This window comes from Gossypium raimondii, chromosome 8 (assembly GCF_025698545.1).
Source record: "Gossypium raimondii isolate GPD5lz chromosome 8, ASM2569854v1, whole genome shotgun sequence".
In the NCBI taxonomy this organism is placed as follows: Eukaryota; Viridiplantae; Streptophyta; class Magnoliopsida; order Malvales; family Malvaceae; genus Gossypium; species Gossypium raimondii.
Window position 1 is genome coordinate 45,566,744 of NC_068572.1, and position 72,089 is coordinate 45,638,832.

General features: G+C 33.0%; 6 protein-coding genes across 10 annotated transcripts; 4 read left to right on the plus strand and 2 right to left on the minus strand.

The window, feature by feature from the left end:
- Nucleotides 1–8,792: 8,792 nt before the first annotated feature.
- Nucleotides 8,793–11,511, minus strand: LOC105791648 (probable leucine-rich repeat receptor-like protein kinase At5g63930). 2 transcript variants are annotated; one of them, XM_052635345.1, is made up of 4 exons: nt 11,015–11,511; nt 10,600–10,860; nt 9,765–10,502; nt 8,793–9,549 (listed from the first exon to the last, which is right to left on the minus strand). In XM_052635345.1, the coding sequence occupies exons 1-4, from the start codon at nt 11,427–11,429 to the stop codon at nt 9,068–9,070; spliced, it is 1,896 nt and encodes a 631-aa protein (XP_052491305.1). In that variant the 5' UTR covers nt 11,430–11,511; the 3' UTR covers nt 8,793–9,067. The 2 variants fall into 2 exon arrangements, with proteins under 2 accessions (XP_052491305.1, XP_012475273.1); XM_012619819.2 differs by having other exon boundaries at nt 9,636–10,502; nt 11,015–11,510.
- A 9,605-nt stretch (nt 11,512–21,116) lies between these two features.
- On the plus strand, nt 21,117–22,252 carry LOC105791649 (protein ALTERED XYLOGLUCAN 9). Its single transcript, XM_012619821.2, has 2 exons — nt 21,117–21,550; nt 21,659–22,252. The coding sequence occupies exons 1-2, from the start codon at nt 21,259–21,261 to the stop codon at nt 21,892–21,894; spliced, it is 528 nt and encodes a 175-aa protein (XP_012475275.1). The 5' UTR covers nt 21,117–21,258; the 3' UTR covers nt 21,895–22,252.
- A 5,430-nt stretch (nt 22,253–27,682) lies between these two features.
- On the plus strand, nt 27,683–29,991 carry LOC105791650 (40S ribosomal protein S13). Its single transcript, XM_012619822.2, has 5 exons — nt 27,683–27,838; nt 27,947–28,019; nt 29,097–29,235; nt 29,322–29,508; nt 29,702–29,991. The coding sequence occupies exons 1-5, from the start codon at nt 27,816–27,818 to the stop codon at nt 29,733–29,735; spliced, it is 456 nt and encodes a 151-aa protein (XP_012475276.1). The 5' UTR covers nt 27,683–27,815; the 3' UTR covers nt 29,736–29,991.
- Nucleotides 29,992–44,126: 14,135 nt separating this feature from the next.
- LOC105791653 (uncharacterized) lies at nt 44,127–46,517 on the plus strand. The gene is made up of 8 exons (XM_012619830.2): nt 44,127–44,457; nt 44,552–44,650; nt 44,765–44,912; nt 45,207–45,296; nt 45,439–45,493; nt 45,580–45,702; nt 46,019–46,075; nt 46,253–46,517. The coding sequence occupies exons 1-8, from the start codon at nt 44,285–44,287 to the stop codon at nt 46,384–46,386; spliced, it is 879 nt and encodes a 292-aa protein (XP_012475284.1). The 5' UTR covers nt 44,127–44,284; the 3' UTR covers nt 46,387–46,517.
- A 1,273-nt stretch (nt 46,518–47,790) lies between these two features.
- LOC105791652 (uncharacterized) lies at nt 47,791–51,780 on the plus strand. 4 transcript variants are annotated; one of them, XM_012619824.2, is made up of 8 exons: nt 47,791–47,933; nt 48,317–48,568; nt 48,647–48,823; nt 49,128–49,345; nt 50,388–50,531; nt 50,673–50,890; nt 51,028–51,286; nt 51,405–51,780. In XM_012619824.2, exons 2-8 carry the CDS (start codon nt 48,475–48,477, stop codon nt 51,531–51,533), a joined length of 1,239 nt encoding a protein of 412 aa, XP_012475278.1. In that variant the 5' UTR covers nt 47,791–47,933; nt 48,317–48,474; the 3' UTR covers nt 51,534–51,780. The 4 variants fall into 4 exon arrangements, with proteins under 4 accessions (XP_012475278.1, XP_052491314.1, XP_012475279.1 ...); XM_052635354.1 differs by lacking the exon at nt 47,791–47,933 and having other exon boundaries at nt 47,946–48,568; XM_012619825.2 differs by lacking the exon at nt 47,791–47,933 and having other exon boundaries at nt 47,946–48,536.
- Nucleotides 51,781–52,528: 748 nt separating this feature from the next.
- Nucleotides 52,529–54,554, minus strand: LOC105791651 (UDP-glucuronate 4-epimerase 3). Its single transcript, XM_012619823.2, has one exon. It carries the CDS (start codon nt 54,114–54,116, stop codon nt 52,815–52,817), a length of 1,302 nt encoding a protein of 433 aa, XP_012475277.1. The 5' UTR covers nt 54,117–54,554; the 3' UTR covers nt 52,529–52,814.
- Nucleotides 54,555–72,089: the final 17,535 nt, after the last annotated feature.

Sequence of the window (72,089 nt, forward strand, 5' to 3'; positions counted from 1 at the left end):
TTATGAATATGTGTATGTTTGGTTGTAATCTAAATTGTTTGTGATTTGGTACAAAAGGCGAGATATGGACTAAATTGTAAAGAAATGGTTATACATGTTAAATATGTCCGAGTGAACGTAATAAAGGATAGGATACAACTGGCATGCCAATAATGTTATACGTGCACTCGTTCGGTATATGTGATAGTACAGGATAATCAGTTGTACGAAAATCATTACTGATTATATTGGGATCCAACATTTGTTATGAATCATCAAGTATTGTATTCCTTTATGGAGACCTTGATGTAGTGGAGGGATATATTTTTTTACAATTATACGTATAGTTTTCTACGGGCTTTGCACTTCGGTTCCCTAGTGTGGTGTAGTTACTACTTTGATTAGCAACCTGGTGTGGTATGGTTACCCGTGTATCCGAATTTGTTCACTTGAGTTCATCGGGCTAAAAAGGTTAATGAAAAGTGAAAAATGGGAATGGAATGTTATGAGTTTGTTATCCAATTGGTTAAATGTTGATTTGATTATGGGGAATGGTATTAAATTGGATTGATATACGTTTGAATTGTCATTTGATGTCATTATATGTTAACTCACCTTATTGATATGTGAATTGATATGTTTAGAAAAACTTTGCCAAGTTAAATAGCTTCTTGTATCAAATTGTAAATTAAGGTAAGTTGATTTTTAATGCCTATGAACTTACTAAGCATTCGATATGCTTACCCCGTTTATTTTCCTTTTCTTTTGTAGATCATTTTGTAGAACTCGTCAGGTCAAATCAACTCGAAGCTCACACTATCCTATCACATGGCAGATGTTTAATCATTTTGAACCTTGGGTTTGTGGCATGCATATAGGTGTTTTGGAAAAAACTTGAATGTATGAAGTCTTGATGATGTTTGAAAGTCATTTTGATCCATGGTATTGAACTTGATATGTATATATATGATCTAGATGTTGGTAGTTGTATATGGCTTGATGATTTAAAATAGCATGTTTTGAGTAAGGTTTGACAAAGAAAAGAAGATGGTATTGAATGACTAATTGATTGGTTGAATGATTTGAAATTGAATAAGGTGTTTTGGTGTGTCTTGTGCTAAATTGAGTTATATTGACTTGGTTGAATGAAAATGATTGAATTGTTAGTTTTTGTATGTGTTTTGAAGTGTTTTTTGGTGCAGAAGAAACTCGTCAATAATGTACAAATTGGAAGGGTTGTGTGAAAGGCATGAAATAGGTACCAAATGGTTCATTTTTACCAAAAACAGAGTCCACGTCCTGACAAGCAATCTTCCTCATCGTAATGTCAACCAACAGTGAGTCACGTCGCGACGTCAAGTAGCCTGAGGTCATGACGTGATAAACAATTTGGCGATGTCACAACGTTGGCCTTAGAACTTTAAAAATTTGCAATTTGGTCCTATTTCATGCTCGGGTCAACAAAAGGACTTTCGTAAACTTGATTAAGACTCAGTTTTGTTTGTTTAACCACAAATGAATGTGTTTAGCTCTGAATTACATATGTACACGAATATTTTACTGTAACTTGACTGTAATTGCTCTGACTACGAATGTGGCATCTCATAGCTCAAAGCCGGAGACCGGATTGGGCAAGGGGTGTTACAATTTGATTCACTCAAATCCAATCCAATCTTCAAACTCCAAGGATTGGTTTCCATAGGTGAACCAAAGTGTCTTCAGTATAACAACACATAACCAGGTCCAAAGATTTTTTTTTCATTAAATTGCCAACTCAAATATGACAAGTATTTAAACTACCTTAGTGGCAGTCTATAGTTAGCATTATAGAGTGCCACTTAGCATCAGTCAACTCATCTTGCCTCAACATTATATAATGTTTTAGGATATTGAGTGTGCATATTCAAATTTTATATATATAAATCATGTGGATGAGTTATTTTGAATTGAATTAATTTATCAAGTTAATTAATGGCTTAATATATCATTTGATACCTTAGTTTGACATTTTTTAAATGAGGTATTTGTGTCTTTTTTTCTATTATGGTACTTATATTTGGAAAAAGTTAAACATTTTGGTACCTAGGGGTAATAGTATTAATTTTTTAGTGTTTAACTTGGGTTTTAAGGTTAATTCAATGAAAATTAATTACTAATAAAATTCTCATTTTAGGCACCCAAAATAAAATGTTGGCAATTTAGGCTCCCACGTTACATAGTTCGTTCATTAAGGTCACTTTTATTAAAAACTCTAACAAAAATTTAACATGCCATTTTTTTACACGTAGACAAATCATTAGATGCCACATGGCACAACTAACCGTTATATACCCCTTTAAACTTTAAAGGACTAAATATAATTTATCCAATACTAATTATTAACCAAAATGAAATATTTGGTTATTTTTTGGGTTTGGGTATGGATTTTGACCCACCCAGCAGTTTGATGGGCATCGACATCTTTTTTTCCCTTTAGCAGGGGAAAACACTCATCTTCGATTGTCGCCCTTCTTTTCAAAGTGGTGAGCCTTTAGCTTCTTATTGCATTGTTGGATTACAGGACCGCCACCACCTTCTCTAAAAAGCATACCCATTAGGGTCAATAGCTTTTGGCCTTCCTTATCATATTTGGTTGTTGTTATCATGCAAATATCCATTCCTCTGGGTTTACCAAGTGTATCAAACCCGATCTCTGGGAACACACTTTGTTCTTGAAATCCAATACTATAGTTTCCATGTCCATCAAAATTGTTAGGATTTAAACCTTGGAAATTCCTTGTGCTAGGAAGCCCTAAGTTAATGAGTCGATCTAGGAATGAGTACTTAACCTGCCAAATTAGTCGCCAACCATACAACAAATGGTTTCCATGAACATCTAACCGCTGGGTGGGTCAGAACCCAAACCTAAAAACTAACGAAATGTTTTATTTTGGTTAATGTTAGTATTGAATAAATTGTATTTTAGTCCTTTAAAGTTTAAAGCGGTATGCAAAATTGTGCCATGTGGTAACTAATGATTGGTCCACATGTAAAAAATGATATGTTAGATTTCTGTTAGAGTTTTTAATGAGAGTGGTCAAAATGAACGAACTATATAACGTGGATGTTTAAATTGCGAACTTTTTATTTTGGGTGCCTAAAATGAGAATTTTTTATATTTAGATGAATATTTGTATAGTTTACCCTTGTTAATATTACTAGTAAATTATGGATTTTCATCAAATCTACTTCAAACTCAAATTAAATACTAAAATGTTAACCTCCTTCCTTTTAAGTACCAAAATATACAACTTTTATTAAATATTAGAAAAATACAGATATCAACTTAAAAAATAAAATTTCAAATAGTATTAAACCTGACGTTGGTGTAAGATATTAGTTTTAAAAAAATACATTAGTACGATAAGTATAGGCAAATCCAAGCAAAGTAAAGTATTGGTGGGAAGAGAGCATGACGATCATAACTATTATATTCTCAAGTTGGCAGTATTATTAGATTGATACAAGATGTCATGACAATGATATGATTGGTAGGTCAATGCCCCACTCTACCAAGTAAATGTAAAAGTAAGGTGGTGGGTTTTAAACATATAATCAATACCTTCGTCATTGAAAACATAAACTAGTTTAAAACTGAAAGCTGTCGCCTTCATCATATGTTTGGAAACTGAAAGAGAAATTTCAACTGTTTCTTTTGGACCATTTCAACATCATGTGTGTGTTGGTAGGCTGCATTATTCACATTAATTCCCAACAACTATAAAGGCATATTCCTTCCCCAAATTGTGTCTGTACCATGAAGCAGTACTGCAGCTAAACATTTCGTATTGAATTTTTTAAGATTTTGAACAAGTTTAAGCGTTGCTCTAACTTCTGTTTAGGACTTAAATCGCATTGTAATTGTTAAGTATGATTTCTATTTCAATTAAATTTGATAAATAATCTTTTAATTAAATTCTGTTTATTTGTTTCAATCAAATTTTGATTAGTCTATGTTATTTTATTATTATTTGACCTATGAATTTAGTCTATAAATAGACTATTTTATAACCTTAGAAAATACACCCATTAGAGATTAGAGCTCATAACATATTTAGAGAATTTTGTGTTTACGTTTTGAGAGTTCTTTGTTTTCAGATTTTCGGGGTTTAGTTTTTATCTTCATCTTTTGTGCTCTTCGTTCTTTTGTCATTATAGTAAAATTATCTTTACCCGTGATTTTTTATCCTCTTAGGAATTATTTTTCCACGTTAAATTTGTGTGTTCATTTTCTCAATTTCTTCTTCTATTTTTTAGTTGTTGTTTAATCGTGTCAATCCCTAACAGTAATAAAGGTTCATGGTTTTTATCTGTTGGTTTAATTAGGTAATTCAATTATTTTTAGGTTAAAATTCCAACATTAAGGACGATAATTTTTCTTACTTGATATGCGCTGAATTTTTTATATTATAAATAAATAAAATAGATCATCCTAAATCCTAGTGCTATCGGTCCCTATGTTGTCTACATTTTTATTTTATTTTTAATTTCGAAATTTTAGTGTTCTTACTTATTTGATTTAATAAATAAAACTTAATTGATAATTCGAAATTGGATTTTATATATATATATATATATATTAAATAGTTAGATGGTAAATTTAAAGTGCCTGGAACTTTGCTTACATCAAAGAAACTGAATTCTAATTGATAATGCTATCATAAGAGTATAGGGATTGAATTCTTGGTATTATAAGTGGAATGGCTAAATTTTAAATGTGTAAAGAATTTAAAGATTGAGAGCAAAATTAAACCCTCAATTTTATCAGCATCTTAGCCATTTCTTTTCAAATAAAAATCAAAATTGTACATGAAATTTTGATTTGATTCAATTTTCAAAATGACTAACAACATTATCAAATTAACCCCATTTTATGTTGGATATTACATACACAAACAATTATACTAATCAAATATAAAAATCAATAAATTTATTTATTTTCTTTAAATGTGTACAATTGAAACAAAATCAAAATTTCATATATACATATATGAAAAACAATACAAACTTCATATGTATAATTGTATTAAATAAGAATTAATGTATCGATAGTAATAAAGAAAATAGGGTGTATCGAGTATCAACTTTAGCTAGAATAAATATTTTTTTCTCTTCTGTGAAAACCCCTAATAGTTAAGCCTAATTCCCACCTACCCTTATCTAGTTGGTCGCTGGCGTAAAGGCCAATCGCAGGCATTTTCATCCCTCTTCCCTCTTTGTCTTTGTCCACTCATTTTGTCTTACATCTCTTTTCCTCCCCTCCCTTCCTCTCTCTTATTCCTTATTTTCTTCTCCCTCTTTCCTATCTCCTTTTGGCAATTGGTGTCCGGTGTCCAGTGTCCGGTGTCATTCATGGCACAACCTCCTTGCCGACATCACCCCTTTCCCCCTCCACTCCTCTTTCTTTCTTTTTTTCTTTCACCACTTTGTTGTCCTCACCGGCCACTTCTTTTTCTGGCTTGAGAACTGTTGGTAATGCAAAGAAAAGGGCAATCCCACATTGGTTGGGAAAAGGCTTCTAAGAGGGTTTAAATATACCATTACTTCTTACTAGAGGTGCTCATGAGTTGGGCCCAGAAAAAAATTTTAGCCCACGTCCTAAGCCCGAGCCCGGCCCGGCCCGAGAAAAAATTCTTAAGCCCAAGCCTGGCCCGGCTCGGCCCATTTGTTAGGATCGTCAACGAGCAAGTAAAAATAGCAGAAGAAATTGAGAAGATGAACACACAAATTTAACGTGGAAAAACCCCTCCAAAGAGGATAAAAAACCACGGGCAAAGATAATTTTACTATAATGGCAAAAGAATGAAGAGTACAAAAGATGGAGATAAAACTAAACTCCGAAAACCTGAAAAACAAAGAACCCTCAAAACGTAAACACAAAATTCTCTGAATGTGTTATGAGTTCTAATCTAATGGGTATTCTTTCTAAGATTGTAAAAGAGCCTATTTATAGGCTAAATTAATAAGTCAAATAAACTATACTAATAAATGTTAAATATATTATACTAATAAATACTAAATCTTCTAGAAAGAAAATATATTTTTGTTTAACTTGACTTGCAAGCAATCTCTTAGAATTTGGGTCACACAACTCTAACACCATTTTTTAATAAACACCAAAAATTTATTTTAAAAATAAAAAATAACAAAAAAAAGTATTTTAAAATTAAAAAAATAAAAAATATATATTTATTATATATTCAGGCCAAGCCGGGCCCAGGCCAAAAAAGTGGTGCCCGAGGCCCGGCCCATTTCCCAAAATATGGGTTTGAGCAAAAAATGAGGCCCGTTCCCGTTTAATAAACGGGCCTCGTTTTTTGCTCAAACCCATATTTCGGGCCTATATTTTTGCCCGAACCCTCCCATATTTCGACGGATTTGTCGGGTAGGTAGGCCGCCTTACCATGAGCACCTCTACTTCTTACCCTCATTAAGTAATTGAGGCTAAGGTCCAATACATACGCGTTGTCGTCCGGTTTGGTCTATGGTAACACGTTTGAATAAATTTTTTGTTTTATTTAAATAGAAATATTTTTTCAGAGAATCTAATCAGTTGCGGAAAATTTAGTCAGCTTCCTTCAGTTGCACCATTTGTGAAATCTTACCGTTTTGCCTTTCAGGAAACAAAATAAATAGCAGGTCCTCTTTCTCATTTTACGCAACAACAAAAAAAAGAAAAGAGAAATCATTCTTCTTTCCTCTACTTATTTACCTTCTTTCTTTTAGTCATTTTTTTTCCGATCGAGTGTCTAATTCCTTTGAGAAGAGCAATTCCTATCATTGTTCCACCTTTTTTATTTGGGTGTATGAATATAGAAGTATTGTGTTAACGTATGGGCAACGTCCATTACTCGATTACCACTGATTAGGGTGAATTTGCTTCTAAGGCAATGGTTCTTCCATGGCGCAGTGATTACTTTATTATTTATATTTTTCCAACAGTTGATCAGATTAATAACTTTTGACTTAGGGGTTTTCACTTGGCTTCTCCCTCTTAGGAGGTTTGTCCTTTGTTCCTTTTTATTTTCTTTCCACCAAATAGTCTTGGAGAGTCTCTATGTGTTGTCAGTCACTCCTTGTTGTCGAGTTGTCTCTCCTTCTCCCCCATTCACAAGTGTTGTTGCTTTCCTAAGTCCTTTCGAACTCCCCTCTGATAAACCATTTTGATTCAGGCTTTGATGGTTTTGCCTTTGCTTTAGCCTTTTTCCTCGAGGTACCCTAATCACTCTCTAATTTTTCGGTTGGAATGGGATGGCATGAAGAAGCCAGCCAATTTGGTAATTTAAGCCAAATTAGATAGTTTGCCCAGGATTTTGTTTTTCTTTCGATCAGTTCTTGGTGTTTCAGGTGCTTCATTTGTTGGAAAATAGTCTCCACAGTCAAATGCGTTCATTCCGACAATGGTGATAGCGACCCCTCCCTAACCTTTGATAGTTTGTTCCTATGAGCTAGAGTTCCTTGTGGGCTTTAAGTTCCTATTGAGTTGGGCTAGGGTTTATGACCTTTGGGCTTTCTTATTTTTTAGGCTTCTTAGGCCTATGCCTTTTGGGCCTTCGGGCCACCAAGTACTATTCTTTGTTTAATGGAATCTAAATGTTAAAATATGATTCAAGTCCTTGTACTCTTCCTACATTTAGAATTTAGTCCTACTATTCATATTCCAAAATTCAAATCCAATAATTAACACCACTAAAATTCTTTTGTTAAATTTACTGAGTGTGATATCTTGAAATAAACAAATACTCACTTGGTAATCATGTAACAAGAAAAATGACGTAATGAACATGAATTTAACAAAATAATAAAGAATTTTAATAGTGTTAATAATAGAACCTGTATTTTTAAATCTGAAAAATAGAATGATTAAATTCCTTCAAATAAAAGTAGGAAGATTAAATTTTAAAAGTATGAAAAATACATTGATCTAAGCATATTTTAACCCAAAAAATGTGCCAAATCGGGTTGAGTAGGGTTCTATATGGGCTTTAATGCCATCGGTATCCCTCTTAAGTTTGGATACAGTGGCTCAAAGCCTAATACGACTTCTGGGTATAGAAGATGAAGGATGATTGGAGTGCTGAAATCGGTGGGTTACTGTTAGTAATTCATGGCTTGAGTGAATTGGCTTTCAGTTTTCCCATGGACATGAAATGGCTTGGTGGTGAGTCTTTCTGGTCCCTCAACCATTTCACCTGCAATTTTTCATCACAACTTTATGATTATCCAATCACAATATACACTGCAAGCGCCTGTCACTGATTTCATAAGTTTTTGCAGAATCAACATTACTATTCAAAAAGTTTTTGAGCAGTGGGGTTGCTTTGGACTCATTCTTTGTCCATAAGCTAGTTGGCTATTTCTGCTGCTAGTGCCTGCCTGCAACATTTGCCCACCACATTGTTAGTATATATTTTTAGTCTCTTTGCGGTCATTTTCCAACGATTTCACGTGCTGGTGCAACATGTTTCAGTCCTGGAATGGAGTAAAAAACGATAACATTCCTCCATTTCTCTTAGCAACTTGTGCATAAAAGTTCAATTGTCGTTTCTTTAAAAAGGAAAGAAAAAAAGCAGTCCCCAGAATTGTCTTATCCATCCCTTAACTCCACGCCTATGTTACACTAGGGTATGAGTGTCCCATACAGGTATATATTCAACATTTTCTAATACAGGTATAAAAACAATATGAATATATAAGGTCATTTCTATCTCCTTATGTTACCTTCATATGTGTAACCATGACTGGAACTTGGAAGACTTGAGACCATTAAAAAGTTAGTACAGAAAACAGCCTTGTTTCATTCAAATTGATTCATTTGAAAGGCAGGCAGGTTCATCTACCTTTGGTTCTTTTACATCAATTGCAACGAAATGATACAATACTTGAAACATAGATACACTGACAGAGCTCCAAATCCTTAGTAAACGACAAAGCTGTTAGATGAGATCACCAAAACTAGTGCTTAAGTTATGGCATCAACCAGAGGTTAGTAATAGCCTAATTCCTGCCTTGGGTCACTTGAAAGTTGAGGTAATAACTCTAAAGAACTTCAACAACTGCTCATTAATGCACTCAATTCTTGTATCACATTGTCAATGGATGGCCTGTGGTAAGGAGATTCATGGATGCAAAGAAGTGCAATTCTACCAAGTCTAGTGGCTTCAGAATCTGAGTACTTTCCTTCAAGATTCATGTCCATAAGATCTTGAACTTTTGACGTCTCAGCAGCGTGGCGGATCTGTTGGGTGATTTTTCGCTTTCCACTTAGTATCTGCAATACAATCATACCAAATGCATACACGTCGCTTTTTTCAGTGAAACGGCCAGTTGTAGTGTACTCCGGAGCGAGGTATCCCATTGCAGCACTAGCCTTGAGAGTAGAGAAGACAATATCGTCTGCAACGAGTTTGTGCAGGCCGGAATCCGAGAGCAAGGGATTGGATCGGTTGTCTATAAGCACTTTCTCTGCAGATAAATTCTGGTGAACGAGAGCCTGTTTGCTTCCTCTGTTTTCATGTAAATACCTAATACCTGCAAGCATAAAACATGCAATTGTTCCAATAAACTGCTTTAATAGAATATTTACATAAACATTCACATATTTAAGATAAATTGACCTTTGGCAATGCCATATATGATGGAAATCCTAGTGGACCATTCAAGAACCTTTCCATTTCCCTGCTTTACATCAAGATACTGCAACAGATTTCCATTTGGGACATAATCATAGATGAGAAAACACTCACCCCTGCCCTTTGAACAACAAAAGCCTCTCAACCTCACTAGATTTTCGTGTTTCAATGAAGTCAATATCTTGAGACCTTGCAGAAACTCAGATTCATCGGACTTGCAGCTTGTCTTGGCAATGCATTTTACTACAACAGCAGAACTATCTCTTAAGGAGCCCTTATAGATGGTTGAGAAATTACTCTTCCCCAACAAATTCGTTTCCGAGAAACACTGTGTCGCACGCTCTACTTCCTCTAAATTGAACATAAAGCTCTCAAAAACTTCCTGGGAAAACCCATTCCCACTCCTACCTTTGTCTAAAGGATCCCAACCATTAGAATACTCTAAACTAATTAGGGGCGAGGCACTTCTCCTGTTAACCTCCTTGACCTGGTCCGTGCTAAGCCGACTATCTGAACTATCGAAAGCACTCCCGATTTTCTGTTTTCTCCTACGGTACCATGCGAAAGTAAAAAGTGCTGCAACTGTCAACACAAGAGCAACACCAACAATGCCGGAGACCACACCCATTTTTGCTCTACCGGATGGACTCGAGCAGTTAGCTTTGCTGCATTCAGTTGGTAAATCAGCAGACTCCGGGATATTCTTTTGGTTAAGGCCATTGGGTTTGAATGGTTCAGGTCTGCTTCTATATATCTTACTCGAATCCGCACAATCTTTCAAGTTAGGAAACCCAACACCACACAAGCCAAGATTGTTTTCATATTGGAACCCAGCATGCAGCCTCTTCAAAACTGCATTTCATCCACAAAGATACTGATTTAAACACATGAAGACACCACACAATTTTAAAGATCAGTGTAAAGAAAGACAGTAGAGTGAGTATATCACCTGGTGGGACATTGCCAGATAAGGTGTTGTTGCGGATGTCCAACACTTTGAGCATTGGAGCATTGGCTAACTTCACTGGTACCGAACCGAAAAGTTTATTAAAGCTCAAGTCCAGCCTCGTTAACATCCCCAAATCCCCCAAACTTGCAGGGATTGCACCAGTGAGTCGATTATCTTGCAAAGCAAGAACAGAAAGCTTATGTAGAGATCCTAACTGTGTTGGTAAACCCCCAGTCAACCTATTGTAACACAGCTGAAGAACTGTAACCAGAAGAACCCAATGTTAATTATCATGAAAATTTTTCTATCGAATCCTTTAATTTCTATATGGATCCTATAAGGAAACAGATCTATAGAATATACATAAGAACACACACACACATTTAAAGTAAAAAAAAAAAAGTTTTCTGAACACCTTGAAGATTATTCAAGTTGCCAATATGAAGAGGAATCTTTCCGGACAAGTTATTGACATTGAGATACAAATCGGTGAGTTGACTCAGAGAAACGATCTCCTTGGGTATCTCCCCACTCAACGCGTTGAAATGCAGGTACAAACCGGTCAAGCTCTTGAGTCCACCAAGAGCCGGCGGTATCTGACCGGAGAGACCTTTCCCTTGCAGCGAAATGTTGACGACGCGGCCTTGTCCGTTGCATGCGACCCCATCGAATGAACCAGTGCTACAGGGGTCGGAGTAAGGCGTCCAGGAAGACAAGAAGCGGTTGTCAGGGTCCAAGGAGGCTTTGATTTGGAGGAGAAGGTCACGTTCAGTTGGTGAAGAGAGAGAGAGGGAGAGGAGAGAGAGGAGGAAGAGGAGGAAGAGGGACATGTTGGGATGGAAGAAAATGGGAAGGAAAGAGAGTGGGAAAAACCAGTTTCGGTGTAAGATTCGAACTTGTTATAGATGATGGGCGTAAGTTCAAGTTTAATGGGAATCGTGCAGATAAAAAATTTATTTTATTTTTATTTTAAAATTTAACTTTTTATTTTGGAGAAAAGTAATGAAATGTATTTTAATAGGATGCTGTTTTTGTTAGGTAAGGGATTTGAAATGGGGCTCACATCAGTCAACACTTTATCTGACTTTTAACAGTCTAATTCAGTGAATTAAATATTTACATTATTTTTAATTTTCAAATCCAAATCAGGTGGAGAAACTTTTTCTATTCATCCATGGAAACTCTAAATCAATATTGAGTTTACGATGCTGTCCTCTGTCTAATAGAATAATTGTTTTTGGGTTTGTTAAAAACACCGGAGAGTAGAGAGGTAAGCTAAAAACATTTGAAAATGTATAGTGAGCAGTGGGGAGTAGGAGTGATTATATAAATAGGAAATGAAGATGATAGATGATACTAGTATGATTAGCTGTAAACTGAGATTAAAAACGAAAAGCCTGCTACTTTTTTGGTAAAGTTAGGGGATGGTCACCGATGGAATGATGGGGTTTTGGGAAAGCTGAAGCTGCCCACCCATACCGGAACTGCTAGATCTACATATTGGTATGCTTTCATTCACAAAATTATTTTTGTAACGCCTTGTTTCTGTTTTCATGTTGAAAAGGAATCTTTCAAAGGGAGCTTTTCCTTTTTCTTCTTCCGTGGCATGTTATGTTCATCTTGCTGGTGCGTTGGTGTGCGCGGTTTTCTTTTTAATTTGCGTCATCTTTAGGGTCGGATTTTGCTATTCAGGCTCGGGATCCCTTTGAATTTATGGGCTTCTCTTCCTCTCTTTATGTGTATTTTGATTCTCCATTCTCATGGTTTGTTTTACCTAGTCAGTCAATCACATTAGTTGTTACTATTGTACCATTTAGGTATTGTGACCTTTTGCGAATAGTTTTGTGCTTGGGTTTTTACGGGTGTTTCTCTGTTTGATCTTTGTGTACATTTCATGTGCTTCTGGTTGTATGAAGAGATGTATTTCGAACTGTGGACTATCATTTGGTTGAAATTTCATATATGTTTCGCGAGTCTGAGGTGACATGCGCCTTGATCTTATTGTTGTTGTTGCCTAAAATATGAATGTCCTCTTCTAGATCTGTCGAAAGTTCTAAGAAAGTTGACAATAGTCCATGCTTTAACCAACTTCATTTGTTCTTCCTAAATTTCCGGTTTAGCATAGACAAATTGGTTCTTTCAATGACTTTATTAACAACCTATGTCTTATTCATATAAATGTACATAGGAGGAGTTTGTTGGAAAAATTTATTATGAAAAGGGTTTTGTTGCTGAACAAAAATTTAATATTATTATAAAACTTGAACTTTTATTGCGTTATTTATGGTAAAAAAAATTTCAAGTTTAATACATATATTTCAAGACTAGAGAGACTTGTCGAATTTTTACTTTATATCAAATGATTTTCTCTGCTATCTTCAAACCTCTGGTTGTTAAGAGAGTGCGCTCTTACCACTAACCGAATACAATGAAAAATAAAACTTTTCAGTAGGGAAAGTTCACTTTCTCTATGAGAAACCAAACCGAATCCACTATCATGAGTACTGTGAAAAATAAAATTTATTTGTAGCTTAAAACTTTCCTAAATTTTGGCAATGTATTCACATATCTGCAATCTACTACCCCATAAACCCTATTTATAGAAAAAAAAATTACAAGAGTTCTATTACAATGGTAAGAGAGGTGAAAATAATATTTTAATATAAAATTTAAAAACCCCTTAGGATTCTTCCTGGTGGGTAGTGTAACAATCTAATAGTCAAGGGTGTCGAAAAGTGTATTTCCGGGACTCCATACCCATAAACCGGACTCGTAAATATTTTATTTAAATATTGAGGCTAGCTTAGTAGTTAATTAATTTTTGGATTAGTAAATTTCATGAAATTAAGAGTTATTAAGGTACAGAAATTAAATCGCGTAAAGGTTAAAAGTTGAATTATAAATTGAAATAAACTAAAGGCGCTAAAGTAGCAATTGTGCCACTTAATTAATGTTTGTGTAGAGGTGGCCGGCCATGGGCTAAATAACATACATGTGTTTATTATATATATGTTATATATATTAAGTAATAATAATAATAATGAAAAAAGTTAAATGAAATAGAAAGAGATGAATGCATGCAAATTAGAAAAGAAAGAAAAAGAAAAGAAAGAAAGAAATGTGAGAGAGGGTCTCACGGCTAAGGGACATAAAGGTTTAAATTCAAATTGGTTAGTGTAATTTAGTCATTTTCTTGTAATTTTTACGTTTTTGGAATTCCAGTATCTAGGGCTACTTGACTCATGTTATAATTTTTAGTATTGTTCAATATTTTAGATGTTGACATTGTTGAATAGTTTAAGTATTAGAGATTAAATAGATAGATTTTTAAGTTAGAAATTGAAAAGGACTAAATTATGGAATAAATTGTTGATTTTGAGCAATAGGGACTAAATTGTAAAAATTTCAAAATTAAGAGGTCAAATTGGAAAAGAGGAAGCTAAATATAGTTTAGAGTGAAATTAGTATAAAAATGTAAAGTTAAATGTGAAGGTTAAAAACTAGTCTCTATTTAGGGACTAAATTGAAGAATAAGCAAAATATAGTGTGAAAATTGAAATTTAATGTGAAATTGAAATGTGTAATATTAATGTGATTTAATTATTTTATTCCGTAGCTAACGTCGTACCAGAATCCTCGAGTAAAAAAGGGAAGGATAAAATCGACGTCGAAAAGCTCAGAATTCACGGTTTGTGTTTCTATAATCTGAACTAAGTTATAAATTATTGCATTTTGAATTGTTGCATATAGTAAGCATTTGAGGTGAGTACTTTTATACTTTGAGATTGAATTGAATTCATAGTCGATTGGAATGGATTGATTTGGTAAATTGTGAATTTATTGAAAATATGAAGATTGAATTGAATATATGTATATATGTGATAATGTGTATATATGTGAAATTGAGACATTAGTTGTATTGAAAAGTGAAACAAAACCCTATTAATTGTATCGGGCTGATTCGAATATAGATGGCATGCCATAGGATATGAAGAGTTCAGGGATTACTTCGACCTCGAGTCAATGAAGCACTAGGTGCCAATTTGCTTTGGTTTAACCGATAAGACACTAGGTGTCAAATTATATAGCGCTGGGCGCAATTATTACTTCAGATTTATCTGACGAGGCACTGGGTGCCAAACTGGTGTGTTGGTTGGATCCGTGTATCCGTTCGAGTCCGAGTCGTGTTAATAGGGGAAAGTAAAATAATAATTTATGTGATTGATATTGAAATGGCAAAGATGAGAAATGTAATATGAAATGATGAAATGTGATGTGAAACTTAAAATGAATTCAAGTATTGATCAAAGAGATGAATCATGTCATTGCATGAGTTGAAATATTCAAATGCTATGTGAAATGCCTTTGATATATATATACTTTAACATGTTGAATTTAGAGGATGTAATAAAGAATGAGAAATTTTGTATTATTGATTTGAAACATAAGTGCATAATATTTCTTGTTGCATTCTCACACTTTGATTACTCATATCAAGTTAAATTGTTTGGATTATAGAAATACCACTGAGTTATACTTAGCGTGCAGTTTTGTTTTTCATGCGCAGGGTAGGTACTTTTCGATTTATCGCCGACTTAGTATCAAACAACAAATCCTGAGCTCAAGTGTGGTGATATCTTATTTTGTAATGGCATGTACCTAGGACGTCTTTGGTTGATAGTTGGTTTGTTAATATGATGTTATTTTCGTCTCTAATGAAATGAAGATCATATGTAAATATGGTAGTGAATGAGGCTATGTTGATATAATAGCTTCGTTCAATAGTTTGGTATGTGTTAGTTCAAAGTTTAGTAGCTTAAGTAGCTAAGTGTTGGTCCAATTATGGTGAAATTTAGCATGAAGGAAAGCTTTAAGGGTTGATTGCTTGCTAGTGTGTTTGATGATATAAATTGTGGTATCAATGAGGGTACATTAGTTAGGCACTTAAAATAGATTGTTTGTGCTCGTTTTAAGCATGCTTAATCATGTTTTGAGTAGGTTAAATGATTGGTAAATGATTTGTTTAGTGTTCAAGCAAATAGGAAATGGTAAACTTAAGTTTTAAGGTACTTTTAGGTGCACACGGCTGTGTGTCACACAAGGCAACACACATGGGCGTGTGACCTAAGTCAGTGAGTTACACGTGCTGACACATGACTGTGTGTCTCAACTTCAAGAGTCACACGGCCTGGGGCATTCCACACGGCCTGGCAACACAGTCGTGTGTCCCCTATTTTTAGAAATTTTCAAAAATGGCCCAAAACTTTCAAAATTGTTTCAAATTAGTTCATGTTTGTTTTTAAACTATTTTTAGTGTCTCGTAGACTCGAATTAGAGGTTGTAAGAGTAATTTTTACTCTAAATTGGAATGGATTAGCAAACCTAAATTAAATGCATTCTACTAACATTATTGAAGATAAAAAAATAGTCAGAGTATGGACCAATACTTTGATGCTAATAATTGGAATAGTCTTGTATATAACCAATTTCTAGCATTCAAGAAGAGATAAATAGTGATAAGAGTGTAGACAATGGAAGACCAAGTTTAGCATTGCATAGCATGATTTGTTATTCGATTGTTTAAGATTCTAGTATGAAAATATTAGATTGTCATGACATGCCCCTGTATATTATAATGTTAATGACTAGCTTACATGTTTAATTATGATTGACTATTTTTTTTGATTTGTTAGTAATGCTCGTAACCCTAATTCGACGATTGAGAGGGGTTAGGGGTGTTACAAGTAGCACATTGTGTAACACCCCTAACCCGAATTCGTCACCGGAACAAGGTTACCGAGCATTATCAAAGTTTACAAAATTAATTATTAGACATTTCATTTCATTTAGCATTATATTAGAAACCAGTCAAAATTATACATATTGTCCCTTAAACGAGCCCTCGAGGCCCAAATTACGCATTAGAATAAATAGGGACTAAGTCGAAAACTTAAAAAATTCAGAACTATTTAAAATTTTCAACACTACGGGGGTCACACGGCCATGTAGCCAGGCTCGTAATCAATGAATGCTTAATAGGCTCGTATCAACTTTAATCATATCAATTCATTTTAAATAAAAAATTTATACATATCCAGAATAATCCAATATTGATACCACAATATTCATAAAGCATATTCAACAACTTTAACTATTCCAAATTTCTAAATTTTCATTTGCATTTGAACATACCATACCATCATAACCACAAGCTAATGCATACTTGAACATACCATTTCATAAAAAAAATTAATCACATGATAAACACCAGTCATAAACATACCATACCACCATAACCACAAGCTAATGCATTTGAACATAGCCCTTTTTTAAAATTAATCACATGATAAACCATTTCATAAAAAAATGCATAACTTAAAACTTACCACTCTTTCATGAGCACAAGTATATTTTCATTTGAGCACTTACCCTTTCAACGCATCATATAAATAAACATATTACCATTTAACCAATAGCTTGGCACTTGTCTAAGCATCAACAACAACACTTGTTAGCATACTTGAACATGTTTCATATAAATTCAACATTGATAAACTTATTTTATCAACATATCACACTTGAATCTATTACTCATCACAATTTCAATCGATGAATACACTTATTTCAGACCAACACCAATAATAACATTAAGTCTTCAAACATTAATTTTATATGTCACTTATCAGATATTACCGAATCGGGGAACGACTTATGGATATGAGTATATCGTATTCAGAAGCCCGAAGGCTGCACATAAGCACATAAGTGCTAAACAGAAACCCATAAGGGTTGAACGGAAGCTTGTAAGAGCTAAACGGAAGCCTATAAGGGTTAAACTGAAGCTCAAAAGAGCTGAACGGGAACCCATTAGGGTTGACCTGAAGCTCAAAAGAGCTGAACGGAAACCCATTAAGGTTAAACGGAAACTCATATAAGTTAACAGAACCTCATGAAAGCTAAACAGAAAGTAAACACGAAAGTTCGCAACAAACGCTGAACCTCAGTTTACTTGGGTAATTTGCCGTCAATTCCTCCTTTGCACAGAACGACTGTACTCAATCTCGCGTTCCATTATTTTCAAACATTCAATTCAATTTCATAATTTTAACAATAATTTTATTTTCAAAAATAAATATGAATAAATACATAATATTATCCATCAATTTAGTAAATAACATTAAATTTTAACCATACAAACTTAGCTGAATTGAAGTGAAATATTTGTAGGAGTTCAGGGACTATTCCGCTATTTTTTCTTTTTCACGAGTATCTTCGAATCTTGTTCTAAAATATAAAATTTCTTATTCATTAGCATATATTTCAGTTCTAATTCATTTCACAATTTATACCCTTCAATTTTTTGAATTTACACAATTACCTAGCTTTTACAAATTTTACAATTTAGTCCTTCAACTAGTTAATCTATCAAATCAATTAATTTTTCTCGATTAATATTTTATCCAAATATTTTAGGCTATCATACAGCCCTTAATAAAATAGAAATTTAATAGCCTAATATTTTAACTATTTTCACAATTTGATACTAACATCAATATTTAACAAAACCACTTTATATTATCATCATACAACAAGATTAATGCTCTAAACCCACTTAATATTAACAATTTCTTTCAATACATTAATTTAGACAATAAAAAAATTCATTTCATGCAATTTTGGTCATTTTTGACATTTTTACAAAATTACCCCTAAAATTTTACTTTTATTCCATTTAGTCCCTGAGCCTAAAAGATGCAAATTAGCCATTTTTAATGTAACTCGTGCTACCCATGCTAGCTAAACATTCATATATATTTTCCTCCTCCTCTCCATTCCACATCCTTAATGTATATAATATGCTTATATGTAACATTATCTATAATTTTACTATTTACTATTTACTTATATGTTCATTCAAAGCTGTCCACTTGAGTTATAGTCACTAAATTATTTATATCTTGAGCTACAGAATTCTAAATTAAGAATTTCTTGATGTTTTTGAAATTAGACTCAAATATCTTTCTACCATAAAAATTTAGAATTTATAATTTGGCCAATAAGTACAGTAAAATCTTCAAATTTATCCCTATTCAAATTGCTTAATGACTTGACCTTTCTTTACTAAAAATTAATTATCTCTTAGTACGAGGTTTGGATGATGTTTCTGTTTATTTTTCTTGAAAATAGACTCATAAGAATTTAAACATATGAATTTAAACCCCTAAGTATTTTTTTACAATTTTTGATGATTTTCCAAAGTCAGAACAGGGGAACCCGAAATCATTCTGACCTTGTCTCACAAAATTTATCATATCTCATAATTTACAATTCCATTGCTTACACCATTTCTTCTATGAAAAACTAGACTTAATCAAATTTAATTTCATATTCTATTCAACCTCTAATCCGATTTCCACAATATTTGGTGATTTTTCAAAGTTGAACCATTGTTGCTGTCCAAAAACTATTTTAATGCTAATTTTACTTTTTCATGGTTCTTTGTATTAACTTTCATTTAGACATACATAATCATTATACTTTTAATTATTTTCCAATTTAATCCTTAAAACTCACTTATAACTTCTCTTATTTCAATTATAAATTTCACAAGTTTATAATTTAATTCCTAATATCTTGAAAATTTATTATTTATTATAATTACACTTTAACTTCACTTTGTAACTAATTCACTAACACTTAACATTCCATGTAAACTTCCTAACACAATACTTTATTTCACACATAAACTTTTGTACACTTTACAATTTAGTCCTTATTATAAAAAATTAATGTAACTTGAAATTTTCTCACACATTCACTTTTTATATCATCACACTTCATCTGTATTCTCTTTTAAACATTCAAATTCACATAGCCTATTTTGTTTACTTTACAATTTATTCTCTTTTCCTACTACTTCAATATACCATTTTAATTTTCATACATAATATTAGCACATTCACAATTAATTCAACTAATTAAGCATACTTTATACTTGATTAAAATTAAATAAAGTAAATTTCTTGAAGTACTTACCTTGTCTCTTTAATTTCCTTAGTTTCTCTACCATTTTCTCCACTTTCACTTCCGATTTCTCTCTTCCAAGATGACATTTTAACTCTCTAATGTCTCTACTTCACTTCTTCTTTTGGGTGGTTATGAAAATTTCCAAAAAATTTGAGAGAAAAAGTGGGATTTCATAGTAAAGGACCAAATTATAAAGAAAAGAAAATTTTCTTTTCTTTCTCTTCTTCTCACATTGTAGCATGGAAAGATGAAGAGAATTCTTCATCTTTCTTTGCTTATATACTAAATATAATAATAATATAATATAATAATAATAATATAATATAATATAATTAAAAAATCAAATCAAAATATTAATAAACTAATATTTATTTATTTAATTAATCTAAAATACCACCAATATCATCATTGCCTTCTAGATTTATCTCTCTCTCTCTAATTGACCATTTTGCCCTTCATGTTCTTTTAAAATTTTATCCTTAGGTCATCACTTAATTTGGTAAAATTACGATTTAGTCCCTCATAATTCTCCACCTATTTAATTTGGTCCTAATTCATCCATTTTCCTTAGTTTTTAGATCATTCCACCCTTAAAATATTTGCACTATTGGTCCTTCAACTTTTTTATATTTACACTTTAACCCCTCAAATTTTGAGTATTTACTCTTGGGCAACAAAAGTTTTCTCACTTTTGCGATTTAGTCCTTTCTTGAATTAGTATATCATAATATACTTCCCAATGTTGAAATAACTCAAAATTTCCCTTTTTATCACTTTATTTCCTTATTTTATTATATCAATGATAATATCTTACTTTCTTACTGTAGTAATTTTCGGGGTATTACACATTATGGTATCCCAAACCCAATGTGTTGCCCACCCTATCCTCTATGGGGTTTAGTTGAGCCTTTCATTTAGAGCCCGTTCTCCTTTACGTTTTAGAAGGACTTTTTCAATAAAAAGTCCTTTTCTCTTAAAAGGAACAGAGAACGGCCTCCATCTCAGAAAAAAATTCACCATCAGAGAAGTCCTTTTCTCCAGATGAAGAAGTTAAAAATTTCTTCATTTCTTCAGCCAAAAGTGCTTTTGGCTGATAATTTCTATTTTTCTCCCCCAAAAATTGTTCTTTCCTCTGATTTTTTGCCTGAAATATCAAGTTCTTTGCTTTTGTTTCTTTTCCTCTGGTTCTTTGTTCATCTTCCGTCGGTGAGTTTCTTTTCTTCTTCTTCTCTTTAATTATTCATTATGATTTGTTTTTAGTTGTTCTCTGATTGTTTAGTGTTTAGCAAAAATTTTATAGAAATTTTACATTCTTCTATAAAGAATATTGTCAACTGAAATGGGTCAAAAAGCTATATTATCATTTGATTCTTATTAAAGATCTTTGATTGAGGTAAATATTATGTTTTCTATTTTGTTTGCTTATTATATTGTTTAAACATTATAGGTTCCTTAAACTTATGATTGAGGATAAGAAGAATGTATTTTCATTTGATTTTACTTCATTTTAGCAAGGAACCCGATGCTTCCCATTTGGTAAACGGCTCCTGGGTGTTGATCGCAGGTGATTCGCAAGCTCAATTGTTCACCCTCTCTCTATTGAATTTGCTTCTGGGTTCCGAACCCCAACGCATGGATTCTGTTAAAACTGTTTTGTTTAAGAGGCACAGTAATTACAGCATTTCAGTTGATGAAATCGGTATGAAATTGGATTTTGTTTGGGCACCTTATGTATTGAATTTAACCCATTTGTTGACGGATTTCAAGACCAAAAAGAAATACCCTAATGTTATGGTAATGGGGGTTGGTCTATGGCATATGCTTCATGTAAGCAACCCATCAGATTACGAACTTGTTTTGCAAACGCTAAAAAGTTCCTTGGTTTCTTTGTTTCCATTTTCAACAGATATCGCCAATGCCTATGGTTAGCAACTTTTCTCACCACAGTTTTCCTTTCGTTTATTCAAAGTATTCTAGTGCTGCTTTTGCTAGCATATGCTTCATTCTAATGCTCATTTAATTGTTTTTTCAGGCATAGCTGAAGTTGTTATTATGCTGGTCATAACTGCCTTGGTGACACTTGTAATGCTTCTGATATGGCAGACCAATTTGTTTATGGCTTTGTGTTTTCCACTCTTATTCGGGTCGATAGAGCTGATCCACTTCTTTGCTGTTCTATCGAAGGTCATGGAGGGAGGTTGGCTTCCACTTGTTTTTCTACTTTCTTTCTCACTGTCATGTACATTTGGCACTATGGCAATGTGTTGAAGTACCAGAGTGAGGTTAGAGAGAAAATATTCATGGATTTCATGATTGAACTTGGCTCCAAGCTTGGGACAGTGAGAGTTCCGGGGACATTTTAGAAAATATCCATGGATTTCATGATTGAACTTGGCTCCAAGCTTGGGACAGTTGTAAAGGTAGGGTTGGATATGGTTGACGGTGAAAAGAAGGCGGCTTTGGAGGCAAAATGGATGAAATTGCAAGTCGCGCAGCTGGAAGCGTATGCGAGGCGAACTGAATTTGTTGCTGAGCAAGCAAAGTTGTTGCTGAAATATTACAAGTCTGAAGACAAATAGTGGTTATTATGCATAGAGAGTAACTTATGGAGTTCTATCTCTGTTAAGCATATTTTGTTATGTTAATTGCTTAATCCTTTTTATTTTTGTCTCATTTGTTTGTTGGTCTGCCGCAAGCCTCAATTGGCCTTGATTCGGTGCTTACTTTGCTCCATAAACTGCTGCTGCTGCTGCCATATCTCTTAAATTAGTGCCCCGATGTTGAAGGAATATTAGCAAGTTTTTCTATTTCTATTAATTTGTCCTCCTTTAATTAGTTTGCTGGTACTTGCTTCACCTCCCAATTATTGCTATTTTGCTGCCATTTACCAAAAATTCCTGCTAAATTAGGTATTTCCTCACTTGTAAATCAAGCTGCTATTGGTCACCTTTTGATGTTCTGAAATGGTTGCGCTTCGTTGTGCATATCAGCGACTAAACATGTTCAAAAATCTGCTGCTATTTGGCTTAAACCTCCCCATCATCAGTCTTAATTCCCATCATTTTTGTTCCATTACCATTTAATTTGTTTTAAATTTTAGACGATAAATTTTAATGTTAAATTGATAAATTGTTAAATTCACTAGTTATTTTAAAATTTAAATAAAAAAATATAATATAAATTTAAATCAAAATTGATAATTTGTTACATTACATGGTATTGAAATTTAAGGTACTTTACATTACATGGTATTGAAATTTAAGGTACTAAGGAGCTTATCTATTCAAATTTAAATAAAATAATACAAATGTGTTAAAAGCATTAATTAAAAATAAAAATATTTTTATAATAATACAATTGTGTCAATATCTAATTACAAATATTTAATTATTATATTTACATATTTAAATATAGTTTATATATTCTAATTAAATTTAATAAATAATTAATATTAATTACTTAGAAATATTTAAAATTAATATTATATAACCAAATATTAACAATAAGTTATAATAAATTATTTTTTATATTTTTACTAAAATATCATAATATTAACTAGTTTGAACATTATTTAAATACATATTTGTTACTTTATAATATCATGTCTAAAATAGACATTTTATTCTTCAAAAGTACTTTTTGACAGCAATACCAAACACTCAAATTTTTCAAAAGCACTTCTCAAAATCACTTCTCAAAAGCACTTTTCCACAGCACTTCTCAAAAGTACTTTTCAAAAGCAATGAAGAACTAGCCATTATTGGTACAATTATATGTACAGCCTGATTTTAATTTTTAATTAAATCAAGCTCATATAATTGTTCAACCCAATAACTAGTTTATTAATCACAAAATACTATTTATCTAATCAAAATTAATTAATTCAATGAAATTATTTTCTCAATCTAATTCTAATCCTGTCATAATCATTACAACTATTGTATTAAGATATATGAGTAAATAAATTTAATTGTCCTATTTAGTAAAATTATGATGATTAATTAATTTAATTGTCCTATCTAATTACAATTATCAAAAGATTAAATTAGTTTCTAAGTCATCTCTTGTTCCTTTTCGAGAAAATGCATTTACTATAGATAGTAATTCATGCAACTTATTTCTCTTTCGCCATTCTCATTTGTAACAATCTGATTTTCAGTGGTGTCGGAAAGGTGATTTTGAAACTCCATTTTCGTAAATCAAGTCCGTAAATATTAAAAATAAATATTTACGGAGTTAGTATAAAAGTTTATTAGAGTTTGATCCTTCAATTTTTCCTATTAATTGCATAATTAAAGTATAGGGACTAAATTGTAAAAGTCTTATCACTATAGATTTTTAATTAGTCAAATGACCAAAATAGCAATTAAATCATTTCTTAACGAAAATTTAGTATGACATTAATAAATACTCGTAAATATTAAATTAATAATATTTACTGACTCTATTATCGGAATTATGATATCGAAACCACTGTTTTCGACACCATTGAAAACGGGTTGTTACACTTCTTTATGCATGATTGTTGTGTACTTATTTTCTGGAATTAGCAATCTAGTGGGGGATTGTTGGAAATTGTAGATTGCAAATTCATTAGATATTATTAATGGATCATTTAGTGCGATTCATGAGCAGTTATTTGGATTAGAAAGTGATGATTCATTCATCCAATGGATACATTTGATTTCCATAGGACATGTTTCTTCTAACAAGTATGTCCAATACGAATAAATAGAGGGACTATGATGCTTAAAAAGTTTATTATTACTACAATCAATCCAATTTCAGAAATTAGAGTAAGAGTTAGGGAATTCCTTGATTTTGCTAATCAAAGGAATTCAAAAAGCTTCGTTGTGTCCTAAGAGGACCTTTGTCTTAACCCTCTAGCAACTTTATGTGGGTGCAAATTGTTCTCTTTGGAAAGTGTCACCCGTGCCTCAAAGTCCACTGTTTTAATTCCATATCGTCTCTAGATCTGTCATTTTCACTCAAATTTTCTAACACCATCAACTACCGACTTTAAATCCTCCCACAACCATTTCCTCTTAAATGCCTACGGGCACCCATGGATGATAGAGAATACAAATTTCTTCATTGAATTGATATGTTGAATCCGAACATGCATGGATCGAAAATGATTATAAACAACTTCAACCTCATAGAATCATTCCAAAGAACCCAAATCCTATATGCAAACCCTCTAGCCTTAATTCTATGAGAGGATTAGAACTCTAATTTTTTATCAACTTAATCAAAGTATTAATTATTTAAACTAAAGCATAACATCGATAAAAAGTAAAAAGATTAAATTATATCAAATTCAAGTAAAAAACAAACTATACCCATAAGTAAATTATTGTACAGAGGCAAAAAAATCATAATTTGACCAAGTAAAAAAACCATCATACATTGCTTCCGTGGATGTTTTCCCTTTTCCATTTCATTGTGTAGAATAAATAGTTGGATAACCTTTGATTATGAACCTCCAATATTATTGAATTAAATATCTCGATTTTTTTTTTTGTGATAATTCTCAAAATCAAATTTGAACTCAATTATGTGGGGACCTTTTTTTATTATCATTTTTCTCAGTACTCACACTCAAGATGTAGGACAATCATGGTCCATGAGTGACCTCTTGCTCACCTCATTGTTGAATGTTGAGTGATGCTAAACTAAAATTTCATTTATTGATTTATTTTAAAAATACTCTTCTAGTAAAAAGGCACTATTCAAGTGAAATTCAAAAATACAGTATTTTGTTTGGGTGGTATGTCAAATTCCAAATCTTTTTTGCTACATTGAGGCTTTTATCATCATTTCACATTCTGGAAAAAGAAAAACCCAAAATGGGGATATTGGCCAATCATGATTGAATTTATGACTTTGTGTTGTCAGATTTCTGTGTCACCAAAATCATACTTTCATTTTCTTTCCCATTCTTACTATCATTTAAAACCCACGCATAAAATCTTTGTAACCCTTTTTTTTTCCCCAGCTTTTTAATTATACTTCTGCTCAGTTCCTTTCTAAAATTTGAAAATGGCACAACTGTTTTCAAGGGTACCTTTGAGTCTCCTTGGACAAACACTGGTAACAAGACACATGAAGGAGACAAGTGGAAGTTTCAAAAAGAAAAACCTGTAATTCTTGGAACAGTGGTTAGACAAAGACAAATCTCTGTCTCTTAATTATGCCCCCCTTTTGAATTGGGACTGTTCAGTGCATGACTCAATAGGGAAGTAGCTTTTGTTTTTAATTAAACCCTAAACATCTTTTCAGGTTTTTGTTTTTAGCCCACCTTTCTCTTTTCTTTTTCTCCCTTATTATTATTAGCTAAATTTCTTTATTAATTTCTGTTTTATGAGTAAGCTTTATATTTAGTTACTCTAATTTATCAATTTAGTATTGTTTTTATATTTAGGTTGGATCGATTAGTGAAATCAATTAATTTTAAAAATTACTTAGATTATCCGTTTGAAATAAGGGTTTGGATAGACTGATTCATGAACCATTTGAACTGATCCATAGTATAGATTGAACTATTTTTTAATTAATTTATTCAATTGAACTAGATAAAGTGGTTGGACAAATCGATATAATCGAACTAAGAATTGATGGTCTAATCAACTCGACCATTGATCTGGTTCTAAAAAAATTACAATCTTTCAAATATTAAAATTTCAACCCTAACCCAAAAGGTAACCGTGTAATCTGGACTGAAAGTTGAAAGTTAAAAAAAAATGGAGAAAAATGATTAACAACTCATTCTTAACATGAAAAATTAAATTTAACTCTATTATTCCCTGATCTATTCTTATTCAAATTATCATTGTATTTATGGTTGGAATTTTCTTATTTTAGTTTTATCCTTAGGGTGATAATAGTTTGATTTGGGTTAATTTTGAAAAGAATAAATGCAAATACTATGTAATATTTTGATTTCAAAAAAAAAACTGATTTTTAGTTTTTAAAATATTAAAATATGGACAATTATCTTTTACAGAAAAAAAACTGTTTAAGGGAATTAGGTTGATATCATTTATTTTAAAATATAATTAAAAATAATATTACTGATAAAATTATTACCCTTAAAATATTAAACATTTTAAATTATTTTCATATTTCTAATTTGTGAGCTGAAAATGAAACCGAATAAAATTCAAAATCAAAATATAATATTCTGGAAATTTTTGATCCTAGTGAAATGGAAAGGAAGATATGGGTGTCCATTAAAATAACAGTATAGAAAGGCTTTGTGGAGGAGACAAGACAAGACAAGACAAGCCAGTTTTACTTTTTAAAGGTTCAACTCTTATTTTTATTAATACTACTCCCTTTTTCAGGTCATGTGAACAACAACATCCACTGTGCCAAGGACATCGCACAATTCAGAGAGCCAATCGGCCATTTCCTTCTTACCAACCCTGAAGGAAAGGTCTTTTGTTATTTCTACATATCAAACAGTAATTTCTTTCTCCCCTTAATACTATTAATTTTGTACACTTAAACTCATTTGAATGCACGATTGGATATAGTGCGATACGTTTAATTTATTTTTTGTTTTATGTTATAGTATTTAATTTTACTACCATCATTATTTTTACACTAATCGTAGGTAAATATACTGTTCATACAAACCTACCCTTAATAATAATTTATTATCACCATTTTAACAATATATATATATATATATATATATAACTTAAAATTCAATGTCAATCAATAAAAATCTTTTTTCGTAAGTAATGAAGTATACATGTTGATGCAATTAAAATTTTAATAGTTAAGTTAATTGTTTGCAAAAGAAAATTAAAATTTGAAAGTTGAAAGTTGATAATCAAAATGATTAAAAAAGAAGAAGCAAATTGATAAAAGTGATAAATGTCAAAGATTAAATTTGTGATTGTATTTTTTAAATGGTTCAACTATACACAACATAACTAACCTATGTAGCCCATGATACCAAAAACAAATAGTAGGCCCAATATGTAGGAAATGTCCAGTACATAAAAACTGAACCAGAGAACCCCCATGGTCAAAGGCCCAACAGGTTACTAGCAAAGGACCAGAATGAAAACCCTAGCCCCAGCATCCTTTACTACTTTCTTTGCTAAAAGCAAGCAAGAAAGGAGCAGAGGTTCAGTGTCCGAGAGAGAAGCAGCCGTAAAGCTCGAAACTCTGCCGCCATGGGTCGTATGCATAGCCGAGGGTTTATATTTGCTCCCACTCTTCATTCTGATTTCCCTCTGAAAAACATTACTTTGATTGAATGATCTATATTTTTGTAGCTGCTTCATGATTTTATTGTTCTTTGCAGTAAGGGTATTTCCGCATCTGCTCTTCCGTACAAAAGAACTCCACCTAGTTGGCTCAAGATCTCCTCTCAAGATGTGAGTCGCTTGTTTTAACCGTGCTTTTTTAAAAAGAATAAATTTGGATTATTTATGTTAAAATTTATGAGCCGAATTATGTTCTATTATATATAATGAAGTTGCTCTTTATATTTGAATAATTGAATTCTCAATACCCATTTGATCACTATATAGCAGAAAAGAACCAGATATTATTATCAATGGAAGTTTCACTAATTTGTATCGAAAATGTTTATACTTATTGATCACAATACAACGATAACTCTGTTTAAAGTGTGAAGTTTTATCTTTAGGGTTTTAAGCTGGTCGCTTCGTGAAATTTTCAGGGTTTGAGTAGTAAAAATAACAAAAGATATGATTAAGTGAAAAATCGAAGGCTGTTTAAAAGGAAATAAATCAACCATCCACATCATGAGCCTCGATGAAACCGAGCTCCATTTACATCAGCTAATAGTAACTCAGTAATACTAACAGGTGGTACTTGAAAAACATGAATCCCTAAAGCCATATTATAAGCAGAATGCACCAAGGAGTCTGCAACTTGATTACCTTCCCTGCAAATATGTTGAATTATCACCTCCCAAGGTGTTCCTAGCAAACTATGAATTCTCCTTGTGATTATCCTTTTAAACAAAAAAAAAAAAAAAAAATTGAAGGCTGTTGGGAGAAATTTCTCAGTAGTTAGCATTTAAGGTTAGTTATTTCACAATAATATTTTTATATTTCGGGGATGTAGAATTATAATGACCATTTATTCTGGTGGATTAAATCTATCATTTTGTGACGTATATATAGTTCAAGTTTCGGGTATCTTACTTTCCAGTTCATATTAGTCTGGTTTATATATTCCACTAGTGTTGCCAGAAATTTTAGTGCTAAATGGATGGAGTGTTAATAGTTGTTAATTCATCATTTACTGACCTGTTTCTAATGGTTTCTCCTTAATGTTCTTAGGGCCTTTCTTTTCCGGGTTACATCCCTGAAATGTTGAGCTGCAAAACCCTTAATTTTTTTAGTTCATTCTTTCCTTAAAAGGAGTTTGTAGGTTGTGCACTTTTTAGGCAATATTCATTAATATTGTATTTCATCTTTTAGGTGGAGGAGAACATTTGCAAGTTTGCGAAGAAGGGTTTGACCCCATCTCAAATTGGTGTCATTCTCCGTGATTCACATGGGATTGCTCAGGTGAAGAGTGTTACGGGCAGCAAGATTTTGCGGATACTGAAAGCCCATGGTATAACTTCATTGTCGTCATCTTATGTTGCATTTATCCTCTGATGCGAAGGCAAACATTTGACTCATCCATTTGTTAATTGTCAGGCCTTGCTCCTGAAATTCCCGAAGATTTGTACCACCTGATTAAGAAAGCTGTTGCCATCAGAAAGCATCTTGAGAGGAACCGCAAAGACAAGGATTCCAAGTTCCGGTTGATCCTGGTTGAGAGCAGAATCCATCGCCTTGCCCGCTATTACAAGAAGACAAAGAAGCTTCCACCCGTGTGGAAATAGTGTGTATTCCTATCCCTACTTCCTTTTGATATTCCTCGACATGTATAAATCACGGTTATTAGAGGCATTCTCTCTTATAAAATGGCCTCCAACATGCATGAAATCTGTTTCTTCACCATTCTTATTGCTCAACTCTCTTGATCTAGAGGTTGGTTGTAACATGTAAACCTTAATGTGCTTTTGCTTTTGCAGCGAGTCGACTACTGCCAGCACCCTTGTGGCCTAAGGGAAGACACTGTTGGAACCAGCTTCTTGCGCTTTGATTGATGGACGCCTGGATATGGGTTGGAGTAGTAAAGTTTTAATTACATGCTATATTTATGCTTTTAAAGAACCAGTTCACATTATGGTTTGAAATTGAGATACTTAGGAGGGATAATATTATGTTTAGTGATCAGAATCATTTTTCTTGTCCATTTAAAATGTGTTGACGTTTTGGATCTTATCTTCAAAATGTTGTTACGTGGATTTATGTTTCCGAACCGTATCTGTTTAGGGGTTAGGGTTTAGTGAAGAAGCTTGAGCTTGACGGAATTTCACTTCCTATAGAACTCGAGTCTGATTTGAGATAAAGATCGAGCTGCTTGATTAACCTTGTTTTTTTCTGATGAGAAAATGAGTTTGATTTTAATATTGGATTTCAAACTTGATTATTTAGTTTGAGTTCAGATGGAAAATTTTCACAATTAAAATTTGTCTGATATAGCTTGTTTATGGTTGAGTGAAAATCTGGAGTTTCACTTTTAAAACTTGAGGTGAGATAAAAGTTTTTGTGATGAAAAAAATGACTGTTACAGCAAGTTGGAGTTAGAGGAAGCTGTTGAAGCTTAGGAGAAATGATAACAGTCTGTCAATCTCTCTTTTACTTCAGTTTTATATTGTAACTAAAATTGAATCTTAAGAAAAAATAAATATTTAAAAAACAAATTGATAAAATATATTTTAAATCCAAATTAGGAAATTTGCCACATGACAAGAAACTCAAAACCAGATAAAATTTGTAAATATTCCAAACCCAAAATCACTTCCCATTTTGTACTTTAAGATTCGAAGATTAGTAATTTTATTTTTTGTTAAATTTTTGGTACAAAATTTTGAAATAAAAAAAAATTGATTAGATAACCATGCAACTAAAAAATTGACTTAAGATTTAAAAAATAACTTTGAACACCTAAACTTTGAAATTTTAGAAATAAAAATACTAAATCCAGAAGGATTAAAATTTAAATTTATCAAAAGTATAAAAAGTTATATAGTAGATTTTAACTAAAATAAAATGAGATAAAAATTCAGTAGAATTGAAATCCGATTCAGGGGATTTTTTAAACGAGGAGGCGGGCAAATTTTCAACCAATTTGTTTTGTTGCCATTGTTATTCAATATTTTTAAATCGGATAAATGGTGGAATCGATCGAATCATCGATTCTTATTTGAATACTAATCGTACTTGTTAATAATGTAAAGGGAAAAATATCTAAACTTGTTCACTTCTTCTATATTGGTATCTATGGTTTTTTTTTTTTTGTCTTAGATTGGTACCCGTACTTTTTTTCAGTCCACGAGTTTGATACCTGAGTCTAACAGCGTTAATTTTTTGCTAACATGGCAGCGCTGGCCATTCGCGCGTTGCCACATGTCACCCTCTTTGATGCAAATTAGATCCATTTATTACTTTTCCTTTCATTTTCTCTTTTAATTATTTTTCCTTTAAAAAAATAATAAAACATTTTTCTCTTTCTTCCAAAACAAATCACGATTCTAGTCATTTTTCATTTTTTTTTGTTCATTTCTTCTCTTTTCTCTTTTCTATCTTCTATTCTTTTTCTCTCTATTCATCTTCTTCTAGCCCTAGCCGCTGCCGCCATGAGTTGCTGCCATCCATGGCCTTCTCCAACCATCAAAACCCTTCTCTCTTCCTCGTCTTCTCAAATCTTGTTTTGTATTTCCAAGAAAATCTCTTTAAATCAAATAAAAATAAAAATCAAAGCTTGATCCTTGAGCTTTTGAAATTATACTCTCCGGCAGTTGATGAAAGGCTAAGAGGCTTTTGGTGAGGCTTAGAGTGAGTTGATGAGCCAAAGGAAGCAGTAGTAGTGACATTGCCACGGCAACAACAGAGAATTGATTTTCTTGAAGCCTAGTAGAAGTTCTTCAGGTCATGGAGTAAAGGGTCAACAGATTCAAGGGAGGAATTGCCCTTGTCCTTCATTAAATCCATAGGATTTCTAGGGTTTTATAAATTCTAATAAAAATTCATTACGTTTATTTTTTTTTTTTGGATTTGTTTGTTATGGAGAAAACAGGGGTTTTGACTATTAAGATTCTACAACTTTTTCTTTCTTGGTTTTGATTGAAGCATTGTTAGTTTAGTACCATGTTTTTTTGAATCGAACCGGTCAGATAATCCCTTTTATTTTTTTATCACTTCCTGATGGGTGTCGAAACCATTAAATAATAACAATAATAACAGTATAGAGCAGTGGGGTCGAATCTACAGGGACTGGCTATCTAATTTCGTCTTTTTCCGTGACCAGAATCGTTGTCGCGGTCATAGTCATGCCCATGACCTATGCGTAGCAAAGTTGAAAAAAAAAATGGGGGGTTTAAATTGATAAAGATAAAATAAGAAAATATGAAGTATACTAAAATAAAATAAAAATAGATTCGAAATTGCAAAAAAAAAAAATTTTTAAGCAAATAAAGTAAATTGGTAAATAAAATATTTTTTAGCTTAGCCTTAGCCTCGGTGTACTCCAATCTTGAATCGATTCTTGAAATAGATTTTTTCTTCCAAGCGATAAGCTGGTTATAGCAATCGAGGATCCCTCAAACCGCCAACTCTTCCTCTCGTAGTCGATCCCAATATCACCTTCAAATCGACCCTTGTCGTATTTCCAACCACGTGATACGTATCCGCAATTTAAGACTTCGACAACCTTGCGATCTGAAAACCAAAACTCAAATTAACGACCTCAACCGTATGGATCGTTTAAATCTGATCATTATCTCCCCTTACGGAATCCAACTAGCTTTTTTCAATTGAACACGCCAATTTGTTCGTGGGATTTTGAATACAGCACTGCTGATTCAACTTCCCAACTGTACGCCAAACAATTCTAACCCAACGCGCGTTTTTCGAATTGAAATCGAATCAACTTTAAGGGACGAATTTATACTATCCCATATATTGGAGAGAGCAAATACCGAATTGTAAAGTATTTAGTGTAGGTTAATATCTCACGATTACTTTGTCGAAGCAATAACCGAGCTAAAGCTAAGAAGGGTTTAGTTAATCATGAAAAGAATCATGCTTGAAAATAAATTGTTTAAATGGAATTGTGGAAAGTAGAAAGGGGAAAGGCCTTGGAAGGCAATTAAACCAAAAATGTTGAAAACAAAAGAATAAAAGAAGAATGAAACGGCAGAATTGAATCGCAAAGACGCAGGAGGGGAAAAAATAGAGAATTCATTAAATGCCAAAGGAAAAGTGTGTGTGTCTAATTGGCTATAGCCACTAGGTATTTATACACACTTCTAGTGCTAAAATTTAGCTAGATTTTGCCTAAAAATTATCACTAAATAAATTAAAATTTAAAAATCAAATTTAAACTAGAGATGAAATTTAAACTAGTTACAAAGTTTTAACAATATTAAAAATCCTTCAATCTTTATCTAACCACTTTTAAAAAAAATCTTCAACCCTTCAATATTTATCCAGTCATCTTTGAATCTTCAATCATTCAATCAAGCCCCCCTCTTTGCTTTTTGTTCCAATTTAGCCCCTTTTGTAAGAGTTTGAATTCAGCACACCAACTTCATTCTTGATAAGAAAAACCCAAATTCAATAGCATTTTATCCGATAATTAGCCAAACATAAATATATTAAAAATATGAATTTGTCTTGCTATCAAATTCCCCCTACTTAGCCGATGTTTATCCTCAAGCATGATAACCACTAAAAATAATTCGTCAATCCTTTTCAAAATCAAAACCCCCTTTTCAAGTCAAGCATATTGCAAATAATGAGATGAATAAAAAATAAACAATTGCTAAACTCAATCAATAAGCATTTTATAAAATCTTGAACAGTATGTCAAATTCAATTATTTAACTAAATTTAGGCTTAATCGAACATGCGAAACAATCATACCAATATATACTTTTATTTATATTTTTTTATTATTTACTATTTATTTTTTTCTTTTTTTTCAAACGTAGTCAAGTCTTTTAACGCAAAGTGATATGACAACCAAAGCACCTCACCCCGGCTACTCAACCCGACACGTTCTCTTTATTTAATTATTTATTTTTAACGAATTTGAGACATAATCAAACCTTTTGATGCGAAACGAGATGACAGCCCAAGCACCTCATCCTGGTTACTCAATTTCATATGTCCCTAATCGATATATTTCTCATTTCTCAAGGCAACTCGGTTAGCAGAATGTTACAAGCTTCGACTAGTCACCAAAATTTTTGACTCGAAATGAGATGACAACGCAAACACCTCATCCCGGTTAACTCAACTTGGTCAGATTCCCAAATCTTCACTCTTAACCAAGTTATTAGCAAATTTATTTATTTATTTAAACGAGTACTTTCATTAGACAAGTTTAAAAGAGCCAACAATTTTCATGAAATATTAACTAAGGCATAACATTTTCAATTCTACAAAATATTCATTGATCAAGCAAGCAATAGTTATTCATGATTCACCCACTTATTTAAGTAAACTAAACATAAAAATTAGAGGTTTATTTTCGAAAATAATTAAGAAATTATTCTTAGCAAAACACATGCAAAGAAGAAAGTATGACACGATCCCCCCTACTTAGCCCACATTGCCCCTAATGTGCAAAAAGAATAATAAAAGTTGAGGCAAAGTGTACTCCCCGTATATATTCAATGGGTCGGAGGACGGTGGGAGGGACCGCTTTGTAGTATGTTGAGGATGCTTGAGATGTTGGCTTCCATTGTTTTTAGGCGAGCCTCAATGCAATGAAGTTGTTCATCTACAGTAGAAGGTGGTTGCTTCTCTTATTCTCTAGTAGCTGGATCGCATCTTCATCGAAAGACTTTATTTCTTCGAGTGGTTCGTGTACATGAAATATAACGCGAAAAAATTGATTAAACAATATTTTATTTAATTATCAAATTAAACTAGAATTCAATATTAAATAAAATAAATTACTAAATGAAAATAAATGTGGTTGCCTCCCATAAAGCGCTTTTGTTTAACGTCTTTAGCTGGACGACCTAGAAAATTTAATCGTTTGGCTCCTTGAAAAATAATTCCTCTACTACGTATACTTGAAAATTCTTGTAAAAGGGTTTTAACCTTTGTCCATTGACTTTCAAATATTTCTCGGACTCCTCATTTTTAATTCGACTACACCATGATGAAATAATTTAGTAACAACAAAAGGACCAAGCCATTTGGTTTGAAGTTTACTTGCAAAAATCCTCAGTGCTGGGTTGTAAAGTGACATTTTTTTACCAATTAAAAATTGTTTGCGAGATATTCTTTGGTCATGAAACGCCTTGGTTTTATCTTTATAAATTTGGGCATTTTCATATGCGTTAAGTCAAATCTCTTCAAGCTCTTGAATATCTAATTTTTGATAATTACCTGCGGCATCCAACTCCATGTTACATCTTTTTACTGCCCAAAATGCCTTATGTTCTAACTCCATTGGAAGGTGACACGGTGTACCGAATATGAGTCGGTAAGGGGACATTCCTATGGGTACCTTGTAAGTAGTTCGGTACGCCTATAATGCATCGTTTAATGTAAGCTCTAGTACTTTCTATTTGGTTACACGGTCTTTTCCAGAATCGACTTTATTTTGTGGTTCAAAACTTCCGCTAAACCGTTTGTATGTGGGTGATAAGCCGTGGCCATACGTTGTATTACCCCATACTTTTTTAGTAGAGTATCAGTTATCTTGTTGCAGAAATGAGTTCCTCGATCGCTGATTAATGCTCTCGATATGCCAAACTTGGAAAAAAATAGAGTATATTAGAAAATCCACTGCAGTTTTAGCATCAGCATGTCAGGTAGTTTTAGCTTCTACTCATTTAGATACATAATCTACAGCAAGAATAATGTAAACATTATTAAATGATGAAACAAACGGTCTCATGAAATCGATGACCCACACATCAAAAATTTCGCATACATGTATAGGTGTTAGGGGCATCTTATTTTTCTAGCTTAAGTTCCCCACTTTTTGACATCTCTCTAGCAAGTTTTGCAAAATAAATAAGCATCATGATATATGTGTAACACCCTTAACCCATATCCATCACCGGAACAGGGTTACGGAGTATTACTAGAGTTTACAAATCAAATACAGTTAACTCATTTCATTTACTCTTCATATTAGAAATCAAACATATTGTCCTTTAAATGGGCCTTCGAGGCCCAAAATACATATTAGAATCAAGTTAGAACTAAAGCGAAAACTCAGAGAATTTTTTGCAAAATTTCAAAATTTTGCCTAGGTGCAAGGGACACACGCCCGTGTGGCCAGGCCGTGTGGCTCACACGGTCAAGTGACACACCCGTGTTCCAGGTTGTATGGGCATCTGATGTTAGGCACACGACAGTGTCCCAACCCGTGTCCATACCCATATAACTCTCTGACTTGGGTCACACGACCAAGCCACACGCCCATGTGCTAGGTTGTGTGTAGGTGCAGGGGTCACACGGCCAAGTTACACGCCCGTGTGAAAAATTCTGAGCATTTTGTTTTGAATTTTTAAGATCTTGGGGACACACGATCAAAACACACGCTCATGTGCTAGGCCGTGTGTCACATACGGTTGAGTCACACGCCCGTGTCTCTGCCCGTGTGAACAAAATAAGACCATTTGCAAGCTTTATTCCTCACCCAATTTGTCTTCCACTTAGATCAACACTTTAAAACATTCACCAACCAATTTAAGACATTAAAACCAAGCCAAAATTAATTCTCATGCATGGTATATCAGAACATTTATTTAATCATCCAACTTACTCAAATGATCATATACATCCAACTTACTCAAATGATCATATACTTACTTAAACATGTTTATACCTAAAATACCAATCAAAGCACACTCACATACCAAACATAATACAACCTCATGCATATATATATACATTAAACATACCATCACTAGCCATTCCAATGGCTAATTACAACCAAAACATTTCATTATTTGGCCTAACTTAGCTTATACATGCCATTATGCTAAAAGTAATATACTAACTATACCAAAGTGAGCTGAAGGATGGTGTGATCTTGCTCTGACCCGCTTTCAACCTTTACGAGCTACCGAGTACTATAAAATAGAGGAAATAAACAGAGTAAGCATTTAATGCTTAGTAAGTTCATATAACTGGAAATTTAACTTACCATTCATTTCTATTAAAGTAAACATACAAAATGCATCCAAAAAATTTGGCTAATAGCCTAAACACCCAACTTCATCAAAATATGTTAGTCATTGTAATTCACACAATTTAAAGAAACATGAATGAGCTCATCATGTAATAACTTTGATATACATATACTTTTCTTATCATATTTCCCTATAACATGTACATTTTCAATGACAAATCATTTCAAGTTCATTTTAACCATGTCAGAACTTTGCCCATTGAATTTATTTGAAATTATCGATGGACACACATATAGTACACTTAAAGTGTACAAAACTGTAATCCATCAATTTATATTCAAGGGTACTCATTAGAGTACATAATCAAGAAGCACTCTTTCGAGCTATATAACAAGAAGCTCATGTGAGCCATGTAACAGGAAGCTTATCTGAGCTATAACAGGAAACTCATAAGAGTTTAAAACAGGAAACTTATTAAGCTTAACAGGTAACTCCGAAGAGTTATTATCAAGGAGTTCCGAATAACCATATAATAGGAAGTTCAAGCGAGCCATATCAGGAAACTCATAAAGAGCCTATATCGAGATGCTCATAAAGAGCTACAGTATGTTCGCATTATATACATGATCCATACCGATCATATAATAGGACGCTTACAAAGAGCTGCGGTATGTCCGCAACACATACATGATCAATACCGATCGGGATGCTTGCAGGAACCATGTAACGGGAAGCTCGAGAGGGCTTATAACAAAATGCTCTTTCGAGCTATGGTGTGTCCGCAACATATATAAGATCACAACTAATACAGAAAATACTGTATCCATTGAGTTTCATTTATTCAAACGAGACTTATTACTTATCGGGCATTATCGGACATGTGATCAATTTCATACATAAGATAAGACATTTATACAATTCACAAATATACAACATTCAATTCAAACATATTAATATAAATGATTTAGTTACACGAACTTACCTCGTCACTTGCTCGTATACAGAAATCTACTAATCTGATACTTTTTCTTTTCCTCGATCTAACTCTTTATTTAATCTTTCCAGATCTATATAAATGAATTTAAAATTAATTTAACACATTTCATATTCAATTCAATCCAACTTACATCTTAGGCAAAAGTACCATTTTTCCCTTATACTTTTCCAATTTAGTCCCTAGGCTTGGAAAAAGGAAATTCATGCAATTTAATCCTTATTCCAAGCCTAGCCAAATTTTCCATATAACATTTACAGCCCATATAATTCATAAAATTCAGAATTTTTCCATGAATTTTACATTTTTATAATTTAGTCCCTAAATCACAATTTCATCAAAATTCTCTTTACAAAAGTTGTTTATCTATCAACAACCTTTTATTTTCTACCATAAATTTCAAAATTTCAGCATACTCATCCATGGAAATATTTTAAAACTTTGATAACCTTGCAAATTGATCCTCAAAATAGATAGATTAAGTTATTACGATCTAGGAAATGTAAAAATTACTGAAAACGGGACAAGATTGCTTACCTAATTAAGCTTGGTTGATGTCTTTTCTCTTAGATAGGGTTTCCATAAAAGTAAATTGGGGAAGATGATGAATAAGATGATATTAGATTTTTATCATCTTTAATTATTTTAATTTCCAGTTTAGTCCTTTCTTTTCTTGAATTTCCATGGATGAGTCATTATAATTATCTACTAACTCCATTTAATGGTCTAATTGTCATATAAAGACCTCAAGTTTTGAATTCCATAGCTATTTACTATCTATAACTACTAGAACTCAACTTTTTCATTTTATGCTATTTGGTCCTTTCTATAATTAAACATGTAATCGGTAAAATTTTTATAACAAAATTTTCATATGTCTTTCCTATCATAATGCTGACCATGTAATAATATTAAAATAAATTTCTTTCTGACTCATATTTGTGGTCCCAAAACCATTATTTCGATTTCACTAAAAATGGGCTGTTACAATATGTGTGGCCAAAATAATCCACACTCAAGTACCTTATGTGCGGCGCATTTAGGATCGAAATGCCCTCCACAAGCATAAAAATGACAAAATGAAAGGATAGATTGTACCTTAATTTTTGCGACACATCGTCGAATTACCTAATCGAAGTAGTGTTTCCATATGCATGGATCGTCCCAAATATAATTCTGTGAGTCTCTTTTGAGCTTGTCCTTATCAAAACATGATAAGTTGTAAGAAACAATATCTGTAGCGAGGTAATTTACCATATCTACAAACCATGGGTAAACTGTTTGAGCTGACAGAAGACTTTCATCTGGGAAGTCATTTTAAGAGGTGTGTCATCTTTTGAGAAAGGAATTTGACTTAGATGATCAGCTACTAAGTTCTCACTTCCTTTCTTGTCCTTAATCTCGAGATTAAATTCTTGTAAGAGAAGAATCCATCAAATTAGCCTAGGTTTTGCCTCTTTTTTCCTGTTCAAATATTTCAACGCTGTATGGTTAGAAAAAAACAATAACCTTAGTGCCTAATAAATACGATCTAAAATTTTCCAAAGCAAAAACAATGGCTAATGGTTATTTTTCAGTAGTTGAGTAATTGCTCTGGGCAGCATCTAATGTTTTAGAGGTGTAGGATATGACGTGAGGTTCCTTCCCAATTCTTTTCCCAAGGACAACTCTTACACTTTGGTCACTTGCATCGCACATGAGCTCGAAAGGGTAGTCTCAATTTGGCAGTTGTACTATCAGAGCTGAAACAAGCTTTTTTTTTTCGAATTTCGAACGCGTCTTTGCACGCTTGATCAAATTTGAACTCTTTATCTTTTTACAAGAGATTGCAAAGCAATCGCGAAATCTTAGAAAAGTCCTTAATAAAACGTCTGTAAAAACCTGCATGACCACGAAAAGAACGAATTTTCTTCACAGTTGTGGGGTATGGAAGTGAGTTGATAACATCAGTTTTGGCCTTATCGACCATGATCTCTTCAGCGCAAACAATATGCCCTAAAATCAATCCCTTATCTACCTTAAATGACATTTTTCATAATTAAGAATTAGATTAAATTCTAGGTATCTCTCCAAAATTTTAGCAAGATTTGATAGACATTCATTGAAAGAATTACCATAAACTGTAAAATCGTTCATAAATACCTCAATTATTTTCTCGACATAGTCAGAAAATATACTTATTATACACCTCTAGAATGTGGCTGATGCATTGCAAAGTCTAATGATATCCGTCTGTAGGCGAATGTGCCAAAGGCACAGGTAAATGTTGTTTTCTCTTGTCCTCTGGTGTCACTGGAATTTGGAAAAAACCTGAATAACCATCAAGACAACAGTAGTGAGTTTTTCTCGCTAAACGTTCTAACATTTGATCAATAAAAGAAAGTGGAAAATGATCTTTTCGAGTTAAAGAATTTAACTTTATGTAATCTATACAGACTTTCCACCCATTTTGGACTTGAGTGGGAATTAAATCTCCTGTTGCATTTTTTATTACATTCATACCATTTTTCTTAGGTACCATATGAATTGGGCTGACCCAGTTACTGTCAGAAATTGGATAGATCATCCCGGTATCGAGTAGCTTTTGAACTTCCTTTTTGACAATATCCATTATTGGTGGATTAAGGCGTCTTTGAGCTTCTATCTTGAGGTGGCCCTAGGAAGTTCCCAACGACATCTATTTGTGCAGTTGTGTCTTTAAGTAAAATCAGGCACGAATCGGTAGGATGATTAGGCTTAACACAAATCCCGCACAACTGAGCTGGGTTCGTCTGTCTTGCAAGTATATTTTTAACCACATTAGTAAGTTCATCAATCTTATTTACTATGGAAGGAGTACTTAGCTCATGAGCCCTTTTCGTAGGTTCCATAGGTGTTCGATACTGTTGACAATTTACAACCATAGTCGAAATTAATTCCCTAGCTATTTGGGGAATCATGTTCACTAGAGCCCCTCATTAGCAGCATCAATCATCTTCATTTTCATTGAGAGTAACCCCTCATAGAAATATTGTAAGAATGACTGTTCAGGAAGACTATCTTGTGGGCAACTTGCACACAACTTCTTGTATCGCTTCCAATATTCATAGAGTGATTTTGCTTCTTTTTGTTGTATTCCGATTATACTCCTCCTTAATTTGGTTGCTCGAGCTATTGGGAAAAACCTGTCAAGAAACAATTGAGACATATTAGTCCAAGTATTAACAGATCCCGGAGGTAAATAGAACAACCATTCTCTAGCAAAGTCAGCTAATGAAAAAGGAAAAGCTCGTAGTTTTATTTGATCCTCAGTTACTCCTTCTGGTTTCATGCTCAGACAAATCATGTGGAACTCTTTCAAATGAGTATGGGGGTTCTCATTTTTCAAACCGCGGAAAGTATGCAATAAATGTATTAATCTCGACTTTAACTAGAACGGTGTTTCGCCCACCGGATAAGTTATATATAGCGGTTGTTGTTCATTTGGTGCAGCTACAAGTTGACATATAGTTTGATCAGCCATTTCGTCTGAATTTTTGGATGAGTAAATATCTTCGGTGTAAGATTATTCTTCAAAGTCGGGTTGTGGTTGTTTACTGCATCGAATGGCTTCTCTTCGAAGTGTTCGAGCCAACTTTTCTATTTTCAGTTCAAATGTTAGAGTCCTCGATTCTGTCCTAGTCATAAAGAAAATAAACAAAAATTAGAAGTTTTTACTAATCCCTGGCAACGGTGCCAAAATTTGATAGGCATCGAAACCACCAAATAAAAATTCCTACGACAAAATAACAGTAATAGCAATATAGAGTAGTAGGGTTGAATCTACAGGGATTGGTTATCTAATTTCACCTTTTTTTCGTGACTAGAATCGCTGTCGCGGTCACAGTCGTGCCCACGACCTATGCGTAGAAAAGTTGAAAAATAAAAAAATAGGGGGTTTAAATTGATAAAGATAAAATAAGGAAACATGAAGTGTAATAAAATAAAATAAAATAAAAACAAATTCGAAATTGTAAAAAAAAAGTTTAAGCAAATAAAGTAAATTGGTAAATAAAATCTTTTTTAGCTTAGCCTTAGTCTCAGTGTACTCCAATCTTGAATCGATCCTTGAAATAGATTTTCTCTTCCAAGTGATAAGCTGGTTATAGCAATTGAGGATCCCTCAAACCGCCAACAATTCCTCTCATAGTCGATCCCGGTATCACCTACAAATTGACCCTTGTAGAATTTCCAACCACGTGGCACATATCCACAATTTAAGACTTCGACAGCCTTGCAATCTGAAAAGCCCAACTCGAATTAACGGCTTAATCGTGTAGGTCGTTTAAATTCGATCACTATCTACCTTGACGAAATTCAACTAGCTTTTTCCAATTGAACACACCAATTTGTTCGCGGGATTTTGAATATAGTACCGCCGACTCAACTTCCCAAATGTATGCCAAATGATTCCAACCCAACACGCGCTTTTTAAATTGAAATCGAATCAACTTTAAGGGACGAATTTGTACTATCTCATATACTGGAGAGATATCGAATACCGAATTGCAAAGTATTTAGTGTGGGTTCATATCTCATTATTACTTTGTCGAAGTGATAACCGAGCTAAGGCTATAAAGGGTTTTAGTTAATTATGGAAAGAATCATGCTTGAAAATAAATGGTTTAAATGAAATTGTGGAAAGTAGAAAGGGGAAAGGCCTTGGAAGACAATTAAACCAAAAATGTTGAAAACAAAGGAAAGAAAAAAGAAAGAAACAACATAATTGAATCGCAAAGACGCAGGAGGGGGGAAAATAGAGAATTTATTAAATGCCAAAATAATCCTAAATATTATCACTAAATAAATCAAAATTTAAAAATCAAATTTAAACTAATTATAGAGTTTTAATAATATAAAAAATCTTTCAATCTTTATCCAGCCACTTTAAAAAAATCTTCAACCCTTCAATCTTTATCCAGTCATCTTTGAATCCTCAATCTTTCAATTCTTTGCTTTTTGTTCCAATTTAGTCTCTTTTTGTAAGAGTTTGAATTCAGCACACCAACTTTATTTCTGATAAGAAAAAACCAATCTTTATCCAGCATTTTATCCTATAATTTACTAATTAGCCAAAAATAAATATATTAAAAATACGAATTTATCTCGGTATCACTTCCATTATTTATTATTTCTTTCGTTCGATATTTGCTTTATGCTTTCATCAATCTTTTGATTTCACTCTTTATCTTTTAGATTTTTTTCTTGCAATCATCAAGTTATTTCTTTTATAATTTTGTCAAGTTTCTCTCATCTCATTTCTTCATTTTTCTTTGGTTGGGTTATTAGGTTACATAAAAATGAACTAAAAATGTATGAAAAATAAATTTAAAATCCAAGAAATTCGATTGAACCGGTTTAAATGGTTCTGGCTTCCGATTTGATAATGATTCTGAACGGTTCAACCTAAAAATGATTCAACATTATTGTTTTGATCAATGACTAAGTTACTTTTGGTTTAATCGGTCTAACCGGCTGGTTCCAACAACACTAACTTATACCGAATCAGTTGGTTCCAAAAACACTCTTTACTTTGGATAGGTATGATCCCTAGACCTGTTTATGGAGTGACTTATTTATGGGTTGAGTTATTCGTTTAGGTCAAAAAATCAGTTTGAAATTTGAGAGAGTTTGTTTTTTTAATAAAAAAAGCCATACAATTACATTAATTCAAGAGATTAACAATATCATAAGCTATGTCTTGTTGAAGAACCCTCACAGTTCATTAGGAGGCTTATCAAAAGTTTGCAGACTTGACTTCCATGTTAGACAGATCTTAGCCAATCGGTCCGTAACTAAATTTGGGAGAGTTTGGATAGAAATATTATATCATTTAGAATATAGGTAGAGCTTGTGTTTAAACATTCAAAGCTCCGGTTTGACCCAGTTTGATTTTAAATTTATAATATTTTATATTATGTTATTTTTATATATTATATAATTTATAACACGAATTTTAATCTAAATATTAAAATAATATTATAATTATATAAAAATTAATAAATAAAATATATACAATTATTAAATATTAACTTAAAATAATGTATGGGTGAATTTAAAATGATTTGGATTAATTTTTTTGCAAATATGAATTAAGTAAAATTTTAAGATGAAATATATTAATATAATTGATGCATCAACATCTCCATTGCGCTTAAAGTCTATAAACCTAAAGAAAATTGGGAAAATTTCGCAAAAGGGAAAAATACTTTTTAACCTTTTTATAGAACACCGTAATAACCAGAAAAGATTGTGGGAAGAGCCACGTGTAGCAAAAGGACCATTGCTCGCGAGCGCAGCGCACCGTATCCTCGTCTCCTGCAGCCATTGTTACCCATCTTCTTCAAGCTTCGCATACCGTCAAACTATCCTATATGTGGTCTAGTCTCACTAACGGTAGCATTCGAATTTTACGTTGTTGCGTTACGCGTCGTCCAACTGTCCCCTCTCAACTTTCCACGTTCCCTGCTTTACATCTCCTGGAGAACACAGTCCTCAATAACACTATGTCCTCCTCTTTTTCTTCTTTCGCTCATTCAAATAGAAGGTAATTTTCAAATTTGAGTGCAAATTCGTATCAATAATCTAATTTTTATTCATTTTGAATAAATTTTTCTCTTAATTTTTGGTGGATTTGGCAGTGGAGGCAGAGGTCAAGATATGAAACATGATCGAGAAAGATCCAGAGGCCGTGGCGGCGGCGGCAGCAAGGACAAAATTGATGCTCTTGGTCGACTCTTGTAAGCGGCGTTGGAAATTAAAACATTCTATCAATTCTTTTTATTTATTTATTTTATATACGATTAAATTGATTTTATTCATTAGTGTTTTGTTTTTGGTTTAATTTCTTTTAGGACACGAATTCTGCGACATATGGCTACTGAACTGAATTTGAATATGCGAAGTGATGGTTATGTCAAAGTTGAAGATTTGCTGAAGCTGAATATGAAAACATTTGCTAATATCCCTTTAAGGTCACACACTGTTGATGATATCAAAGAGGTAGAATTTGTAATAGCATTTCTTGTCTTTGTTCACTGTTGAATCCTGAGAATCCTTTCCTATTTTGATTGAAATTTTCTATCATTGCAGCATGTAACTTTTGTAGTTAAAATTGATGAAAATGGCTTCTTTAAATACTATTTGTTGTTTACTTATAAGTGATCTTTGAGCTGTTACCAGTAGTAATTTAGATTCTTGGTCTCCAAAATGTTGGTGTATAAACAATCATGAGAAGGAAAATGTTCATTTTGCAGCCAAAAGAAAATTCATGGTTTTTATGTTTATTGATTGTAGGCCGTCAGAAAAGATAATAAGCAACGGTTTAGCCTTCTTGAGGAAAATGGGGAGCTTTTGATACGTGCAAACCAAGGCCACACCGTCACGGTGATGAATCTTTCTTAAAAATTTATCAATTTCTTCATGCTTTATCTGAAATTTCACCTTAGATTATTCTTAGCTGTTGTTTTGAGCATCTTTATTTATGTCTATGCACTTCTAAGGAAGATATTGTATGTCACATTGGCAGACAGTTGAGTCCGAAAGATTATTGAAACAAATCCTTTCAGCTGATGAAGTGCAATGTAAGAACATCATGTCTCTTAGATTTATGGACTTGCTTTATGCCTTTTATTTTGCATAATCCTCTTGATTTTCCCTGAGATGATAGTTTGCGTGCATGGAACCTATAAGAGGAATTTGGAATCAATTTTGGAGTCGGGTTTGAAGCGCATGAAAAGATTGCATGTTCACTTCTCAAGTGGCTTGCCGAGTGACGGTGAAGTGATAAGTGGTGAGATATCAAGAAATTTCTCTTTACTGGTCCTCTGAACTTTGACATATGAACTCCTTCATTTTACTCTTTATTTTTAATATGCCAGCTCTGTATATGTGACAAACTGCTTAGGGGTGTTATTATGTCTGTTATCTGCATTTCACCATAAGATTCATGCTAAAGACTATGAAAGGGGATTACTAGGATGCCGATATATAACGTGAATTTTAATCGATAATGGGAAATGACAAGCACTAATCAACATAAATTGAGTTTTAGTGAATCTAAATGCTGTAGAGGGCTTATGATGATTTGTATCTTTTACCCTCTTCAGGTATGAGACGAGATGTTAACATTTTGATCTATCTTGATGTTAGAAAAGCTTTGGAAGGTGAGCATGCTTGCTTCTTTCAAGTTTCAGTCTGGTGATGATTCTATGAACCGAAGCAATAACTGCAAGTCATGTCTTTCTCACTTTTCTTTAGAGTCGTGACCGAACATATATCGTTCTGTTCTTGTCAATCTACGGTTCTTAAGTTGTCTTCCCTTGTTTTCTTGATGACTGCAGAAGGCATGAAGCTTTACATTTCAGACAACAAAGTGATATTGACTGAGGGTTTTGATGGGGTGGTACCTGTCAAGTACTTTGAGAAAATAGAATCATGGCCAGATAGAAAACCTATACCTTTCTCAAATGTTTAAAATTGGATGATGAAATGATTAGTTTTTTTTTTACTCTCTTTTAAACCTGTGTGATGACCAAAGTGTATTGGATCTGATAAAAGATGTTCATTTTGTTTGATATTACATCTTTGGCATCCATTTTTCTCCAACTTTTCATGCTGTTTAAGGTCGTGATTTGTTTTTGTTATAATTGTGTTTAAGGTATTATGATCGTGTTGTGTTTTTGTTTCATAATTGCGTTTGAGGTATTCATGTTAATAACTGGATTTATATATGTTTTGATATGTTGAGGGTGTTGATGTTGTGCTTTAGATAGTTTTCTGTTCTTGGTGCTCATATCCTTTTTCAAATTTAGGCTTATTACATTCATCTCAGATGATGAAATTTACCTTCTGCAATTTGTAGATCTATGTCATGTTTGTGTTTTTGTTTGACATATTTAAGTATTCATATAATATATTTTATTGTGTTCATATTCAAAATTCTCAGCTGCACTACATTCATCTCACATCATTAAATTTACATATTACCATTTTATATCCATATTATGTTCGGTTTTATATAATTACATGAAATCTTGTGTCCATAATTTAAATTTTATTTTCATGTTTTAATTTTTTTATATTGTCGGAACTCTTTTACTAAATTAAGAAAAGAAATGGAAGTTTGGACTTGATTTCCATTGTCTTAGTATGTAGGATGTACTTTTGGGGTGTTATTTGATTAAACTTTTTGTGTGCTTAGGCTATTTTAATGTGCTTTTGGTCTTTTTCGATGAGTTAATATCAACGCATACTGATAAATTCCAACCGGTACATCGAAGCACATCAATAATGACTACCTTTCCACCTCTGATAATCAAATAATTGTCTTCTTGTAACATCAAACCCAATATTAGTTTTAATTGCAGATAACATATTTAAATATAAATTCGATTTCATCAATACACACCATTTATCTTAGCTCCTTCACTCACATTAGATATGAGCTTATTCCAAAAACAGCTTTTAAATTATATCATTTTTCCTTTAAATACTTTTATATATATATATATATTCTTTTGTTAAAATTAATATTTTAACTTATCTCATTTCATCTCAAAATGTATGACATTAAATGTGTACGATGTTAAATGAAAATGTATTATGTATTATATTCGATGTAAGATGAAATTAACTAAAATTAATAATTTAAATACTACTTTTAATATTTTAATTTCATTTGATGATTTGATGCTCAATGGTATGGTATGGGTTTAAATCACATTAGTTGTACTTTGTTATTGTAATTCAAAAATTTATATAAATAAATAAAAATTGATATAGTTTACTGTATATATAAAAAAAATCCCAATTTTGAATTTTAATAAACAAAACGGTGAAAGAGGGTGAACTTAACCGAGACAACACCGGCTATCAGATAACATATATTGCGAAAACAGTAAGGAAAAGGAAAACAGTGAACTCTCAAAGAACATTGAAATCTTTTTTCTTAAACTCACCCCCCCCCCCCCAAAAAAAAAAAATTAACCTTTAATAGCATCCCGAGGAACCCAATTGCTTCAGGTTTGGATTTCTCTTCCGTTTCTTCTCTCTATCGTCAACTGCCTCTCGTCTTTAAGTTTTTTTTTTCTTTTTTTCCTATTGCTTATTTTCTGTACTTAGCATGACATCTTCTGCTTTGATTCAAGCTTCCATTGTTAATTGTTGGCATGCTTGTGAATTTTTTTATGCCTGATCTGAAATTGATTTACTTCTAGCTTTTGAAAGTTCTAAAAATATAGCTCTAATTTGGAATCTCTTGTTATGATTTGTCTTAATGCCCACGGATTCCAAAATGTTTGAGTTAATGGTCTTGTAAATTTAGCTTGAAAAAACCATGTATTGGATCAATCTATAACAATTCATTCCTGCAAATCGTTCGTAATTCAATTTTATTTTTGTTGCAGCCGTTCTTAGGCTGTTCTTTGAGGTGCCATTTGAAAAAATTCCTCCCCCCCCCTCCCCCAATAATGCAGCAGCTAGCCCATGATAAAGTAAGATAATTGGCGCTGGAAGATCATATCTATTGCTGAAAGTTTGAATAAGGCATGAAAGCTTGTGTTGGATGGCGTCGTTTCCTCTTCTGTTTCCCACTTATTTTCATCCTTCCTCATTTGTTCTCCGGTGGTTGTTCCTCTTTGCTACTAAATCATTCACTTGTGGGTTCTTCTAATGTCCTTTTTGTTTGTTATTGAAGACTTCAAAATGATTCTTTTTTTTTTTTTTCATGTTTCCAGTTCTGGAATTGCACCAGAATCAAGCAGTCACAGATTCCCCCAAGGAACACATGAAGAAGTTTGATGTTCAGAATTCATCAGGAGATGGTGCCCCCAAGAAAATAACCAGGAAATTTGATCACCTGGTTCTTGGACCTGCTGCCGGAGAAGGCTTGCCCAACCGTTTGCAATGCCGAGGTTTTGACTATTTTTTTGTTGCTAGCACATTAATTTGATAAAGGGAACATTAGACTTGCATTCATTTCTAAAAACTGTAGATGCTATAATAACTGTTTTATGTGATTAGGAGTCTGTTTTGTAGACATTTGTGGCATCAAATTCCTTTTCCTTTTTCTTTCTAATTTGTGTCTGCTTGTTCATAAATATATGATGTTCGCATTGAAATCGAATGTTTAATGAAAGTAATTTTATTGAACCCTCAGATCCTAAGTTTTGTTGCTGAGGTATTCTACGAGTTTCTAATGTTTTCAATGTACTGCAGGAGTTAAAGCTCTCAACAAGACCCATTTTTCAAACCCTTCTCATCCCTCTAGTGTCGGTGATGGTATTGCGTTTGTCACTGTTTTTACCATTTACAACAACTCACCCGATGCTCTTGCAGATGGTAAACCATCAAACTTGGTCACTGTTGGGAATGCTTCATATAGTAAGCCAGAGCGATCTATGGCCATTTTGAATGTCTTCATTAACTTCATTCAGGTAACTCTTCAGTTAAACATGATAGAGCTGCACCTGGCTTCCTTTTGGAAGTGTCTGCTAGATATCTGTTAAATTTCTTGAAGTTGAGAACCACATTCTGTTATCTATGAGCTTTTTAACTTATCTTCCAATGTACTTTGGTATTATTGTAACTAGAGGTGATCATGGGCCGGGTTTGGGCCCAACCAAAATTTTAGACTCGTTTGCTAGGTCTGGGCCTGTTTCGTCCCAAAAAATGGGCTAAACTTTTACCCAAGCCCGGCCTGGATAAAATGTCAAAACCCAGGCCCGTATTAATTTTTTATATTAATTTTTAAAAAAATATATAATACATAAAAAATACTAAAAACATTAAAATAAATGTTTCCCAACAAATTGAAAATAAATTTAAAAAAATATGTATACTTAAATAACATCAAGATAGGGTGAAATGATGGCAAAATAGGAAAAAAACAACAAGAAAATAGAAAGAAAAGGTAAAAAAAAACAGCAAAAAAAAAGTGCAGTTTTTTTACATATTCAGGCTGGGTTGGGCCAGGCCTGGGCCGAAAAAGCTTTATCCGAGGCCCGGTCCACTTTCTAAACGGACCTTTTTTTTTTGCTCAAGCCCATTTTTCGGGCTTATATTTTTACCCAAATCCTCCCACTTTTCGGGCAGGCCGAGCAGGTCTAATTGTAACGTAAAGGATTAGTTCTAATTTGCATTTTGTATCTTGCATTCATTAAAGGAAACCTTGTGATAGGGTGCATTCTTGTAAGTTTTCGAAGAATCTATATTCTATACCTAATTTAGGAAGTAGGATTTAATTTATTAGCGGAGTTGTTGGATTCATTTAGGAGGCAAGCTTTACTTACGTATGTTCTTTTATGATGCTTATATAAATAAGTTTTGTTATGTTTGGAGCTTAGGTATTGACTATTGAACAACTTCGATATTGATAACTATTGAGTATTGTTATTCTGGAGTATTTGTTATACATCACCTAGAGTCGATTACTTTGAAGCATCTATTTAACGGGGGTTCTGTATTAAAATCTTTCAGGTGAGAATGCCTCAGAGCAATGTTATTATTCTGACTGATCCAGAATCTGATTTCTCACTGCACCAAAACAGAGTTACTGTACTTCCCATTCAGGGTGAATATTCCCGAGACAAGTTGATGCTTCAAAGAATCAGGTCTTACATTGTAAGAGCACATTGTATTGATATATATAGGTAGAAAAGCTTTGGTGTTAACTTATACTACGGGTAGAAACCCTAAACCTATAGTTTAATTATGAAGAACATTATCCTAATTTAGCTGCCAAACTGCCATTTTTCTATATAGACATTTCTCGACATCAGGCTTGAGAAGCTGTCGCAGGAGCAGGGGCGTATAACTCATTTCATCTTTTCGGACTCAGATATTGCTGTAATTGATGACTTGGGTCAGATATTTGAAAAGTACCAAGATTTCCATGTGGCTCTTACCTTCAGGAACAACAAAGATCAGCCTTTGAATTCTGGATTTATTGCTGTGAGGGGTACACGTGATGGTATTTTAAGGTTGAGACCCTTTTTTACTCTCACAATATCTGTAGTGAACCTAGAAGAAACAATATCTTTTTCTTTCCTCGTGATATTTTGGCATCATGCCATCAGAATTTTCTCTAAAGAAGCTGAAAATGTGAAATTTCTTGCAGGGCTAGAACATTTTTACAGAAAGTATTAGAAGTCTATAGTTCCAAATACATGAAGGCTTCCCGAATGCTTGGTGATCAGCTGGCCCTTTTCTGGGTCATAAAGTCCGATGCCTCTTTTGATGCAAAAAGATTTAGTAAAGCTCAGGCTTTTATCAAAGAGATCGGTGGTGCGTCAGTGCTGTTTTTACCGTGTGCTACATATAATTGGACACCGCCTGAGGGTGCTGGCCAGTTTCATGGCATGCCTCTGGATGTCAAGGTATTTTAAGCCTTTCATGATCATTTTGGTTGCTAGCTGAGCCTGAAATTTAAATGTATTTTATTCTGAAGTTGTTTCATGTATGAATATATTGTAATATTCATTTTACTGGATGTAGGTTGTTCATTTTAAAGGATCAAGGAAACGCTTAATGCTCGAGGCTTGGAACTATTTCAACTCTTCTGCTGACATTTCAGATATGTTGTGCCTCATCTTGAAGAGTGGGAGAACAAAGTACGACTTTTGAGCAATTTCATTTGATTTTTGCATGGAATGAGTTAGCATGATAGGTTATCCATTTAGGTGATACTTGATTTTCCCACGTTTTGATCGAATCTGATACATGAATACATTTAGAAGACAGCTTAGAGACTCAAGATTGTGGAAATGTACAATTTGCGAAAGTTTTCATCATTCATTTGAGAAACAAATGCAGTAGAAATATGTACAATTGTAGTTTTGGTTAAAGCAGATAAAGTGAATTTTTTCATGCCTCCCGGGGATTAAACGTGTTAGACATTTTTCATTTTTTGCAATGCTGCCTAAACACTGTTTCATATACATACATCATTTCTAATTAACCCTGTAATTTTGTTTTGGCTACATGAAGTATGTTAAATCCTTACTTAAAAAGTCGCCATTTTTCATGAGGGATATAAATACACATATATATGTTAAATGTTGAATTTAATAAATACTGAATTTGAATTACAAAAATTGTTTGATTTGTTATTGGAATATAAAATGTTTGTTCCATTAATTTTAATTTTAATATAAATAATATGGTAAAGTGAAAAGTGTTAAATATTTTAAAAATATATTTAACAATATCTAAACTAATAATAAAAAGAATTAATTTAAATCACTGGGGTTTAAAAGATAGTACATAATGCAGAAGATTATATAACATAAAAGAAGAAAAAGTAAAAATTTTCATTAAGTGATAAGTTTCCTTATCTATATCTTTTCCAACGGTTTCTCATTGAAGATAATCTATCCATTGGTGTTTGATAATGATATTATCTAATTATCACTTCCATGCTGAAAATATTAATTTTCTATGAAATGAACTTTTTCCATGTACGAGGACCTGTTTCCTAAAGGTCAGTTTGGATTGCCTACTGGATCATGGATTCAAAAATGAAACATCACAAATACAAGTTATTCAAACCCTAAACACTAGTATTTTTGTCATTTCTTAAAAATGAAAATGCACAATAACTCAATGCAGGCGACGGCACATCGTGTAATTGGAATTTACATAGCAATGAGACATGTTCACCAATCATCATATATGCTGAATTCTACAATGCCAACAATTACATTCCATGGGATAAGTAAAAAGAGGATTTTAAGGTGTGCCCCAACCAGCAAACAATCTCCATTAATCACAAAAAATCATCCTTTTTTTTTATAGGTCATCATTAAAGATATATGAAACAACAAATAATCGAACGGAGAAATGTTCAAAACAATGATAAGAATGATAATGAACAAGAGGATCCTACCACAGTATAAAACAATGAATCTATCCAGCAGCCTTGTTCCCACCAGAATAGTAGCTGAGATACCATCTTACAAATTTCTTCATCCCTGTCTGCAAATCGGTCGAGGGCTTATATCCGAGCTCCCTCTGAGCCAAGCTAATATTTGCATGAGTGAACCGGACATCTCCGTTCTGCGGCAGCTTCATAACATTCCTCTTTGCATCAACCTTTAAAAGCCTCTCCAAGATACTCACAAGATCTGAAACCGGGACAGGTGAAGTATTCCCCAAATTGTATACCCTAAACTGAGCAGGACCCTTCTTCTTCCCTCCACTCCCGGTACTCTTCTCAGCAGTATCCAATGCTGCTAAACACCCTTTCACAATATCATCAATGTAGGTAAAATCTCTAGCGACTGTACCATGATTAGCTGCCTCAAATATTGATATGGTCTTCCCTTTCAAAATATCCCTAGTGAAGAAGAAATATGCCATATCCGGCCTTCCCCAAGGACCATAAACTGTGAAAAACCTCAATGCAGTTAATGAAAGACCATATATATGGTTGTAAGTATGTGCAATCTCTTCACCAGCTTTCTTAGTAGCAGCATATAAACTAGCAGGTTGATCGGTCCTATCTTTCTCAGAAAATGGAACTTTGCTATTAAGCCCGTAGACAGAGCTCGAAGAGGCCCACACAATTGCAGGTTGTGGATTAGCAGATTTACAAGCTTCAAGTAAACTAACAAGACCAGCAATATTGCTATGCACATAAGAGCTAGGATTTTCCATGGCATACCTGACACCAGCTTGAGCAGCCAAATGCATAACGTGGGTAAATGGAACAACCTCGAATAGTTTCCTTAAAAGGGTCGAATCATTGATGTCTCCTTCCACAACGAAGACCCCAGTGCGGTCCAGGAGCGCTTGACGAGCTCTTTTCAATGAAGGGTCATAGTAGTCATTGAAATTATCAAGTCCAAGAACACCATCCCCACGCCTTTTCAAAGCGGTCGAAACATGGGTACCGACGAAACCGGCGGCTCCGGTAACCAAAACGGAGATTCCATTTCGGGAACGGATACGGGCAGATGAACGGACCCGTTTTTCCCAAGCGGGTCCACCCCAGTTGTGGGTACGGAGAGAACGGCGAGATGGGTCTTGAGGGATGGGATTCGAAGAAGGAGATCGAAAGAAGAAGATGAAGATCAAACCCAAGAAGATAAAGGACCAAAATGTGAGCTTCATAATAGAGGAATGCCAGTGCCACCTCGATTTATTGAGAATGTAAGGCGATTTTTCCATCTTGAATTTCCCTGGTGTGGATGGAATGTGTTTTAACATTAAACAAGGAGACAGGTCTTTGCAAGATTCAGAATTTAGTTTTTCTTTGGTACAAAATTCTAGGGTTTTTGGAGAATCTTCTGGTTTCTTCAAAGGATGGGTTTTGTTTTTGTAGGTGGCTAATGGTTTGGGGTTTTATAGTTTAAAGCTCTTTCAATGGCTTCTAGAAAGAAATAAAAGAGATCAAGATTTGGTTTTTGTGCTGCAACAAAAAGAAGAAGAAGAAGAAGAAGAAAAAAGTAGTGAAATTAATGAAAGGGGTTGATTTGATTCTTCAATTGACTTGGTTAAAAATGGGAACTAGTTGCTGGATTTTTGTTCAATTTCGATTGCTACTAAATGAGGTAAGGAATTTGATTCGTTCCCACTTTTCATATCATATATCCCTAAATCTTCTGCACTTCCATTTATCCCTTCAGTCCAAATTAAGTCTGTTTGAGAAATTATTTTTCTACTTCCCAAATCAAAAATGGATTTCATTTTATTAATTAAAATTTTATTTTTAATAAAAAATAGTTATATATAAATCTTTAAATTGCGAAATCAGATGCTTAATTTTGGGAGCTTTAGGATATTGTTGAACAGACTCCATTTTATCTTTACAAATTAAAAACCTAGGAGATTTCACAACTTTTTTTTTTAACTTTTCTCAATGATTTTAGGTCATCTCTCTCAGTCATCATCAATAACTCAAATTCCTTTCTTTTATAATTATCATCATCTACAATCTTTTAATTTCGCAAATAAAAAAAAAGTTAACATACATTTTCATAATAATAAATTTAATTCTTGAATCATAGTTGAGAAGATTTCATCTAATCATTATCTTGATCCAAATAATATTAACTATAAAACGGACAATAATATACATGATTATACGAAAAGAATAAACCAATAAATTTTAATTCAGTACGAAATATAAATAATAAATTTTGATTGCATATAATTGTAGAGATAATCTTTTCTTTTCTTTTTTTGTTCAGTTGATTAAGGTGGAGACTCTAATTCTTGATCACTCAAGTTTAAGACCACCGTTTATAATTATATGTACGAATCTCAAATCTTAGAAGAATATATAAATGTAGAATTGGTTTAAATTGAATTAGAATTTATTTATATTTTAGATCAAGACATATTTCTAATATTAATAATTGATTTGTACCACAAAATTTTCACATATATGTTTATGAGTGTTGAAGGAATAATTAAATATAAATGTGATTTAAAGGACTAGATTTTATATTTATATCTGAATGTGTTAAACATAAATGCCAAATGTGAATAATGTAATTGTAAAATTGTTTTAGGGGATTCAAAGAATGGTAGAAAGATGTCAAAATCTAAATAAATGAACTACTTGACGAGTGTTGGAATTTGTGGATTTTAAGTCCACTTTGATACAGACAGTAATCGACGCAGCATTATTGATGCAGTTCAGCAGTCTCTTGTAATTTGCTTCTAAATAAATTCAAAGAATATATATGTATATCTGCCGTCACTTGCAATCGTGTTGTAGGTAAGACCTTTTCACCACCAAACTAAAACAAGGGGAAGCTTAAGAAAGAAAATGCTGCAGGTACCTTCTGCCATTGTTCCGCAACACCATGTTCCTAAAATGGATCCTGTTGGAATCCAGACCAGACATGCCTGACAGCTAGCTCCCTCTCCCTCCCAAATAAACCGATAATTTTGTTTTTATTAGAAAGTGTTGCTGGCAATGCTTTGTCAAATGACTTTTGATAAACGACAATATGGATAGGCAAATTGAGGACATGATCTCCAACTACCATAAACTTATCAATAGGTCAATAGCTTTCCTTCTTTCTCCACACTAATTTCTCATCAATTTTTGCCTTTATTCAATTGCTTATTTGGTCCAACTCCGATAAATATTATTCATTCTCTAATATTTTCATATAATATATATTAGACAAAAAAAGAGGTTAGGATTTGATTGTCAACTAAACCATGAGTAGAGTAGCAAAGGATTCTTTAGTTGACACTAGTGTCATGGGCCAAGGTGCAAAGCCTGTGACCATTGCACAAAATACGTCCAATAGAGGTCTATCAGTTATATGAGACTCATTTGACCCACGAGAATTGGCTCAAATCAAAGAACTGATGGAGAAGCCTATCTATTTGAAGCCTGGATGGCCCAATGAAGCAGATATCGAAAATTAGGATACCTTGGTAAATGGGGAAAATAATCTTAGAAGATATGTAATCTGATAAGATTTGATTTTGTAATCTAGGAGATTATGTAAATCCTTTAATTGTAGATATGCTTCGATCTCGTCCGTCAATGTAATTCGATTTATACCGTCAGTTTGAGGGGAGCTCAACTATAAATAGAGAGTTTCCCCCTTAGTTGTAAATCATCCGTTGTATTTGGTATTCATTGAGTTGAATACTAAATTGAGAGCATTTATTCAAACACCCATTGTGCATTGTTTTTCTATAGCTATTCTGTCCTATTGAGCATTCTTTTGGATTGAGTTGTTTCTGCTATATAAATTGGTGTCTTGGAGGAATTCTGCGAAAATCCTCACTTTATGGGAGTTAGGCTGAATTAGACATATTTGAAGTGAAGGAATTTCCTAAGGCCACACAAATTGCGAGACTGAAAGTTTAGCCCTGTGACATTTGGTATTCGAGCTAAGGTTGTGAAGGCACCGCTCGAGATGCCGAAAGAAGTTTCCAATCAGAATGAGCCAATGGAGACCCGTGGGAGGTCTAGAAAAGCATTCCTATTGAGGGACATGCTACCGGTTTTAGAAGAACAAGTGGTCAATCTCGAGGAGTCCATAGGGGATGTGAGGGAGACACTCAATGTGGTCGAATGACATACAGATGGGTTTGATTTAATGAGGAATCAACTCAAAGAGTTTGTGTTGGAGTTTCATAAGACCAATGTGGAAAATATGCAAGAGGCGTTGAATTCCACTAGGAATAAGCTAACGAGAGGAACAATGCTTTTGAGGCCATGGTGATGGCTTTGAAAGAGGAAATAATAACCACGACGAGGGTTTTGAGTACAAGAATAAGGAGCTCGAGGGAGAGCTTGCCTTGTGTTGAGTAACCGTGGATAAAGGAGTGTCGAGTGCAACACTCAATTGTGAGGTAGATGTCCCGAAGCCGAAAGAGTTTGCGGGGACATGGTTTGCAAGAGATGTGAACAAGTTCTTGTGGAGAATGGATCAATACTTCTATGCCAAATGCATCATGGACGATGCTATTAAGGTAAATACTGCATCCATGTTTCTTATTGATTTTGCACTTTTATGGTGGTGGAACAGGTCTACAGATAAAAGGCATAGTGAAATTGGGACTTGGAAGAGTTCTAGTATGAGTTAAAAGGACAGTTTTATCCAGAATATGCCGATGAGGAAGCTCGGGCAAAGTTGCAATGGCTTACACAACGAGACACAGTTGGGGAGTATGTGTAATGCCCCTAAAATCATCATCCTAAATTTTGTAAAGTGTTATATTCAGAAAGTGTATAATTGAATTATTGAGTAAATGAAATAAAGTACATCAATGTTAGTAGAGGAAGGTAGGATAATGGAGAAGGTCTAAAAATAAATAAATAAATAAATAATAAAATAATAATAAAACATATAGTATTCTTGTGAGATATAAATTTGAAGTATTCACTAAATTGTGAAAAGTAAAAAGTGATGGAGTCAAAGTGTGAATATTTAAAAGTTGATGGGTTATAGTGTAAATTTGAAAAATTGAAGGACTAAAAGTGTAAAAACCAAAAGTGAAAAGACAAATGAAAATATAAAATTTGACCAAAGGCAAAATGGTCATTTAGCAAAATAATAAATAAGTTTAAGAAAAATTACCAAAATATCATTGAACATATGGATGAATTGTGGCCATTAGATTTGCTTAGCCTTGAAGTATAAAATATGGGCTATTGGATTGTAATCATGATGTTAGTGATATTTTAAATAATATGTTAATAATAAATAAATTAGACATTTTGATAATATTTTAATAATAAAATGATATTATAAAAGTAAGGAAAGATGAAGAATTTTCTCATCCTTCCCTCCCCAAATGGCAAATGAAAGAGGAAAAAAATTTCCTTCTTTTACAGTTTGATCCTTGGTTATTCAATTCTACTATTTCACCCCCAAATCATGAGAATTTCTATGAGCATCAAAAAGGAAAATGGTAGTAAAGATCTTAGAGAGTATGCTCATCAACTTAGAAGCAAGCAACTAGTCAATGGAAGTGAATAAAAATAGATGAAAAGAGAAGGGTAGTGATGAAGTTAAGAAAGATATGGAAGAGAAGCAAAAGAAAAGAAATTCTTGTCAAAAGAGATAAGTTTTCAAATTAACCTTACTTGTATTTAAATGAGTTGAGTTAAATATATTGTGAATGAAAATGTAACGACCCAAAAGTCAGTGGAGTCGAAAACGGTGGTTTCAGAATGTTGTTTTTCGAAGATAGAATTAGTGAATATCATTTATTCATAGTTATGAATGTATTACAGTATTATATTGAGATTGATCTAATAATTTTAATTATTAGAAAGTTAGACAAGGTACAAGTGTATCGGTTCTAAAGTCGATGGTTTTGGAAATTGAGGTGTCGAGACCTCGTTTCTCTAAACCGGATTAGTAAATATTTTTATTAAATATTTACAGAGTTATATTAGAAGTGAATTAAATTTTTGGTTATGTAATTTTGACGAAAGAGTGTTTAATTAAAGTAAAGAGACTAAATCAAATAAGTGATAAAAGTGGGAATTTAAATTAAATTATAAGGTGGATCTAAATTAAGGGACTTATTAAATAAATAAGCCATTATTTATATAAGTGTGTGATAGTGGACGGTTTTAGTAAATATTATAAGTATTATATGGGTTAAGTTAGTGTAATAATTAAGTTAAAATTTGTTATAAAAGGTATGGGAGATAATGGTTAGTGGGGAGAAGAAAGCCAAGCAAAAATTTTCTTTAGTTTTCTTCTTTTCGAAACAAAAAGGAAAGAGGGGAGAAGTTGCACGGCCAAGAGCTCTTGTTGCATGTGAATTTTTGTTATTTTTACATGAAATTTATGATTTTGAAGTCTTACTGTTATGAGTTAATTTGCCGATGTTGAAATTGTGAGATTAATGATGTTTGTAGAGGTTTCCATTGATGAGAAATTCAAATGCTTGGTGTTATTTTGTTGGATGTTAAATTTGTGAATATGTAAGTGTTTGAGCTACCACTTTAGTAATTTTTGCACCTTTAAAATTGTTGAAGCTAGACCAAGCGATTTGATAAATCATGAAGAGTGTAGGTACTGGTTTTTTCAGAATGTTAAATGTCTTTGAGGTGATGGGTAAAATTATAAGTCTTGTGGGCTAATTTGGTGAAATTGAGTGGTGATTTTTGTTGATATTAATCTCAAGGGACTTAAATGTAACATAGTTTAGATCATGATTTATAGTGATTAAGGGAATGCTGGAAAATAGTATAAATTGGTTTGATGGGAATTGATTCGGGAAAACTAAAATTTGGAGGTTTAGGATTAAAGATTTAATGGTGTATATATATATATTGAATGCAAAGATGTGAAATTGGTTTAAAGGGTTAAAAGTTTGAGTATAAATATTGTTGGGGTTGAATTATTAAATTAAAATAAGTGGGTGATAAATTAGTAATTAGTATTAAAATTCAAGGGAATTAGAATAAGGGACTATTTCAATAAATAGTCCATTAATTTGATGAGTTTTGGTTAGCGAATCATTACGAAGGAATTATATATATGTAATGAAAATGAAAATGAAAATATGAACAAAATAAAAGAAACAAATAGAGTAGTGGGGAAAGATAACGGAAAGAGAAACAAATTAAAGCTTCATCTCTTTTGCATGCCGATTTCCGCCTTTAACTTTCTTTTTTTGAAGCTTAACTTTATTGGTATGATTAAACTTATATTTTTGGAACCTTAAAATCATGTAGTAGATTACCCATGTGGAAATTTAGAGAATTTATGATATTTGTGGAAGTTGTCATTGTTGAAAAACTCTAATGTTTAAAGTTATTTTTGATAGAATTAGGGGTTAAATTGTTAATTTTTATAAAGTCTAGGGACTGTTTTGGTGGGTTGTTCTTTGTGCTGGAAATTTGAGTTGAATTACTAAGTTTAGTGAGTAAGTAAAATATTTTGTATTATGAGTTTTATTAGTATTAGCTTTCAAGGAGTTAAATGCTATAAATTAAACTAGTATGGTGTTAAGTTATAAAATTCAGAATTTAGGGATTGTTAATAAATCATATGTATATGTGGTTAGTTATGGAAATTAGATGAAGATGCAATCAAGCTAATTTTGATGTTAATGATTAAGTTGAGTAAATGTCAATTGTTGAGGGTAAAAGTATAAATTATGATCTAAGGTTAATTGATTTAATTAAAAGCAAGTATGGTATTCAAATTAAGTAATTGAATTAATTTGTTAATTTGATCAAGAGAAGAATAGATAGGATATCAATTGTGGGAAGGAAAAGATCATTGAGTAGACGTTTTCGATTCGTAGCATCCGTCGTATTTTGGTAAGTTTACAGTCTCAAACTTAACCTTTTTATTAATCATTTAATTAATTAATAATTAGATGTTATTTAAAAACTTGATATACAATCTTATGTTCATATTTGAATGATGATGTTAATTAATGAATGAGGAAATTGTGAAAATAAATAAATATTTATTCGTCGGTTTATCTGACTAGCGTTGGGCTCAAATATTGTTGGTATATTCAACTAGAGCTGGGTTCACTATTTATTCGTCGGTTTATCTTACTAGCGCTGGGCGCAACTTCCGTCAGTTTATCTGACTAGTGCTGGACACACATTTGTCGGTTTATCTGACTAGCGCAGGGCGCAAACTCTTTCGCAGTTTATCCGCTAGGCGCCGGGTGACATGTATCGATTGGACTATACATCAAGGTTATATGAACCATTGAATGTAACACCCCTAACCCAAATCCGTCGCCGAAATAGGGTTACAGAGCATTACCAAAGTTTACAAATCAAACAAACAGAAAATGCAAACATTTCATATCATATAGCATTCATGTAAAAAAACCAATCAAAATCATACATATTGTCCCTTATACGAGCCCTCGAAGCCCAAAATACACATTAGAAACAAATCAGGACTAAATCGAAAACTTAGAGAATTTTTTGGAAACATTTAAAATTTTCAAAACTGTAGGGGTCACACGGCCATGTGGCCAGGCTGTGTGACTCACACGACCAAGAGACACGCTCGTGTCTTAGGCTGTGTGGGCATTCAAAATAGGGACACACGACCATGTCTCAGCCCGTGCCCGTGCCCGTGCCCGTATGAGTATACTGACATGGGTCACACGGCCAAGCCACACGCCCATGTGCTAGGTCGTGTGAACATACTGACTTGCAAACTTTTACAAGCTACAGGGGACACACGGCCGTGTCACCTGGCCATGTGTCACACACGGTTTTACAAGCCATTTTTCTCACCCAACAAGGTATGTACCTACAGTTAACATTGTGCATATAAACAAGCCATATTATGGCATCCAAAACAATTAAAATCAAGCCTTAAACATGTATGCCCCTAGGCACCTCAAAAGACAATTATAAACATGTTTAACCATGTAATCCATGTAACCAAGTAATCAACCAACTTTTATGTATAATTGCATTAATACACAACATGTAAATCATTTACCAAAACTTAACATTTGGTACCAATTGTGCCACTTATTCAATAGCATCAAATACATATACACTTGCTAAAGCATAGTACCAAATCACACCAAGTTATAAAACACCTCATATGCATATTCAACTACTATTTTACCTTCATTCAACCACAAATTAGTCCACACATCAACATTATAAGGAAAATTATGCACATACCAAAATACCAAAACACAAGCCAAATAAGTGGCTAATCTCAACAAAACACATATAGGTCAACATTAGCCAAAATAACCTATACATGCCATTATAACTTTAACCAAGACATCAAAATCTACCGATATAATCTCTGGTTAGTGTGATAGGTCTCTGACGAGCTTCCGATAATCTAAAAAGTAAGGAAAAACAACCACGTAAGCAATGAATGCTTAGTAAGCTCGTATAAACTTTAATCATATTTATCCATTTCAAATATGAAATTTACACATATCAAGAATAACCCTATACCGATACCGTAAGATTCATTAATACATATTCAACAACTCACAAAATGAATAAATTCATAGCATCACATATACCTATCATCCCTAACAAAGTAGGATTTTATAAAACTTTAAATCTCTTTCAATTTTCTTCCTTTTGTTTGCATTTCATTACTTTCCTTTACATTTACTTCCTTTAGCTTAAATAACATCATCAATTCAACTCATCATTCCCTTTTTAATCGTTTTCCATTACAAATATGAACTTACTATTACAATGCATAACCTATAAATTAACATGGCATGATCCAACCAAAGCTTGGCCGAAACCTAATCCTTCACACCACACATATTAGCATACATGGTACAAATCATAAGCACATTAGCATGAATAGCCATTTAATCTTAACATGTATCACTTGAATCTATTAGTTATCTTAACTTTTCTGCATCCTACTAATAAGCATTCATACTTTCAAAACATATGGCTAAACATATTTCAAACATCATCAACTCATACCTTTTCAGACTTTCATAGTATCACTTATTGAAACATTTGTTGAACCTCCCCTTTTTCATACCCGTTGAACCACTAGAATAATATCGGATACATGGGAATCTCTCACACTAAGTGCCAACATGTGGTCGAAGCCACTACTATCACATATCTCATATCAGTGCTCTCTCTCTCAAGCCATATACGGGTTTGCTCACACAAGCTATCAATTAGGACGTAGCTACATGGTGCTGCTCACACAAGCTGTCAAGTAACCACAACACATGCTGGAAACTCAGCCACCGATAGGATGTGAAAGAGTAGTACCCGAAACATGATAACCCCTAATGACATGTAATTTGTATCCTATATATATTACTAAGGTTCAAACGGGACTCGATAGTCGTCATGTGTCATTGAATTTTCCTCGTTTCATTATAAGCTAAATTGTATAATAACATATATATTTTCAATAAAATTCATATAATAACATTCAATTTAATCAACAATATACATAGTATAGTTCATATGAACTTACCTGGCTAAATTGCAGAAATACTAAAGTTCAGGGGTATTTTGGTAATTTTTTATTTTCCTCGATTTTCCACCTGATCTTGATCTAAATTAATAATTTCATTCAATATATTTATTTAGACAATAAAACAATTCATTTAATGCAATTTGGTCATTTTTGAAATTTTTACAAAATTACCCTAAAATTTTATTTTTATTTAATTTAGACCCTAAGCCCAAAACATGCAAATTAACCATTTTAATACAAACCCATGCTATCCGGATATTCATGGCATTCAATACAGCCCATTTTTGCAATAATTTCTCAACAAACCCTTTTACTTTTACTATTTCAACATTTTAGTCCCTAATCAGAAAATTCATCAAAAATCACTTAATAAAATACTTTTAAATAACAATTAATATCTCAAATTCATAATTTAGCATAAAAAATCACAATATTAATCAAGGGAAATATTCAAAATCTTTAACAGTTTCAAAATCAAAGGTAGTTGGACCTAGTTGCAACGATCTCAAAAACATAAAAATTACAAGAAATAGGATCGATTATACTCACATGTAAAGGAATAAAGCCAAAACTGAAACCTCCTCCATATCTTTGGTGTTCGTTGGAGTGAAGAAGAAGAAATGAAATTAAAATGTTTTAATTTCACTTTAATTTGTTTTAATTTCCATTTAATTACAAAATTACCATTGGATTTATATTATTTAATTCATTTTGACCATTATGCCGTCCCACTATCCTAAGAATGGTTAGTTTATCATATTAATCCTTCCACTTATATTCATTAAGCCATTTAATCATTCAAATCTAATAGTGATCAAATTTTATATATTTCACGATTAGTCCTTTTAATTAATTAACTATCGAAACGTTAAAATTTCTTAACGAAAATTTAATACCACCTTAATGACACTCTTTAAATATTTATAAAAATATTTACGGCTCGGTTTATAGAAACAAGGTCCCGATACCTCATTTTCTAAAACCACTTGAACTTAATAAATCGCTTATAAAACAAAAATCACTATATCAAAAAAATTTTCAAAGTCATAATTAACTCATAAATATTATATTTAATATTTACGAACTTACTCATCGGATTTGGTGGCCCCAAAACCACTGTTTCTGACACCACAAAAAAACGGGCTATTACATTGAAGAAGGTTGGTTATAGGTATTACTAAGGAAGAATTATATTTACTTATGTATATATATTTATTCATTGGAAAATATGATATATTTCTTGAATTAGATTATTAAAGTTGTGAAATAAATTCAAATGCTTTAGATATACTTGTGGTTATTCAAATAAGTCAAATCTACTTAATGTAGATTGGTCCCCATGTTTGGACTCAGCATCTTACAAGAATCTTGTACTCAACGTTGGTGATGTCCTCTTTTGTGTTTTTGGCATGTACCTAGGGGGTATTAGTTGATTAAAATTTTTCACCTATAGATAGTTTTGATGAATGTTACGTGTATGATATATAAGTTAGAATCTTGGTAAATGATGTATATATTTTGATATAATTATGTTTATATTTGTAAATGTTTGGAAATGATGTTTTCTTTAAATAAGCTAGATGTCCTATTGAAATTGGTAATTTAATTTGGTTGACATGGAAGTGTTGAATTAGGTATTAGCCTTAAAACATGTTTATCACTCTTGAGTTAGAATGATGAATCAATGTATATTTATGTTTGGTCATTTTGTTGATGCTTGAGTGCATATGGTAGATGTTAGATAGTGCATTGATTCAAATGACTTACTTGATCATGGTTGAGGTGTCTTCGAATGACATATTGGTTAAGCACTCAAGATGATTATTTTGGCATATTTTGAGCATGTTTAATTTTATTTTGAATAGGTTATAGGATTGATGAATCGGTTGCTTAGTGTCCAAGAAACACAATTTGGCAAACTTGAGTTTTAATGTACATTTAGGTGCACACGGCCTGAGACACGATTTGTCACACGGCTGTGTGTTGTACACGGGCAACATACACGGGCGTGTGCCTTGAGCATGTAGAATAGAAGTATAAGTGTAGTTTCCACACGGGATGGGATACGGCCATTTGACTCAATCTAGTGAGTTACACGGACAGAGACACGGGCTGGTACACGGCCGTGTGCCCCAATCTCAAAAGTCACACTATCTAGGACATTTCACATGGCCTGACCACACGACCGTGTGTCCCCTGTTCCAAAATTTTTTCAATTTTTCCTAACTTTTCCAATATGTTGCGATTTGACCCTGAAAGGTTTTCAATCTATTCTTAGGGCCTTAGAGACTCGTTTTTAGGTCCGTATATGTATATTAGCTTATGAATGGAATGAGATTGATTAATTGTAATCATGTTTGAATAATTATCGTATGAATTGTTAAATGTTTAGAATGTTATTGTAATACTCTGTGACCCAATTTGGCGACGGAAGAGGGTTAGGGATGTTACAGAAAAGTATAAAATGTGTATTTTAATTTATAGATTAGAGATAGAAAGTATTGATGAAGTATGACATGAAGAGGCACCAAGTTTTCAAGTGAGTGAGTGAATATGATTTATAATTATGACAAGTATTAAGGTAAAGAAATGAATATGTTATCAACATATAAATACAAGTGATTAATTTGGATAGTAACTAAAAGTATAATAAATATATGTGATTAGATGAAAGCTAGTGCAAAAGAACCATGAGAAAGAAAATGTTTCTACTAAAACAAATTTTGGACAACAGAAGTAACTAAGCTTTGAAAATTCACTAAAAATTGTAAAAATTAAATTAGCGGTTGAATCAAATATTGAATGTAGCCTATTGAGTCTAGTTTTGCATAGAATAAACGGTGTAAGCAATGGAATTGTATATTATGGTATATAATAAATTTTGTGAGACAAGGTCAGAAGGTTTTTTGTTCCCCTGTTTTAACTTTGAGAATAATTATAAATTGTACAAAAAAGTAATTTTATTAATAAAAGCTTAATGAGTCTATTTTCAAGGAAAACAAATAGTAACATAATACAAGTTTTATACTGAAAGATAATTAATTTTTAGTGAAGAAGGGATGACCTATCTAGTAGTAGACTAGGGAAAAATTAAAAATTTATGTATTAATTGGCTTATTTGGAAATTTCAAAATTTTTATGGTAAAATTTCATCAAGTCAAATACAATAAGAAGATCCTAATTTCAAGTTCTTTAGTTCAAGATTAAATAATTTAGTGACTATGACACAAGTCTACATCTTTGATATGAACACATAAGTAAATAGTGGAATTATAGCTAATGTTACATATAAGCATGTCATACTAAAAGTTAAAGATTCTAATATACATACATAAAGGATGTGGAATGGAGAGGAAGTGGAAAAATAGTAAATGATTTTGAAATGTTACAAAATGGTTATAAGTGATGAAATGATTAATACATGTGAGAATGTTTAAACAAATTAATAAAATAATAAGTGAATAATTGTTAATTGATGTGATTTTGGAATCTTGGCTAAAAGTTTATGAAGAATTAAATTAATTGACACAATTTAGAAATAAATATGAAATATACATAAAGTGGGTAAACTACTTTAGAAAGTGCAAGTCCTCCAATGGACTTATTTGTAAAACTTTAATAATTGTGTTAATTTTATAAACTTTGTTATCTTTAATTAAATATCATGTTTTAATGAGCTCCTTTAACTCATAAATAGTTTTTTTCATAAATTCAATTATTACTAAAATGATTTTTAATGATAAAATAATATAATAAATCGATCTAAAATTTTTGCAGTTGTTTCGGCAATGAATGTGACATCCCGGTACCTTGACCCAACGATCGGGTCGGGTATGGGGGTGTTACAATATGTACGAGAATTTAAGGAACTCATGCTCAAAATTTCGGATGTGAATGAGAATGAGGCATTTCTTGCTTTCAGTAATGGGTTGAAGTCGTAGGTCAGGCAAGAATTAGAATGTGGAGGAGTCCAAGATCTGTCGAAAGCCATTACGATAGCAGAGTCTGTAGTCAAGCTCAGTCTAGGGAAAGATAAGCTTGAGTCTTCCAAGTCCGAGGAAAGGGGCGATAGTGGGGGAGACCACGAAGAAGATAATGATAATGGTAACGTCAATGGTAGTAATGAGAAACCACGAAAGGGGAAAAGAGGAGCAAGATAAAATACCTCATTTGTGACGGTTCAGATATGTTGAAAAATTATCCGAAGATATCCATGCTTTTTGAGAATGACAAGCTAGAAGGTAAGGCTGTAACACCTCTAACTCGAATACGCCGTTGGAACAGGGTTACGGAGCATTACCAAAATTTCCAAATCAAACAATAGAAATTTCATATCATCTAACACTCGTATCAGAAACAAATCCAAATCCATCATATTGTCCCTTATGTGAGCCATTGAGACCTAAAATACATGTTAGAAATAAGTTGAGACTAAATCGGGTACTCAAAATTTTTCAGAAAATATCAAAATTATCCTAAGGTGCAGGGGACACACGCCCGTGTGGCCAAGCCATGTGTCTCACACAGTCAAGAGACACGCCCATGTCTCAGGCCGTGTGGACATTTGAAATAGGGATACACGGCTGTTGTAACACCTCTAACCCATATTAGTCGTCAGAATAGGGTTACGGAGCATTATCAAAGTTTACAGAGCAAATACAATTAATTCATGTTATTTACTATTCATATCCGAAACCAATCATCTTCAATCATACTGTCCTTCAAAAGAACCCTTAAGGTCCAGTTTATGCATTTGAAACAAGTCGTGACTAAATTGGGAACTCAGAAAATTTTTCGCAAAATTTCAAAAATTTTCCAAGGTACAGGGGACACACGCCCTTATGGTCAGGCCATTTGGCTCACACAGCCAAGTGACACGCCTGTGTCCCAGGCCGTGTGGGCATTCGATGTGAGGCACAGGGCTGTGTCCCAGCCCGTGTCCAGACCCGTGTAAATCTCTGACTTGGGTTACACGGCCAGCCACACGCTCGTGTGCTAGACCATGTGGACAATTTAATTTTCAAAAATTAAGTGCAGGGGTCACAAGGCCAAGTCACACGCCCGTGTGCTAGACCGTGTGACATACACGACTGAGACACATGCTCGTGTCTCTGCCCGTGTGAGCAATTGGTAGCATTATGTTTCTTAAAATTTAAAATGCAGGGGACACACAGCCAAACCACACACCCATGCGCATGACCGTATGTCATACACGACTGAGACACATGCCCGTGTCTCTGCCCGTGTGGACAAAATAAATCCATTTTCAAGCCTTATTTCTCAACCAATTCAAAACATTTAAATCAAGCCAAAACCAATTCTTATGCATGACATATCATCACATATTTTCAAGTGACCAACTTACCAAATTGGTCAAATATTCATTTAAGCATATTTATACCTAATATGTATATCAATTCAAGCACACAACACATATCAACATAATATGGTCTCATACACATATACATCAAAACATACCATCACTAGCCATTCCAATGGCTAATTACAACCAAATATTAATATGTCATCATTTGGTCAATTTAACCTATACATGCCATTATACCAAGGGAAAATTTTACTAATTATACCAAAATGAGTTGAAGGATAGTGTGATCTTGCTCCGACCCGCTTCCAACTGTTACGAGCTTCTGAGTACTTTAAAACATAGGAAATGAAACATAGTAAGCATATTATGCTTAGTAAGTTCGTATAACGGAAAATCAACTTACCAATCATTTATATTTAAGACAAGCATACAAAATTTATCCAAAGAAATTTGACAATTTGCCTAAACACATATAATATCAAGAAACTTTTTAGTCATATATTACATATACACATCAAGAATCAAGGATGAGCTCATCATGTAATAACTTTCATAAACATATGCTTTTCATATCATATTTCCATATAACATGTGCATTTCTATAACAAATCATCTTAAGTTCAATTTAACCATGTCAAAATTTTACCCGTTGAATTTATTTGAAATACCGATGGATACACATGTAGTACACTCGAAGTGTACAAAACTGTAATCCGTCAACTCATATTCTTTTTTTTTTTGAAACAACCGTCAACTCATATTCACGGGTACCCATTAGGGCACATAATCAGGAAGCACTCTCTCGAGCCATATAATAGGATGCTTATATGAGCCATGAAACAGGAAGCTTATCCGGGCTATAACAGGAAACTCATAAGAGTTTAAAACATGAAGCTCATTAAGCTTAACAGGTAACTCCGAAGAGTTATTATCAGGGAGCTCCGGGTAGCCAAATAATAGAAAGTTTAAGCGAACCATATCAGGAAGCTCACAAAGAGCCGATATCAGGACGCTCATAAGAGCTTCGGTATGTTCGCATTTTATGCAGGATCCATACCGATCATATAACAGGACACTCATAAAGAGTTGCGGTATTTCCGCAACACATGTAGGATAAATACCGATTAGGATGCTCGCGAGAACCATGTAACGGGAAGCTCGAGAGGGCTTATAACGAGATGCTCATGAGAGTTATGGTGTGTCCGCAACATATGCAGGACCACAACCAATACGGGAAATCCTGTATCATCGAATTTCATTTATTCAAACGGGACTTAACATTTATCGGATATTATCAAATATGTGACTGATTTTCATACATAAGACATTTATACAATTCACACATATACAACATTCAATTCAAACATATTAATATACATAATTTAGTTACACGAACTTACCTCGATAATTGTTCGTGTTTGTAGGCAACTAATTCGGTACTTTTTGTATTTCTTGACCTAACTCCTTATTTGATCTTTTCGGATCTATATAAATGAATTTAACATTAATTTAACACATCTCATATTCAATTCAATCCAATTTACATCTTAGGAAAAAGTACCATTTTGCCCTTATACTTTTGATTAATTCCAATTTCGTCCCTAGGCTCGGAAAATGAAATTCATGCAATTTAATCATTATTTCAAGCCTAACCAAATTTTTCATATAACATTTACAGCCCATGTATCTCAAAAAATTTAGAAATTTTCCATGAATTTTACATATTTTCAATTTAGTTCTAAAATCACAATTTCATGAAAATTACCTTTACAAAAGTTGTTTATCTATCAATAACCTTTCATTTTCTACCATGAATTTCAAAATTTCAGCATACTCATCCATGGAAAATTTTTATACTTTGATAACATTGCAAATTGATCCCCAAAATAGATAGATTATGTTATTATGATCTCGGAAATATAAAAATTACTAAAAGCAGGATAAGAATTCATACCTAATTGAGCCAAAACAACTTGCTAGAACTCACTTTCTCTTAGCTAGGGTTTTCATGTCTTTTAATTTGGAGAAGATGATGAAATAATATGATAATAGCTTATTTCCATATTTAATTAATTCAATTTCCAATTTAGTCATTTTCTTTTCTAATTTTCCATGGATGAATCATCATAAATATCTACTAACTCCATTTAATGGTCTAATTGCCATATAAGGACCTTAAATTTTGAATTCTATAGCTATTTAATCCTTTTAGCTATTAGAACTCAACTTTTGTATTTTATGCAATTTCGTTCTTTCTATAATTAAACATGTAATCGATAAAATTTTCATACGTTATTTCTATCATAATGCAGACCATGCAATAATATTAAAATAATTTTTCTTTTTAACTCGGATTTATGGTCCCAAAACCACTATTTTGATTTCACTGAAAATGAGTTGTTACAACCGTGTCCCAACCCGTGTCCAAACCTATGAGCTCTCTGACTTGTGTTACACGGCCAAGCCACATGTCCTTGTGCTAGGCCGTGTGATCATACTGACTTGCATTAATAAGGTGCAGGGGTCTCATGGCCAAGCCACATGCCTGTATGCCAGGCTGTGTGAATAATTTGAGCATTCTGTTTTGTAATTTATAAGATGCAGGGGACACACAGCTAAACCACACGCCCGTGTGCTAGGCCGTGTGAACAATTTTGAGTATACTGACTTACGCAAATTTTTTAAAATACAGGGGACACACGACTGTGTCATATGGTCATGTGTCACACACGGTTGAGACACACGCCCGTGTCTCTACTTGTGTGGACAAAAATAGGCCATTTTCAAGCCACATTTCTCACCCATTTTGGCCTCAACCTAAACACATCAATTTGCACATTACAAGCCATAACAAAGCAAGCAAAACAAGCCAAAATTATGTCTTAAACATGACATATTACCACATATATCCAAGTATCCAATCTTACCAAATTAACTTAATACACATATATGCATATTTTACCAAATATACTATCTCAAACCAATCATCGATATGCTTATATGTTTTCCATCTATCAACCATTTCAAACACACATCAAACATGTTAAGGCCATATATATACATATCAAAATATACCAATCACAAGCCATACCAATGGCTAGTTTCAACCAAACATTTACATGTCATCATTGGCCAAATTTGCCTATACATGCCATTATAACCAAAATTGATTTACTATATATACCGAAATGTGTCGATAGATAGTGTGATGTAGCTCCGACCAGCTTCCAACCTTAATGAGCTTCCGAGTTACTATAAAACAGGGAAATATAACAGTGTAATCTTTTAAGTTTAGTAAGTTCGTATAACATGGAATTTAACTTACCACTTAATCACAATTAACGTAACCATTTAAGGCATAATCAAACCAAATTGGCCAAAAGCCCTAACACATTTCCTCATCAACCATGTTAGTCATGTATTTCATATGAATATCAAGAA

Excerpts from the sequence above, each read along its gene's own strand:
- LOC105791648 (XM_012619819.2), bottom strand. The coding sequence starts at position 11,429 with ATGTCCCTCTTCCTCCTCTTCCTCCTCTCTCTCCTCTCCCTCTCTCTC. Across the intron at positions 10,861-11,014 it reads CAACTTGAATAATCTTCAAG|TTCTTCAGCTGTGTTACAAT; the intron begins GTGTTCAGAAAA and ends TTCTGGTTACAG. Across the intron at positions 9,550-9,635 it reads CATATATGGCATTGCCAAAG|GTATTAGGTATTTACATGAA; the intron begins GTCAATTTATCT and ends TTATGCTTGCAG.
- LOC105791649 (XM_012619821.2), top strand. The coding sequence starts at position 21,259 with ATGGATTCTGTTAAAACTGTTTTGTTTAAGAGGCACAGTAATTACAGC. Across the intron at positions 21,551-21,658 it reads AGATATCGCCAATGCCTATG|GCATAGCTGAAGTTGTTATT; the intron begins GTTAGCAACTTT and ends TTGTTTTTTCAG.
- LOC105791650 (XM_012619822.2), top strand. The coding sequence starts at position 27,816 with ATGGGTCGTATGCATAGCCGAGG. Across the intron at positions 29,236-29,321 it reads GCGGATACTGAAAGCCCATG|GCCTTGCTCCTGAAATTCCC; the intron begins GTATAACTTCAT and ends GTTAATTGTCAG. Across the intron at positions 29,509-29,701 it reads CTTCCACCCGTGTGGAAATA|CGAGTCGACTACTGCCAGCA; the intron begins GTGTGTATTCCT and ends TTGCTTTTGCAG.
- LOC105791653 (XM_012619830.2), top strand. The coding sequence starts at position 44,285 with ATGTGGTCTAGTCTCACTAACGGTAGCATTCGAATTTTACGTTGTTGC. Across the intron at positions 44,913-45,206 it reads CTGTTGATGATATCAAAGAG|GCCGTCAGAAAAGATAATAA; the intron begins GTAGAATTTGTA and ends TATTGATTGTAG. Across the intron at positions 46,076-46,252 it reads TGTTAGAAAAGCTTTGGAAG|AAGGCATGAAGCTTTACATT; the intron begins GTGAGCATGCTT and ends TGATGACTGCAG.
- LOC105791652 (XM_012619824.2), top strand. The coding sequence starts at position 48,475 with ATGGCGTCGTTTCCTCTTCTGTTTCCCACTTATTTTCATCCTTCCTCA. Across the intron at positions 48,569-48,646 it reads TGCTACTAAATCATTCACTT|TTCTGGAATTGCACCAGAAT; the intron begins GTGGGTTCTTCT and ends TCATGTTTCCAG. Across the intron at positions 51,287-51,404 it reads GCATGCCTCTGGATGTCAAG|GTTGTTCATTTTAAAGGATC; the intron begins GTATTTTAAGCC and ends TACTGGATGTAG.
- LOC105791651 (XM_012619823.2), bottom strand. The coding sequence starts at position 54,116 with ATGTTAAAACACATTCCATCCACACCAGGGAAATTCAAGATGGAAAAA.